The sequence below is a fragment of the Papaver somniferum genome, chromosome 5, assembly GCF_003573695.1.
Source record: "Papaver somniferum cultivar HN1 chromosome 5, ASM357369v1, whole genome shotgun sequence".
NCBI lineage: Eukaryota > Viridiplantae > Streptophyta > Magnoliopsida > Ranunculales > Papaveraceae > Papaver > Papaver somniferum.
This window is the reverse complement of record NC_039362.1, coordinates 3846341-3907288: the sequence shown is the minus strand read 5'-3', so window position 1 is coordinate 3907288 and position 60948 is coordinate 3846341. Positions and strand designations below refer to the sequence as shown.

The 60948-nt window shown below is 37.4% G+C and overlaps 2 protein-coding genes across 4 annotated transcripts; both read right to left on the bottom strand.

Moving 5' to 3' along the window:
• Window positions 1-6549: 6549 nt before the first annotated feature.
• Window positions 6550-11560, bottom strand: LOC113280899. 3 transcript variants are annotated; one of them, XM_026529501.1, is made up of 6 exons: window positions 11506-11560; window positions 10457-10904; window positions 9437-10361; window positions 8362-9348; window positions 7025-8274; window positions 6550-6894 (listed from the first exon to the last, which is right to left on the bottom strand). In XM_026529501.1, exons 3-6 carry the CDS (start codon window positions 10059-10061, stop codon window positions 6817-6819), a joined length of 2940 nt encoding a protein of 979 aa, XP_026385286.1. In that variant the 5' UTR covers window positions 10062-10361; window positions 10457-10904; window positions 11506-11560; the 3' UTR covers window positions 6550-6816. The 3 variants fall into 3 exon arrangements, with proteins under 3 accessions (XP_026385286.1, XP_026385284.1, XP_026385285.1); XM_026529499.1 differs by having other exon boundaries at window positions 7025-9348; XM_026529500.1 differs by having other exon boundaries at window positions 6550-6888; window positions 7025-9348.
• Window positions 11561-11683: 123 nt separating this feature from the next.
• LOC113278661 (pinin-like) lies at window positions 11684-14395 on the bottom strand. Its single transcript, XM_026527437.1, has 4 exons — window positions 14282-14395; window positions 12842-13766; window positions 12714-12766; window positions 11684-12115 (listed from the first exon to the last, which is right to left on the bottom strand). Exons 1-4 carry the CDS (start codon window positions 14393-14395, stop codon window positions 11684-11686), a joined length of 1524 nt encoding a protein of 507 aa, XP_026383222.1.
• Between the last annotated feature and the right edge of the window lie 46553 nt (window positions 14396-60948).

Sequence of the window (60948 nt, the reverse complement as noted above, 5' to 3'; positions counted from 1 at the left end):
TAGACATCCCATATTCGGAAGTTTTGGTAACTAATTTAACTCCGATTATTTCAAAGACAAAATTTGAAAAGTATAAGTTTTTCCAAATTCTGATTTTTGGGCCATCGTACATTCGGAACTTTATAAAAAACCTATCCTCCGAATATCACAAGTTCAAAACAAACCACGCCATGGCTCCAGGTGGTTCCAAGGGCCAATATTGAAGGTTAGACATCCCATATTCGGAAGTTTTGGTAACTAATTTAACTCCGATTATTTCAAAGACAAAATTTGAAAAGTATAAGTTTTTCCAAATTCTGATTTTTGGGCCATCGTACATTCGGAACTTTACAAAAAACCTATCCTCCGAATATCACAAGTTCAAAACAAACCACGCCATGGCTCCAGGTGGTTCCAAGGGCCAATATTGAAGGTTAGACATCCCATATTCGGAAGTTTTGGTAACTAATTTAACGTCCGATTATTTCAAAGACAAAATTTGAAAAGTATAAGTTTTTCCAAATTCTGATTTTTGGGCCATCGTACATTCGGAACTTTATAAAAAACCTATCCTCCGAATATCACAAGTTCAAAACAAACCACGCCATGGCTCCAGGTGGTTCCAAGGGCCAATATTGAAGGTTAGACACCATATTCGGAAGTTTTGGTAACTAATTTAACTCCGATTATTTCAAAGACAAAATTTGAAAAGTATAAGTTTTTCCAAATTCTGATTTTTGGGCCATCGTACATTCGGAACTTTACAAAAAACCTATCCTCCGAATATCACAAGTTCAAAACAAACCACGCCATGGCTCCAGGTGGTTCCAACTTCCAAGGGACAATATTGAAGGTTAGACAGCCCATATTCGGAAGTTTTGGTAACTAATTTAACGTCCGATTATTTCAAAGACAAAATTTGAAAAGTATAAGTTTTTCCAAATTCTGATTTTTGGGCCATCGTACATTCGGAACTTTATAAAAAACCTATCCTCTGAATATCACAAGTTCAAAACAAACCACGCCATGGCTCCAGGTGGTTCTAAGGGCCAATATTGAAGGTTAGACATCCCATATTCGGAAGTTTTGGTAACTAATTTAACGTCCGATTATTTCAAAGACAAAATTTTAAAAGTATAAGTTTTTCCAAATTCTGATTTTTGGGCCATCGTACATTCGGAACTTTACAATAACATTATCCTCCGAATATTACAAGTTCAAAAAAAACTGTTTCCTGGAACCAAACAACACCATAATCGGAAAGAAAGTTGACTCATAAAATAACCGAATATTACAATCGGTAGGTTGTTTAACAAAATAATCTACCGATTTCGTATAATCGGCTAGTTTTTATATTAATAATACTCCGATTACATCCATTACATAAAGTTCAAACGGCCTTAACCTTACAATTTCGTCAAAAGCACCTAAATCCATACTCCTAATTGACCATAAAAGTATTAAAACAGATAATAACTTCCAGTGACCATAGAAATTGTCCCTCTTGATTTTGTAGCATCCTTCATGTTCAAATCGTTTCCCGTAGAGGTCCACATACCGGCGATCCGCAAGATTTCTCTGAAATTACGAATGAGTAACAAGTTAGTAATAACTTTTGTTAATGTGAGTTGGAGTTACAGAGATACTTACTCGTTTTTCATAAGTCCACCAAGGAAAAGCGTTCCTAACAAACCGTTCCTCATCTTCAAGTTTGTCAATCTCCTTATCGAGCGCATTCTTTCTCATCTTAATGTCATTGGATGATCTTCGAATTCGATTACCATCTAAGGCCTCAAATACCATTAAGATACGGTTCCATATCTGCTCTTAGGATTCCGATTTGTGGACCTTGTGAACACGATCATGAGTAGTTACCACAACCCACGCTCTATAAATAGCACAATCTTCTTCTTCGGCAAAAGCAATATCCATGTTTTTTGTTATGAAAATTAAAACTGAAGAGAGGAAAGAGTTTGGTGCAATTGGGGTGATAGATATGAGTTTCTTTATATAGGTTTAGGGTCCAACGGCTCTTTTTGTTTTTCCCAAAAACTCCAACGGCTAATTTGACGAAAGTTGAATGTGGAGAAACCAATAATCGGTAGGTATTGGATTTAGCATATCTACCGATTATGGTAGCTTTCAAAATTTGAATTTGCGGCAACTTATAATCGGTAGGTTTTGTAATATATTTAACTCCCGATTAACGCTGAATCCAAAACACGAACCAAGAAATACTGCACCTCGTATAATCAGAAGTCTGGCAAATATTTTGGCCTCCGATTGCATTCGGAGGGTAACAATGTTATCATATCCTCCGAATATATAAGGGTAATTTCGCCATTACGAATTACGCGAGATAAGGGATGGCTACATTTTCCCTTTGGGTGACCTTTTTTGTTTTATTGATGGCCCCTAAATCCTTTTGAGTGGCCCCTAAAAACGCCAGGCTTCATAAGTATACCCTGCGCCTTTCACTTTCATTCCTCTTTCTGTTCTCTCGTCAGAATTAACTTGGATTACTCCGTCTTCAGCATCTCACATCACATCGTCGAAAACCATTGAGAGATCTCTTTTCCAGATTCCACCCATAATTTCATTGTTATCCGTCAGGAAGAATAGATCTGGCTGTAAAGGTCAATTTTAGGGTTTTCGATTGAACTTTTTTTTCCTTCAATTGGTCTATTTTTTTGTAACGATTTCAAGTCAATTTCGGATTTTATTGACTAGATTCGATTATGGCACAACATCATGAGATAATTGATCAGTTTGGAGTAACAAACAATGGCACACCAAGAAGAAGAAGAAGAAGTGGAGGAGGAGGAAGAAGAAGCAAATGGAAATGGAAATTCAAATTCAAACACAGCGTCAACAACAGAAGAAAAGAATTACACTGATGAAGTTAAACCAGGTGGAGGAGCAGAAGGTTGTAATGATAGTGGTGGGAGGAATCACGAATTTGTGCAGCTGAATTTATGTGCGGAGATGATTTTTGGGCATTTGTTGAAGAGTAGTAGTTAGTACGATGCGGAGAAGAAAACTAGTGTGGGAAGAATCAGGAAAGTCTGTGCTGAATTTGTTGTCAAGAGGAAGATGTATACACAGGTAATCTCTCATATTTGTTGCTTTAGCTTGTGCTAAGTTATCGTTCACCACTGTATTAGCTTATCCTGCACTACTACCATCAGCTGCCCCGAATGGACTGCTGTTGGCTGCCGAAATAAATCTACAGAAATTTACTTTGGGCAGCCACCCTAATAACTGCTTTTTTAGGCGGGTGTTTCGCACTTTTGAAATATAATGACTGATCAAACGAAATTGGTCGTTGTTTCTTTTCTTGATCCTAGCAGAGAAAACAGTATCTCTAGGACTTCTGAAACTGCTGCTGGTTATCAAGTTATTAATTTATCTAGGTATTCCACCATTGTATTCCTACTTAGAAGACTGTTCTTGCTTCTAGCTACAACCTCCTTTAACAGAAACCATTGAAAGGTATGTATGATGATGTTTTTGCCGATAAAGATTACTGTTTTTATGATTAAATTGAATTTATTATATGATGATTAAAAGTGGGTTCATCTTATATTTGTTAAATTTTATTGAAAAATCATAGGTTCTTGAACATCTTGGGGATTCTTGGACAAAAATTCCATTCAATTTTTCAAAAACCACATGTTCTTATTTGCAGAATTGCATTTATTGCAATGTTTGTTTAAATTTACTGTTCATAATGGTTAAATTCGTTTTTTAATATGATGATTAAAGTTGATTGTTGAACACAAATTGGATGAAAACCATAGTTTCTGGAAGCTTAAAGCTGATTCTTGGACGGGGTATTTTATAGTTTTCAAGATAGGAAATCTGAAATAATTAAACACAATGTAGCACATAGAACTTGATAGTAAGATTAAGTATCTCAAACTCAAAAGAGAAGAGAGAAATTTTTGTCAGGAAGAGGAAAAGGAGTAAAGGGTTTGGGATAAGAGACACAGGAAGGTGTTGCGATAATATCCAAGGTATTACTAAACTAGCAATAAGAAGATTACCAAGAAGAGGTGGAGTGAAACGTATCAGTGGATTGATTTATGAAGAGACTCGTGGTGTTCTTAAGATCTTTCTTGAGAATGTGATTCGTGATGCTATTACTTACAATGAACATGCTAGGAGGAAGACATATACTGCTATGGATGTTGTTTATGCTCTAAAAAGACAAGGAAGAACCCTCTATCGATTTGGGGGTTAGGTTTTATATTATGTTTTGTAAAGAATGCAATTTAGGGTTCCAATTAGTTGATTTGGGTTTCAAATGTACTCGTAAATCCACTGTATGAATGTGAAATGTTTTGAATATTAATGAAATTTGGTAATCTACTTGTTTTTGTTTCAAAACAAAAACATTAAGTATCTCTCAAGTAACTAGTTCTTGTTTAGATTGTTAAGTTGTCTGAATTCCAGTAGAAAATTATGTCTAGTTATCATTCAGCATTACTGATATTAAATTTTTGGTACTTGTCTTGATAGGGTCTTAAATTGATAAAGAATGATGTCCGAGTCTCGATATGAGGACCCTGCAAAGTATGCATCATGCCTTCTTTAAAGAATGAAGTATTGTTCTTATTCCAGTTGTGACCTTGTAAAGCATCCGACGAAGGCCGAGTATGCATCATGCCTTCTTTTTGTCCATGACTCTGACATTGTGGTGGTGAGCAACGCCATTCCTAAATCTGCGTATCACATACTCGTCCTTGCAAGAGAAGAAGGTTTGCTCAGGCCTAGTGACGTTACTTGCAAACATATCCCCCTCTTAGATAAAATGCGAGAAGTTGGCACAATGATGGCGAAACGGTACTTGGAACTGGAAGGCCACAAGTCTCAAGCAATACGGATGGGTTTTCACTCTATTCCTGGTATGTTACAGCTCCACCTTCATGTCATGACTCAAGATTTTAAGGAAGCTGATTCAAATCACAACTGGAATAAGAACAATACTTCATTCTTTAAAGATGTTGACACTTGCATCAAACAATTGGAAGAGGGCAGACAACTAACGATTCCCGCTGATAAAAGGAAGTTGGAAGCTGACCCATTCTGCTACAGGTGTGAGACCTCGTATGAATCAGTCGATATAATCAGGAAGCATCAAAATATATGCCCATTCCCGGAAAATGTCATAAATGGAAGTCTTTTACTTGGTGAAACTTGTAACTCTACTCTCATTTCGAATCGAGAAAAGGCTGACAAGATGTATATACCCCTTCATTTAAGGAAAGGCAGCAGGAGCAGCGGCTCGTGGTTGAAGAAGGATGAGTCAGCCAAATATCCAGAGAGCGATAAGACCATGGAATCACAATTTTGGTCCGCCACTAGCTTAGGAGGGATGAGCAGCAGCAGCGAGTCATGGTTAGACACGAAGGAGTCCGCTGCTAACCCGTTTAGGCCCGCTCGTAGCTTAAAGGAGGATATATACTCAAAGGGAGGATTTTGGGAGGATGAGGAAGAAAAAGACAGAGATAGCAGTAACTCGTGGTTACAGGAAAAGGAGTCCGCTGCTAAACTGTTTAGACCCTCCCCTAGCTTAAAGAATGAGAAGCAGTCAAAGGGTGGATTCTGGGAAGATATCCAAGAGAAGGAGAGAGACAGGAGTAACTCGTGGTTACAGAAAAAGGAGTTTGCTGCCAAACCGGTTTGGCCCGCTCCTAGCTTGAAGGAGGAAAAGCAGTCGAAGGGTGGCTTCTGGGAGGATGAGCAAGAGACAGAGAGAGATTGGTCATCTCTGTGGAAGAAGAAGGGAAACTAGATATCATTGTGGCTCCTTCCATTTCTATTTAATGTTCTTTTTATTTTCATTATTAGCTATGGTAAATATTAATCTACTATCACTGATCGGTTTTGTGTCCTTGAAACTGTAAATGTTTGTTCAATCAAGGTTATATGGTTGTCTTCATTGCTTTCAAATGGTTACCATGTTTATTTTGTACTGGTTGTGTTATGCAATTATCTACAGTATTTTCTATGCATAAACTTCACATGCTGCCAATAAACAAGTAAACCCTAACTTGGCCTCAAAAACTTCTGCAGCAGTATTGTGCATTTCAAGTTTCTATTTGTACTGTCCACTAGTGATACCCACCTTCAGTACTAGGGACTGCTTGCTGGGTTTTGAGTGACAATATCAATAGAGAATAAACTTTTTAGTCTGCATATTGTCCTGCTAATTTTCGAGACAAGGGTTATGCAAGAGGAAGGAAGTATGACTAAGGTTATGCAATCTACTACCATGCCCTCTCTGCCCCAGTTGTGAAGTTTTCACAAGTGATAACCTTGGGGAAAAAAAATCCGACCAAGTTATCAAAGAATTGCAGGTAGCACTAGAAAAGAGGACGTGGAAGTGTCCTACCAGAAGCTATTTTAAATTACCTGGAGAGTTTGGGGTTTTCACTATCTACCACAACTGATATGCTGACAGAATTCAGGATTTTCACTATCTACAATTCTACAACATCCAATATGTTGACAGAATTCAGAATCACATTTATGAGATTTTAACTATGAAAATGCAGGAAAGAACGATTAGCAGATAAAGACGCCAAATTATCAACAACGAGATGTCTCATACATTCAGTAATTCAGTGAAGAACATTTATCACTGCAGTAGAATCCACATACTAGTCGGGGCTCAAGGACTCCCAAAAATAAACACAATGCTTACAAGGATAAAGATGTTTTAACCCTGAACCAAAATAAGAGCACCAATCTTTTTGTGCATTCCCCTGGCACCTATACAAAAACTTTGAGAAGATTTACCCTACCAAACAGTTTTTCTAGGTAATGGATATCTCAGTTTTCTTTCTCATGCACCAGACTGTTATTGCTCACTTGTTGCAGAGCGGGCCTTTTCGCCACATCCAGCTGTTCCTGATCACACCCAAAACAAAAAAAAAAAAGCAGTTCCATAAGAACCTACAATATAGCTTAGCTAACTGCCACAACAATATATATATATATAACTTTTAAGAACCTTAGAAAGAGCTGAAGATTTAATTACCTTAACAATGGTGTTGTTAGTGTCAGCGAGATTAAGTTGTTTGGCTTTCACCATTTTTCTCAACTGCCCTAAACTTGTGGATTTCAGTTTCCTTTGAACAGTGTTTTCATGTTTGTTCTCTTTTTCTTCCAGTACTACTTTAGTTGCCACCTTAGAAGTACTTCTGATACTGAACTTGCTCATTTCATCAATCTCCTTGTTGTCATCCAAAACCTTGAAACTTCTTGAACTTGTAGCAGCCTTCTTCTTAGTAGACGACATTCGAGGGATCTGCTGAACCTGGTGTACTGATGTATTTCTTTTTGTTGGAGTTGCAAGATGCACAGGAATCTGCTTCACAATCAGATCAGTTGCAACATCATCTGAAGTCTCAACCACGTCAGAACCGTCCACATTATCCTCAACTATGTCACCTGAATTTTCCTTCTCGCTCTCCTTAGCAACATCTAAATCGGCTTCTTCACCATTAGAGGTCTCAATATCAGCTGCTACATTAACACATTGGGACATGTCATAGTCCTGCTGAATCTCAAAAGTACAATTTTTGGCTTCCTTAACGTCCATTACTTCCTCCATCAAGTCTTTCATTGCTTGGAAATAAAAGCAATCAGAATCCAAAGATAATTCCTCAAGTTCAGAAACATTGACATCGTATATCTTAGTCTCACATTCGAGTTTATTGGCCACTTCGCAAACATCTGTGTCTTCAAGGATTTCTGTAATCCGAACTGTTGGAGAAGATACGTTGACAGATAGTGTTTCAGCTTCAGAAAGCACAGGAGTTTGCTTCACGAGCAGATCAGTTGCAACAACATCTGAAATCTCAGAACAGTCCTCATTCTCCTCAACAATGTCACCTGAAATGTCCTTCTCATTCTCCTCAACAATGTCAACTGAAATGTCCTTCTCATTCTCCACAACATAGTCTGAATCTGAAATCACCAATTTTACAAATGAGTCTTCGAGGTTTTCTGTATCTGCAAGTGTTGGAGAAGATCCATCAACAGATGGTGCTTCAACTTCAGAAAGCACAGGAGTCTGCTTCACAATCGGATCCGTTGCAACCACATCTGAAATCTCATCCATGTCAGAACTGTCCTCATTCTCCTCAACAATGTCACCAGAATTGTCCTTCTCATTCTCCTCAACAGCTGAAATCACCAATTTTACATATGAGTCTTCAAGATTTTCCGTATTCGCAAGTGTTGGAAGAGATCCATCAACAGAACTGCCCTCATTCTCCTCAACAGCTGAAATAACCAATTTAACATATGAGTCTTCAAGGTTTTCCGTATTAGCAAGTGTTGGAGAAGATTCATCAATAGATAGTGCTTCACCTTTAGAAATAACAGGAGTCTGCTTCACAATCTGATCAGCTGCAACATCAGAAACTTCATCCACATCACAACTGTCATCATTCTCGCCAACAGTGTCACCTGAACTGTCCTTCTCATTCTCCTCAACAGTGTCTAGCATCACCAATTCTCCTTCTGAATCATTTTCTTTATCATAGGATGTTTCTTCGTCAGACAACCCATTAACCTGAGCACCACAAATAGCCGCGGGATCAAAATCAGCTGCTACATTAACACCTTGAAACTTGTCACAGTCATCCTCCCGCCAAATCTCCAAAGTACAATTTTCAGCTTCCTGGTTGTTCATTGTTGAGTCTTTTATAGCTTCGAAATAAAAGTGATCAGCATCAAGAGATAATTCCTCAAGTTCAGAAAGGTTAACAGCATACACATCAGTTTCGCATTTGAGTTTACTAGCCACTTCGTAAGCATCTGAGTCTTGAAGGTTTTCCAAAATCTCTGCTATTGGAGAATATTCATCAATAGATAGTACTTCAACCTCAGAAGGCATGAGATAAGTGAGCTCATCTTTATCTGTAGCCTTTGATTCCAAGCCATTCACATCCTTCTCTTCAATGACTTCATTTTCCGTAACTTGATCGTCACATTCCACGGGTTGGGGATTTAAATTCAAATTTTCAGTAGTCTTAGCTCCACTGACCCTATCTATTAGAGATGATTCACTGTAAACATTACCAATATTTACGCTAGATTCCTCGACAGACATCATAGAAACAACACAGTCTTCGGAAATGCAGCCACCAAAAGCATGAGTACTGCTAGCCTTGCAAAGGTCACCCATCACCAAAGCAATAGAGGGATCTTCAGAAGTAACATTTGAATCACATGTAATTTCTTCAAAATCTCCTGATTTCTCTAGCATCGACAATTCAGTGAAGACCATAACACTACTTATGTCTCCAGAAGCCACGTCATCTTGTTGTTCCTTTGAAGAATTTCCATTGATTCCTAAAAACACCATCATCATTAGATCAGTACATTAAAATAAAGTTAAATATTTGATACAAAAGAAGAGAGTAACTGATCTTAGGTTTACCATCATTCTTCTGCAGAACAACTTCAGTTACTTCAGACTCTAATTTCAGCTCCTCCATGTTCACTTCCTTAGACAACATATCAGGATCCAAAGATAATTCTTCAACTTCATTAGTGTTGGCACCATATAACTCAGTCTCACATTTGCGCTTACCGTCGTCAACATCTGTGTTTTCAAGTCTATCCGTAATCTCCACTATTGGAAAAGATTCATCACCAACTAGCGCTTCACCATCAGTAACCACGACATAAGCAAGCTCATTTTCCACTTTAACCTCCAAGTCCAAAACACCCTTATCTTCATTTTTCTCAAAAGGTTGATCTTCACTTTCAATACAGACCTTTGTAATTTCTATGTTCTCCTCAACTAAGTCAGTAGAAACATCAGTAATGTGAGAACTGGATTCCTCGCTACGTATAGTAAATGAAGAACAGTCTTCTGAAATGCACTCGCCTAAAGCGTGAGTAGGGCTAGCCTTGGAAAGCTCGTCTATGATCAAAGCACTAGTCGGATCTACACAATTAACATTTGAATCAACTGTAATTTCTTTTAAATCTCCAGATCTCTCTACCATCAACAATTCAGTGGAGACCTTTGTAATTTCAGTGACTTCAATTTTTTCCATAGGCTGCTCGTCGGTATCAATGCTTACCCTTTGTAGTTTCAGTATTCCCTTCTATTAGAAAGGATTCCTCTGCAGGTATCGTGAAGGCAGAATGGTTTTCTGACACACATTCTCCGAAAACATGAGTAGCACTATCTTTGGGAAGCTCACCCATTATCAATGCAGTAGAGGGTTCTTCAGAAGTAACACTTGACTCAACTGTAATATCTTCAAAATCTCTGGATTCTTCTAGCACCGAAAACTCACTGGAGACAATGACACTACTTACGCTTCCAGAAGCCACGTCATCTTGTTCTTCCTCTGAAGAATTGCAATTAATTCTTATTAGATCAGGATATTCAAATAAAAGTTAAACATTTTAAACAAAAGAAGAGAATAACTGATAATAGGGTTACCATCATTCTTCTGCAGAACCACGTCAGTTACTTCAGACTCGGATTTCATCTCCTCAGCATTTACTTGTTCCATATCACTCTTCTTAGCTTCTACCTTCTGGACACCCTCAGATTTCTTGAGTTTAGATTTCTTGTGCAATCTGGTGGATTACCTTGAAATATGAGTAACAACGGGAACCGCCTCCTCCTTCTCATTATCAATTTCCTTGGCCCAGGAAACAGTTTTTCCAGAAGCTTCTTTTGGGGAAGTCCTTAGTGCTGAAGTTTTGGGTATAATCTCTTTCACTGAAGCAACTGACTTTTCAAGCAAAGGTGCATGTCTGGTTCTGGCAAGACGAACAGGAATTCTAGGTTCATTATCAACCAAATCAGATTGAGGCTTTATTGCAGTTAATAAGTTTCTGGTGGTTACTGTACTCTCTGGCACAGTCTCTTCAACATCGGCAACCTGATCAAATACGAACCCAGATTAGAACAGGAAAAAAGCTTACACTACTTTGGTGGTCCTTACATAAGAAATGAGAATCAATTTAGTTCTGTATCACACAAGGGAACTTCAAATGATTCATATAATTTTTTAAAACATCTTCAGATTATTTAGTCGTGCTAATGCACTTATTGCTTGGCCTGGCACCGCTGCAATCCTGAAACATAGGCCTTAACTAGCACTACTTTTCAAGAAGCCTAAATCTCCTGCTCTTAAGTAATAACTAACAAATTTGGTAATAATGGTGCTAGTATACATCACCCATAAGTTAATACTAAACACTAAATTATTAACCGAAGTCTTAAAGTTAAAATTTGTTATAAGAATTTGAACTACAACTCAACCCCTGCAAGTTTCTCTTAGATACAAAATTTTCAGGTTACTCATTAAGGATGAAACTTTGATAATTATTCTAATGTAGAAAATGCAGTATGGAAGAAGAAGAAAAAGAAGAATATTCATCTGCATCCAAATCCGAAAATTTACCTATGAAAATAATTTAAATTAAAGAGACAAATTCTGTAAATAGAAGTGAATATGTGGAGACCATAACACAACTTACGTTTCCAGAAGCCAAATCATCCTGTTCATCCTTGGAAGAATTTCCATTAATTCCTGAAAGCACCGTCATTATAAGCTCAGGACATTGAAATAAAAATTAAACATTTAAAACAAAAGGGAATAACTGATAAGTAATAATAGGTTTACCTTCATTATTCAGCAGAACATCATCAGTTACTTCAGACTCTGACTTCATCTCCTCTGACATTTACTTTTTCAGCCAACAGAACGGCCTTCTTAGCTTCATTTGTTTCTCCTGCCTTCAAGACAGACTCAGATACCTTCAGCATAGATTTCATCTGCAATCTGGTGGATCGCTTTGCAACATGACTAACAACAGGAACCTCCTCCTCCTTCTCGTTATTATTTCCCTTGGCCTTGGAAACAAGTTTTCCTTCAGTTTTCTTTCGGCAAGCTGTTGGTGCTGCAGTTTTGGGTATAATCTCCTCTGAAGCAGATGAGTTTCCAAGCAAACGTGCACGTCTAGATCTGGCAAGACCAACAGGAATTTCAGGTTCATTAACAACCAAATCACATTGGGGTTTTCTTGCAGATAATGGTTTCCTGCTGGTTTCTGGGCTCTCTGGCATAGTTTTTTCAACAACATCAACCTGATCAAATACGAAACTCGATTAGTGCAATGACAAACAAATAGAACAGGGAAAAATTTTTATTAGTTAAATGGTTCCTATATAATATTTATTATACATGGGAACGTCAAACTATTCATATAATTTTTTCAAAACCTCCAGATTCTTTCTTTTGCACCTTGCATCCCTGACAACACAGGCCTAAACTAGCACTACTTCTCAAGAAGCATGAACCTCTGGCTCAGTAATAACTAAAGAATTTGGTAATGATGCTGCTATGTATACGTCATCATTAAGATAATAATGAACACTAAATTATAAGAAATTCTTAAAACTTGTAATAAGAATTTCAACTACAACTTTCAACCTAACTGCAAATTTCTCTTGGGCAAAAAAATTTCAGGTTACTCATACGGGATGAGATTTGATACTTGTTCTGACACAGAAAATGCAGTTGTCTATATCAATGAAGAAGAATACTATTCATCTGCACTCAAATCCAAAAATTTACCTTTGAAAATAAATTTAAAATTAAAGAGACCATATTCGGTAACTAGAAATGAATATCAGACAACCCCAGAAATTCAGTGGAGACCAGAAAAGTGAGAAAACTACTTACACTTCCAGAAGCCACATTATCTTGAGCTTCCTTTGAAGAATTGCCATCAATTCCTGAACACCATCATTATTAGATCAGAATATGCACGGAAAAGTTAAGCGTTTAAAACGAAAGGTAATAGGGTTTACCTTCATTTTTCTGCAGAACAACGTCAATTACTTCAGACTCTGATTTCATCTCCTCGCCATTTACTTCTTCAGACAATATATCAGTCTTCTTAGCTTCTACCTCCTGGACAGACTCAGATGTCTTGAGCTTAGACTTCTGCTGCAATCTCCGTGATCGCTTTGTAACAGGATTAACAACAACAACCTCCTCCTCCTCCTTCCCATTATTATTTCCCTTGTCCTTGACATTTACTTCTTCAGATAACATATCAGTCTTCTTAGCTTCTACCTCCTGGACAGACTCAGATGTCTTGAGCATAGATTTCTGCTGTAATCTCCGGGATCGCTTTGTAACAGGATTGGCAACAACAACAACCTCCTCCTCCTTCTCATCATTATTTCCCTTGTCCTTGACATTTACTTCTTCAGACAACATATCAGTCTTCTTAGCTTCTACCTCCTGGGAAGACTCGGATATATCAAGCTTAGATTTTTGTTGCAATCTCCTGGATCGCTTTGCAACATGATTAACAACAGGAACTTCCTTCTCCTCCTCCTCATTATTATTTCCCTTGTCTTTGACATTTAGTTCTTCAGACAACACACCAATCTTCTTAGCTTCTACCTCCTGGGAAGACTCAGATATCTTGAGTTTAGATTCCTGGTGCAATTTTGTAGATCGCATTGTATTGACAACAGGAACCTCCTCCTCCTTCACCTCCTCTTTATTATTCTCCTTGGCCTTGGAAACAACTTTTCCTTGAATTTTCTTTCGGCAAGCCGTTGGTGCTGATGTTTTGGCTAAAATCTCCTCAACTGACTTTTCACGCAAAGGTGCTCGTCTAGATCTAGCACCGCCAACAGGAATTCTAGGTTCACTATCATCAATCAGATCAATTTGTGGTTTTACGGGCCTCTCCGTCACAGTTTCTTCAACCTCATCAACCTAATTAAATACGAAACCTAGATTAGTGCAACTACAAACTTAAACAACAGGGGGGGAAAGCTTCTAAGAAACACTAAATTATATTCAACCCTAACTGCAGACACAAAATTTTCAAGGTTAATCATATTGGATGAGATCTGATGCAGGGACCAAATTTTCAAAAAAAAAAATCAAGGTTAATCATATAGAGACTAAATTTTCAGAAGTTTTCAAGGTCAATCATGTAGAGCCCAAATTTTCAGAAGTTTTCAAGGCTGAGTGACCAATCCAGTAAGCAAAAAGGATTATCAAGTAGAGAGCCCCAGAAATTAGTCAATTAAAAACCTAACTAGAGCAGTAATTAAGCAAATAAAGGAAAAAAAAAACAGACATCGTTAAGATGATAGTAACTGAAAAATAGAGCAAATATTAGGGGAAAATAACAACCAGTGTGATAATATACGTAGATCCGTCAACGTAAGAGTATATAGAACAAAATTGGAGGAGAAAATTAGAGAAACGGAAGGGGATTTTACCAAATTAAGAGCAGAAAGGGCATCCGCCATGGCTGAATTAGTCATGTTCGCTGGAATATGATGTTTCTTACAAAGAGATTGAAGTTCTTTCCTCTTCATACTGTGATAATCCATGGCATTCGGAAAAAACAGAAACAGTTTTTCTAGATTGGTTTGAAATGTTTTTCTGACAGAAAGAAATTCTTTTGGGTAAGAAGAGAAGAGTGACCGTTTGAGTGGCGCGTGGTTGAGAATATTTTTATAGATTTTTCAAAATTCAAATTCTAGATAGATCTAACTTATTATTGGGAACTGGGACCATAAATAAAGATTGTTATCCGTGTTTTTGAATTCAAGCATGAGATTCGTTGCCACGTGGTCTTAGTCAAGGATTTTTATCATTCATTTAATCGGATTGCGACCTCGTGGTCTAAATAAGGATTTCTGTCCGTTGGATTCAGTAATGTTTGTCATTGAGATTTGCAGCTTTTTAGCACGGACTAGGGACCCTAGTTAGCAATTCGGGATTCGGCAAACGTACGGAACGGCAAACGTACGAGTATTATACGGTTTTGTAAAATCCAGATTCGGTCTAAAATTCGGTCAACGGGACGTGATTCGTCATTAATTCGGAACGGCATACGTACGTGTATAATTCGATTTATAAATGTGAGTTCGGCTCTGAAAATTCGGTATCTATATATAACAAATAATTTGTATTTATAAGGTCATAGACCAATTTTTATGCATATGTGTGAGTTATTTAAGAAAAAAATAAACTCAATATGATGATATTAATAATATATACAACATTAGTTATCCAAAAGGACGCCGTATGGTGGTTTAGATGCTTGGTTAGTGAGTTTGAGATCTCTCTCACCTTCACCTTCAAATCTCTTCAGTCGTTTTTGTTTCATAAAAATTACAACACGTCTAATATTCGGTCGTGTATATTCGGGAGGCAGTAAAGCCCAAAAAGTGGAGTCTTTGAAAAGTAAAAGCTAAAGAATTTATGGCGAATTAAGCGGACGTATCATTCGGGATACGTAAAATTCGTGAACGATTCGCGAATAATCCGGGAATGCCACATAATACGCGACTTGGGTTCGGAGTTGCAAACGTACGCGAATAAGACGGTAAAATTCGTGATACGGAAAAAATCGCGAATGATTCGCGCGAACTTACTAACTAGGCTAGGGACTAGTGGGTGCATTCACGGCACTAAATGCAACGAAGTAGAAGATCGACCGATATACTCTATTGGAGAGACGTGCCATACTTTTTGTTTTCGAACGCTGTTATTGGGGCGCCACATTTGAATAGAGGGACGTCACTTAATAGGACAAAAACGGATCACTCGTAAATAATTTCAAAAATCTCTTATCTAAAATAATTTTAGAATAATTAAACAACCCTTATTTAAATAGATTAGCTAGAGTATTAGATAGATTGGATTAATGATATTGATTTGTAGTTAGAGATGGAAAATTGGGGTTAGTGTTTTAGGTTTTTGGAGGGAAGAAAAAAAAGAGGAATTCTTTTTTTTTTTTGAAAATCCCTAGATCTTGATTTACTCAAATAAAACGACTGATTTCAGTGAGAAAAAAAAACGGATTTTTTTCCTTTTCATACAAGTTTACGTTTAGGTGGCGATGAACTCCTAACCATAATTGAAGAAAATTGGGAAAAATGCAAGTTGAGAAAAGACCAGTTACGGCCAGGTAATGATAAGAAAAAGCAATCGTAGATCTGCTACGGCCAGATTTGGTTGTTATTAAGAAAAAAAAAACCAACCATAGGTTTTTGTTACGGCCAGATTTATTTGGTGGGTGATAAAAAAAATCCAATTATATATCTATTACGACCAGGTTTGTCCGGTTTATAACCAACCGTAGCTTTTGTTTCCCCGAACTTAAAGTTAGGTAAGTAAAATATCTCCTCCTTATCCAAAACGTGTTTAGTTGGATGATTAAAGATATGTCAGTTTATTTAGGCAAAATTAGAGAATTTTTCTCACATGAACGAGTAATAAAAAAAGTTTTTTTAGTTTAAGATTTATGACGGTTAGGTTTTAGGAAGTCGAATCCAACCGTTTACAAACTTAACCGTAATAACTAAAATTTGAATATTTACGGTTAGGAGTTCTTAGTTTCCTAACCGTAGGGAATTTGTAACCCTAATTTTTCCATATTTGAACCAATTTGATCATTAATATCCTACGGCTAGGAGTTCTTGGTTGTGGTTGATTTTAGTTTATAGATTTTGATTTTAGATGGAGGGTAACTTAGACATTTTTTTATTGCATCAAGACATCCCATAACCAAATTTCTAGTCACTAGGAATCCATGTAAAGCCCCTCTATTGGAATGTGACGCCCCAATAATAGCCTTCTTTTTTTCCGTCGCTGGAAAAGATTTCATGGAAAAAAATACTAGGTTTACAGACCACGGCCCGATTAAAATCCCGCCCTAAACAATACATGTGACCCAAGACAGGGCTTACCCCTTGTTGGGATCTTTTGCGGGAGAATAAGTTGGTAGGTGCAGCACTTCTGAGTGGAGTGCGAATTCGTGCACACTCCTTAACGAGTGTGTATTTCACATTTCGATCTCTATCCTTGATTAAATTTAGGGAGTTATGTAATGAGGGTCGTGATTCTAAACATGAAGGGTAACGAGACCATCAGTTAAATAATCAACCAATCAAAAGAATATGTGAAATATACACTCGTTAGAGGAGTGTGAACAGATTTGGACTCATTCTCAGTGTAAGGTGGATCAATGAGAAACTCGTAACAAATTCTGCAGACGACACAATAAGGATGCACATAACAAGATCATTATAACATTAAATTCTTCCATACTAACAAATTTACAACCCTTTTGATATCAGGGACGGAACTACAACCAGGCTTGACCTGATCTGAGTCACCCTCAAAATTCCAAACCACCTTTTTCTTCACTACCTATTTCAGTGGAGGTATTAAATTAGGTCTAAACTAATAGGCTTAAGACAACCCTCTACAAATGGGCCAGCCCAAAAGCCACCCCTACATTTTTTTGGAAGTACTTAGCAGAATTTGGCTCACGAGCTCACCGGCCTTATAGTGATGCCTTTTGGGTTGTCATGTTAAATTTTGGCACATGCTATAAATTTTTGGTCTCATGCCATATTTATAATCACATGGAAAATTTTAGACAACAAAATAAATTTTGAATAATTTAGTGTGTTTCATATCGCATTATAGATAAAGTCATTTGTATATATATTTTTTTTTTTGCAAATAAAGATGGAATGTAATGTCAAACCAAAGCCGGGTACGGAAAGAAACAAAAAACAAAAACAAAGAGAAAAATACGAGAATGGTGTCATGCTATCACAAGAAACAAATTATGTGTTATGAGCATCAGACAACAAACTTACATTACCAATACCTATTATAGTAGTGTTGTTACTTTCATTTTTACTATTAACTTTATTTAACAAAATCACCTGATCAAAAAAATAAGGTATGCTATCTTTCCGACTACTAAAATGAGATGATTTTCTTGCTTCCATAGCAGGTTTTTGTCTGCTACATAATTACCAGTTTTATCAGTGAACTTAAAACCTAAAAAGTTGTTGCAGTCTTTCAAAATCTTCACAGTTTCCTTCACTATTGTTTGATTTTGATAAGCCATCATAGTAAATTATAAATCTTCACATGTTTCTTCTCCTCTCTCTCTCTCTCTCTCTCTTTCCTATATTTTATCTCCGAAACTTCCCAAAACAGTGCTTGATTTCCCCAATTTATTCATGATTTTCCTTAATTTGTTTGGTACGATCTGATATTTCAGATTTGCCAGGCATATCAGAATCTTATGTAAATTATAAATAAATAAACCATCACTCTCTTAAGTGATTTAGGTTTTAGTTTGTTTCAATAATCAATCATCAATGGTATGTAGTTCTTGCCATTTAGATGTTTTCTCATCGCTGATGGTTTATATTGGCCATTTAGTTATTTTCCTATCTGTATTAACAGCGACATTTGATATATTCTGCACAATTTGTTCAAGTGTGGTCATATATTCAAGTATATTTTAGGAGATACTTCATTCAAACATGGTGTGAATCCTTTTATACAAGATCAGTGGTTGTTGGTTGTAACTACAATTTTATGGGCGATTTTCTTCTTCTTAATGGAGAATCAGAGTTTGAAGACTCACAAGTCATGGGCGATTTTCTTCTTTTTAATGGAGAATCAGAGTTTGAAGACTCACAAATCAAAATCAAAATGGTTGAATTTAATTTCAAAAATCATTTGTCGTAATTCCAAGAGGAATTACATACAATTAGTATGTATAGTGTACTCTAGTTCCTTTGTAATAGGAATTTTCATCATCACTTGTACTAGTATTTTTTGTTTGAATCTGATGTACGAATTGTTTACAGTTTATTAATCAAAAGTTCGCTTTATATTTCCTTCAAAAAAAAGATAAGCCAGCATAGTATATTTCCCTTAAATGAACCTCGCAATTCTTTCACAATCACCTTCCATCTAGAAATTCTTAATTTTGTTATCTCTTGCCTATCAAGCTCCCTGAAGAAGAGCTAAAGCTTTTGTTGTTGTTTTATTGCACATGAATCTTTGAATATTCCTAACTTAACTCCTTTTCCATCTCCTGCATCATTTCTCAGAATTAGTCCATGGCCAGCATTAAGAGTTGGAGAGATCCAAGAAGCATTATAACAATTCATGTTAGTTGAATTTTATGGAGAGTTATGTTTCAAATTAGCCACATTACAACTTAATAGTCCATTCGATTGGGAGAATTGGAAACCGAAGAATTCAATTATGGGGGTAATCCAATTCCAAGAATTGGATTCCAAGGAATGCAATTCAAATCCTAAAAATTCATGTTCGGTTGAGGTAATTCAATTATCTTTGTTTTTACCCCGGAATCCAATTCCATTGCACTATTGGACCCATGCAATGGAATTCTACTATTTTGGAGGGAATTGGATTCCTATGAATCAAAATTCTTAATTAAAAAAGTTCATTTGCACCGTTTGGTTCCAGGAATTGGGTGCATTCCCTAGGGATTGGATTCCCCGGAATCCAATTCCTTGAAACGGACATGCTGTAAATTCTGGTAAAAAATTTCAGAATGATTGCACCAGAAATTCAGATATCTCTAAAAGAGATAGAAATATGAATTGAAGAAGTTGACTTTTCTTGAAAATTTTCGGTGCATCTTTCCTTCTACATGAACCGGCGCTTAGTTCACATATCTCAGCCATATTTTGAATTCTTTCATACCACAAATCATAATGTTGTTTGAAAGTAATATTGGCTATACTAATGCTAACCCCACTAGTTAAAGGTGGAAACATCCATATTGATTTAGCAAACCAACATTCAAAAAGCAAGGGATCCAAATTCAATGTTATTGTTGAAGAAATGTATTTGTTATCTATTGTAGGTATATAACACCTTAATCTGTATGATAGGAAATTCATCATTTAAACATTTCCACACAAAAAAGTTTGTTTCGTTAAGGTAGTCATGTTTCCAAAATTTCTCTTTTTCTTTATCACAAGTATGGATTCCACTTAATTAATCCATCATACAAAGATTTCACAGTAAACATATCATTCTTAGCTAACTTTCATCTAGGTTTATCATGGTATAAGGTATCATTCAGATCTGTGAATAAGTTGATATTCAAATTGATTGAGCAATTGTATGGGCTGTCGTAGGCTCAACAAATTAATAAATATATTTCCCACTAATTAACTGGTAATATAGTGGTAGTAAGAGATCATTCTCACATAGCTGTGTAATTGATAGGTTATTTGTATTAGAAAAATAAAGTAAATCACAAAGAGGGGGTTTTGGTTGTGAGATAAATAAAGAGATAATAAGAAAAAAGGGATGATTAAAGAATCCTTCGCCGTTACCAAGCGTTAACAGGATTAAAATACTTATCTATGTTCATAAGAACCATTCATCACCAACCATAGAATAACAACTAGCTCAGTGCTATCCCCAAAACTCCTTTTACCACGGATACAGTAGCTCTTCAATATTAGATTTTATTCAACCGAACCACCAAGTAGTAGCTCACTCAAGGTGTAATCCAATCAAACTCTTTAAGCTTTGTGAATTAGGTTAATCCAAGTAGTTAAACTCTTAGCTCAAGTTTTACTTGCTGGTGTTGTCTTCACACACAATTGCTCCACAGAATCCCTCTGTAAAGTCTCGCGATTTTCACTTGTGTAGAGTGTTAATCGACGATTACTTATCCCATAACTTCTACTAGCAATAGAACAATCAATTGACTAATCTAGTATGCATCCCAAATCAATCTAAGAATCGTTCATAAACCCTAGATATGGTAAAGACAAACGATGATGATTAAAACCTTAAATAGACTTGTATTATTAATAAAGCTCCACGCTTAGAACATTGAATTCATCCTTAATCAACAAAGGTTTAGTTTCTCATGATTACAAAATTACCCGGTTTCCCCCTAAAGGGGTACCCTAAAATATTAATGAAGAACAAAAGTATAATATGAGATGATATTCGATCATATGTGAAAGGCCTAATACCTATATTTATAGGTTTACATTGCTTGGCCATCAAGTATTTAATTCGGTTCAAAAACCCGACCCAAAAATACGAAATAAGGGCCCAACTGTGAGTTTAGGCCTTCGCAAGTATGCATACCCGTTTCTATACTTGTTAAGTATACGTGCCGGTATGCGTACCTCAAATTCCAACAGAAATTTTCGGAACTTAAGTATGCGTACCCGTTTGCATACTTTACCGTCTTCGGTATTCGATAAAAGCTTGTTTTGGCCACAACTTCTTCGTCCGAACTCGGAATGACCTCATGCTTTTTGCATTCTTTTTATCTTTCAATTATCTTCAAGATGATGATGAGAAATTCTTAATTTGAATGAGTTATGATCGGTGTTTGTCCCTTCTCTTGATTTTGAGCGTTTTGCTTCTTTTGATCGCATTTCTTCCACTTCTCTTGGACTTTGGCACTTGGATACTTTGAATACTTCGCTTCATAGCTCTTTTCAGCACTTTGTAGCTCTTTTTTGGATGATTCACCTATTAGAGGCAAATAAGAGAAAAATGTAATAATACGAAAATATGCAAGAATAATAGTTAAAGCAAGTATGGAATGGAAACTAAAATCATATGAATTATGCACTTATCAGCAATAATATAAGGAAAATAAACAATGATCAAGTCTTTGTTCCACTTATTCATATATGGGTTAATCAAATCTGATACAAGTGTTAGCATGTTGTTATTTCCAGAACAAAGTTGATCTAGAGTAGTGTCTGGATCAGGTATCTATTGGTCAATCCATATGTACATGGACTTTGCATCCCCTACTTCCAAAAAAATAAATTTATGAATCAACTTTACTCCCTGCAAAACAAACTTCCATATTCTTCTCTATGAATCTCATGGAGAGTTCGATCCTGGCTCAAGATGAACGCTAGCGGCATGCTTAACACATGCAAATTGGACGGGAAGTGGTGTTTCCAGTGGCGGACGGGTGAGTAACGCGTAAGAACCTTCCATTGGGAGGGAACAACAGCTGGAAACGACTTCTAATACCTCGCAGGCTGAGGAGCAAAAGGAGGAATCCTCCCGAGGAGGTGCTCGTGTCTGATTAGCTAGTTGGTGAGGCAATAAATTACCAAGGCGATGATCAGCCACACTGGGACTGAGACACGACCCAGACTCCTACGAAAGGAAGCAGTGGGGAATTTTCCGCGATGGGTGGAAGCATGACAGAGCAATGTCGCGTGGAGGTAAAAGGCCCACGGGTCATGAACTTCTTTTCTCGGAGAAGAAGCAACGACAATATCTGGGAATAAGTATCGTCTAACTCTGTGCCAGCAGCCGCGGTAAGACATAGGATGCAAGCGATATCCGAAATGATTGGAAGTAAAGTGTCTGTAGGTGGATTTTCAAGTCCGCTGTCAAATCCCAGGGCTCAGCCTTGGACAGGCGGTGGAATCTACCAAGCTAAAGTACGGTAGGGGTAGAGGGAATTTCCGGTGGAGTGGTGAAATGCGTAGAGATCGGAAAGAACGCCAAAGGCGAAAGAACTTTGTTGGGCCGACACTGACACTGAGAGACGAAAGCTAGGGGAGCGAATGGGATTAGATACCCCAGTAGTCCTAGCCGTAAACGATGGATACTAGGTGCTGTGCGTATCGACCCGTCGTTAGTTGTTGTTTTTTCCAATTTTTGAAATATTTTTCTTTAAACAGTTTCCCCACCAAGAATTAGGTTGAGCAATAATTTTCCAGGCAATTCTAGCAATCATTGACTGATTCATTTTGTCATGTTTCTTAAACCCATACCACCCATGCCTATAGGTTAGTGTAGAAATTTCCAAGATTTTTCTAAATTGAGTTAGCCTTCTTTCCCCACCATAAATCTCTCTAAATTGAATTGATTTTGCTTGTTATTTTCTTTGGGAGTGTGAATCATCCCATATGCTAAACATGCAGGTACGACAGAACTGATTTGTTAAGAATCAGGTGACTAGGATGGTTGAGTGTTTTATTATTCCAACCTTTCACCATTTCCTCCATCTTGATGACAATAATCAAAAGCTTTCATTTTTGATTTATCATTAATAAGAGGGGCACCAAAATAAGAATCTTTAGTATCACTTTTTCTTTTTCTTTTTTAGCAACCTAGACATCATTTTTTTAGGTGAATTTTTTTATTGAAAAATAAATCTCTAACTTGTCAATATTGACCGAAAACAAACTGAGTTCATGCAGAACATTCAATAAGTTTTTACGACTCTGTGGATTTGCCTTTGTAAAAATAAGGTAGTCATCCGCGAAAAAAAAGTTAGACATGTAGTAGTATTTTTTACTTATTTGTATTCCTTGAAATCCTTTAGATTTTTTATTTGCATTAACAAAGTGGATAAGAAATAGATAGGGGGATAGTGGATCTCCCTATCCAAGCCCTCTAGATGATTTGAAAAAATTTCCTGCATTTTCACTTAACAACACAACTATAAAAACTGTAGATATACATTGTCTAATTAGTTCACACCAATCTTTATAAAAACCCAGATTTTCCATTGTCTTAATTAAAAAATCCCATCTGACTTTGTCGAAAACTTTGGACATGTTAATTTTAACTCCTAACCCCATAAAAAAATCTTATGATTCATAATGTATATCAATTCATGTACCACAACGATATTATCATAACGTATCTATTAGACAAGAAAACTGGATTGAAAAGGTGAGATCAATTTATCAAGTAAAATTTTAATCTTATTTGCCAAAAGTTTTGAAATCACATTATAAAGAATGTTGCACAAACCAATTGGTCATAAATCAGATGGTGTTTTTAGATATTTGATTTTAGGTATTAAGAACATAAAAGTTACATTAAAGCATGGATTCAATTTATTTGTTGACCATATATCATGTTAGAGCACTGATCGGTCGAAATCGCAAGCATTGGTATCTCAATCTTGTTTGTCAAGTTTAGTTGACGATAAGTCTTGATTTCTAGTCTACTTATAGCTATGTTTCGGATTAGGATAAAATGTGTAGTTGAGCTTTAGACTTCACGAAGTTCATCAATTGAAGACGAAGAACTACTAAGGGGAGTTTGTGGAACTTCATCAACAAAAGGTATATGGAGACTTGAACTCATATATCACTCAGAAGTCTATATTATTTTGTCTCCTATTGAGATAAAGTCGCATAGCTATATAGACTTTACATTATATATACACATTTGATATTTCGAGCTGAGTTTAACTCGCTTATATTTTTCTCGAAATATGTGTTGGAAAGATTTTTGCTTTAACCATGTTCATCAGTATTCTTGACGAAAGTCAAAAGATGATCATGTGAAAATCACCTGGTAACATCTTACATGATTTGTGTGAAACAATCATTTGATGTAGGTTCAGAATGTTTCGTATTGATAATTCGATCACTTAAAAATTGCTTATAAGCTTATAGTTTGTGTAAGACAACTATTTTCGTCTTCTAAGAATGTTTCAATGATTGAAATGAGAGTTAAGAGCTAAAACCCATGTCTGGATACATTACAGTTTGTGTACTTAGTGTACGAGCTGTTTTGAAGGAATTCAGGACCGGAAGTTTACATACCCGTTCGTAAACTTATTCAACTGTTTAAGTCAGGGTACTTAAGTTTGCATACCCGTTCGCAAACTGATTTAACTATTGAAGTCCGGGAACCAAGTTTGCGTACCCGTTCGGAGTTCGGTCCGGAGCTAAAGTTTGCATACCCGTTTGCAAACTGTCAGCTTGTGACCAATGTCCGTAACTTAAGTTTGAGTACCCATTTGCAAACCTAAGTGGTTCAAGTTCTAAAATCGGTTAAGTGTGATTTCATACTCATGAACAAACACGTTTATAAATTAAGAAATGCAATCTTTACAAACTGTGGAAAAAATATGTTCATGAACTGATTCTTTTGAATCAGTCCGATTTTTCTTTAATTATGTCTTGTATACTTCTATGAGAATATAAACAATTTGTTAGAGCATTGATCGGTCAAACTCGCATGCGTTGCTATCTCAAGCATGTTTGTCAATGTTAGTACTATAAGTCTTGATTTCTAGTCTACTATAGCTAAGGTCTCGGACTAGGATAGAAAGTGTAGTTGAGCTCAAGAACTCCATTGCAATCATCATACATGACGAAGGACTACTCAAGGAACCGGTGGATCTTCATCGACTAAAAGTTATGTGGAGACTTGAACTTATCTATCAGTCAAAAGTCTATTTATCTCCTATCTTGAGACAAAAGTCGTTTTGCTATATAGACTTAGATTATACACATTTACTATTTCGAGCCGAGTTTATCTCGCCTATCTATTTCTCGAAATATGTGTTGGTAAGCTTTCGCTTTATCCAAGTTCATATTTACCTAGTGACGAAAGTCATGACAAGTTTCAATCACTTTGAAAATTGCTTACTTTGACGAAAAATAGTTTGTGAATAACAACTATAGAATATCAACGTCCTCTAAGAATGTTCCAATGATTGAAATGAGAGTTTAGATTATATAACCATTGGAGGATATAAGCATTGTTGTGGAAACACATATATGTAAAAGTCCTTATTCCTTGAACCGAAGTTTGCGAACTTTGTTGATCAAGAGAACCAGAATGGTGGCGTGAGCCAAGTCCGAGAACTGGCGGAAGTTCTCGACCCGAGAAATTCTGCTGGAGTTTGTGAACTCCGTACGGGAACTTAAGTCCGCGAACTTGAGTAGGTTATATCTAAAAACGATGTTTGTGAACTTATTCTTATATAAACTAAGGAATTCCCATTGCAAACCGTGGCTATATAGTTCATGAACCGATTCGAGTGAATCAAATCATTTTTGCTTCAATTGTGTCTTGTGTAGTTACATAATATTTCCTTGCAATTGAACAACTCTCTAACTAGTTCATTCGAGTCACTTGAACTAGTTATGGTGATGAAGAATATGGTTGATATGAAAGTGATCATATGGCTAACCATTTGGTTGACTATTGTTGAACCAACAAATGTACAAGTTTGGGTACGGTTATACAAGCCTAAAAACGTGCATTTCATTTGTGTGTAACAAGCTAGTTTTTGATCTAACGGTTGAAAGATTTTAGCTTGAATCTAATCAGGTTTTCATCTAACGGTGAGTATTAAATGCTTTGTTACCAAGCTAACATTGATTGCAAACCCTGATTTGAAAGACTATATAAGGGAGAACTCTAGCAACTGGGAAACCTAATCCTCACACCTTCTGTGTGATACTAGTTGTGCTAAGATAGAGTCGATTATCCTTTAACCTTTGGTTTCTTCTTCTAAACCAGGTTAACGACTTAAAGACTTCATTGGGATTGTGAAGCCAGACCTATACTACTTTCTTGTAGTTGTGTGATCTGATCTTGCTGTTTTTATCATACGAGTACAATTGTCTTGAGATTGATATCTCTGATAAGCAAGATATAAAAGAAATCACAAACACTTCGTCTCATCGTTTGTGATTTCGCAATATCTTTTTTCGCTGTGTCGATTAAGATTATTGTGAGGTGATTCATAATACTAGGTTGTTCTTCGAGAATATAAGTCCGGTTTATCAATTGGTTCATGTTCACCTTGATTTATCAAAAGACGGAACAAAACTCGTAGGTATATTTGTAGGAGACGGAATTATCTATTATCGTAGACTTTTCTGTGTGATACAGATTTTTTATTAAAGTCTTCGACTTTTGGTCGTAGCAACTCTTAGTTGTGGGTGAGATCAACTAAGGGAATCAAGTACGTAGTATCCTGATGGGATCAGAGACGTAGGAGCATAACTGTACCTTGGATCAATGTGAGATTTATTGGGGTTCAACTACAGTCCAGACCGAAGTTAATTTGGAGCAGGCTAGTGTCTGTAGCGGCTTAATACAGTGTGTGTTCAAACTGGACTAGGTCCCGGGTTTTTCTGCATTTGCGGTTTCCTCGTTAACAAAATTCTGGTGTCTGTGTTATTTCGTTTCTGCATTATATTTTGTTATATAATCGAAATATCACAGGTTGTGCGTTGTTCAATCAATTAGAATACCCGACCTTTTGGTTGTTGATTTAAATTGATTGACACTTGGATATTGGTCTTTGGTACCATCCAAGTTATCTCTCTAGTATTTGATAAAGACTCGCAGATTTCTATTTACTTGAGTATATATCAAATCGAGAAATTGAGATATAAACTCTTTGATATACCTTTTATCTAGATTGAGTCTGACTGTCTAGTTGATTCTCTAGAAAGTATAATGAAGTTTGTATATTGGGTGTGGTTGTTGTACCCCCACCTTTTCAATTGGTATCAGAGCAGGCAAACACGTTTAAGACCTTACAAGTCCGTGTTTGTAGCGATCTGACTTTATGGACGAGTCTATCTCTAATAACGTACCGGTTCAGAAATTACCAGATGATTCTAAAAGCTTGGATTCACCTGAGAGAACTGTCACATCTAAGTCAATATCTAAATATTCTCTTGATGTAAAAACTGTTGATTGGGAAACTCTCCTAGAAGAACAGTTGGATGAACTTTATGATGAAGGTGATTCAGATATTGATAGATATGTTGATGAGGAAGTCTCAGAGTATGTTAAGTTTTTGGATTCGTGGAATATGAAGAAGATTACAACTTCTCTTGCCTCACCTCTTCTGACTCCTCTCTGTCGAGAAAACAAGAAATTGAAAAGATGTTACGCATGTGTTTATTTTTCGAATCGTTCTAACGAATTGATCCTCAAGGATTATGAGGAAAACCTACGTATAAAGTTACTTGAGTGTGATAATCTTTATCAAAAGTACTTCTTGTTGGAAGAGAAACTTGCAGAATCTGAAGCAAGGTTTAACTCTCAACAAATTATTTTTGATGACAGAGAAAGTGCTTGTCTCGCTCGAGAAAACGCCTTGAGGCTGATTTAGCTGCTGCTCTTGATAAAATCAAGATGTTGGAAGATGACTTGAAAAAGTTCAATGCTAGTTCAAGGAAATTAACCACTATGCTAGGAGCAAGTAAAAATCATCGTGATACACGAGGATTGGGCTATAAGGAATAAATGCTCCAAGTATTAGCAAAGAGGTAAAATTTGTCAAGGATAGTGATTTTTCTCAACAAAAGGTTTCCACTGATGGAAAAAGTGAAATACCTTCACCGGTAGTTAAGGTTCGAAAGAAAAAGTATATCAACCTCCAAAGTCAGCACATACAGATCGAGGTAAGAACATTACTTATGTTTTCCACTATTGCGAAAATAAAGGTCACATGGAAAGGAGATGTCGTTTCCGTATAAGGATTGAGAAACTTCATGATGTTCTTGTTTGGGCATCACAAGAAGTTGTGAAACAAAGATCATACGTTAAGACTAATCCTCTTAACGTTACAGGTTGTAACTGTACAACCTTTAGGCAAAAGAATCAGTGCTGTGATAAGCCTAGATTTTCCTATAAATGTCATACGAATCCTTTTCACAATCGTAATGGTTATCAAAAGGATAACTTCGTAAATACGAAGATAAGATGTGATGCTCCCAATTGGAGAAAGACTAACTTGCAAAACAATAGTCAATCCAATTCTCTTCCGGAAAATCTTGAAGAGAGTAATGGGAAGAATGTTTCGGTCGTTCCTAAACGCACTCAAAAGTGGATACCAAAGAAAGTCAATGATATTTTGAGTGTGAAAATCAATGATCTCCCAGAAAGTTCCATGACTATGGAGAAAGCAGTATCCATGATGCTGGAACTTAAAGAGTTCTTTGGGAAGATGGATTTAGATGTGAAAGGTTCTAAAAGCGATCTCTTTCATGATAATCCAAAAGTCACTGCTGGTGAGCAAGACATTGTTCACCTCAACGCAACTTGAGTGTTTTTTAAGTGCACCCTCACCAAGGAATGCCCTGTTATGTATACGGTGAGGGAAGCACGAATTAAATTGGAGCGCACATATTATGTTTGGTAAGGATGTAGAATTCAATTGGATTCATCTAAAAAGGTATGTATATAAACTTGAGCAATATTTGTACTTTTATTACATAGAGAACTTATAATTATTCACGTACCTTTCTTATCGTTATTTTCTACCGAACTTGATCTGTGTTTAAGGTTCTTAAATGTTTAGGTTTGAAAATAATAGTTTGGGATGTTTGGACTACATGGTACACTTACCAGGTATGCATAACCAGGGACGGAGCTAGAAATTCTATACATGGAGGGCTAATCTAATATTTTTTTTTAAGGGGGGCGAAATAATAGATTTGTTTTACAATAATAGAATTTATAAGGGACTTTTAATAGATTTCAAAAGTTTTAGGGGAGGCGGGAGCCACCCCTGGCTTCTACATAGCTCCGTCCCTGTGCATAACATCATTTAAAATCAAAATCCAGTGGTTTAGGTACGCATACCCGTTTGCATACTGCTCCAGAATACGAAAATTCGTTTGCAAACCCGTATGCATACTTGACATCGATATTCGGTAAATTTATTTTGGCCGTAACTTCTTCGTCCGAACTCGGAATGACCTCATTATTTTTGCATTCTCTTCCTCTTTGAATTATCTTCAAAAGGGTGATGAGAAATCCTAAATGTGAATGTGTTGAGGTTGGTCTTTGTCCCGTATCTTGTTTTTGAGTGTTTTGCTCCGTTTCGTCGCACTTGTTCTACTGGACTTGGGCACTTGGATTCTTGGAGTAATTCTCTTCTAATATCTTTTGTAGCTTTTAAAAGAATGATGTTAGTGAATCACAAAGAAGGAAAATCAAGAATGGGAAGTAGTACCCACTGCTACGGGATTCTTGAATGTTCACAATCATCTTATGTGAACTATGATGCATGGTATTTAATGACTTTGTATGTTTTTCTTTGTTAAGAAAATCTTTTTATTCGATTTTGGTAACCACTCTTGGTGTAAATCCGTGCGAAAAAGATTGATTCTACCTCTAAGGACAAAGATTGATTTTTGCAGTGTTATCTTTATGGTTTTATATATTGCAATATGTTATGGGATATGTGTGTTTGCGTCCGTGAACTATGATTGTCCCATACCTTGTCAAAAGCAAAGTCTTTCGTATGTCGATATTTGATAAAAGAATGAATAGACTTTTGAAAAATACAAAAGTTAAGCCTATTATGTCAGTTTTTGATGGAAGATAGGTTAAAATATTTTGTTTGCAAGGATTATGTCTATTGAATATCGTTATGCGAATAGAGATAGAAAATAGAATGAATCCTTGTGTATTACGCAGTATTGATCTTCCCTGATCTATATTTTATGTATTACTGTGAGGCTCCATAAGTTCACTTATGTTGAGCATTTTCGATTAAATTAATCATGCTTCTCTTATGGTTAATTTAATTGAGTATTTTGGATTCAAATTCATACTTGTATGTGATTTGTTATGTCCAAAGAAATCCTTCTTTTATTTTGAAATTAAGGTCGCTCTTGTTGTTCTTTCGGGAATGACATATTATGGGGGAGAGTTCTTAATTGAACTTGTGCTTAATTGCCAAATCTTTGTGGGGAGTGCGGCTGTGGAATATTATAGGGGTTATCTTGTATCTTTATAAACTCCTTGATGAATGCATTTAGCTTCGGATTTATGATTGCATCTAAATAAGTTGATATTTTGCTTTCTTTTGGTCAAGAAATATCTCTTTCGAAAATTTCATTAGGATCCTATTCTTGTACCTTTGCCAATTTTATTGACAAAAATGGGGAGAATTAATATGTAGTTCACACTACAAATACATATGGTTTTCGGATCATTATGTAATGGGGAGTGGTTTCCATGTGAGATGGAGTATTGACTAAGGAGGAGTGATACATATCACCATAGTATTGTTGTTGAATTTGTGATACAATTGAACTTTGACATTGTGTAATGACACTATGACATTGTATAACAATGATTGAGAACTCTTGTTTTCTCGTTGTTATACTACGGATTTTCAACAACAATGATGCTGAACTTACAACCTTTGAGATCATTGGAGTATTTGGAAGTGACGAAGATATCAAGTAATGTTGAAGATTAGACATGTGGAATAGGAGCTACAAAACTTAATTTATTTATTTTTTGTATTCCATATTTATTGATAGTTTTGTCACTAAAATTGACAAAGGGGGAGATTGTTAGAGCATTGCTCGGTCGAACTCGCATGCGTTGCTATCTCAAGCATGTTTGTCAATGTTAGTGATCAAAACTATAAGTATTGATTTCTAATCTACTATATCTAAGGTCTCGGACTAGGATAAAAAGTGTAGTTGAGCTCGAGAATTCCATGGAAATCATCATACAAGACGAAGGACTACTCAAGGAACCGGTGGATCTTCATCGACTAAAAGGTATGTGGAGACTTGAACTTATCTATCACTCAAAAGTCTATTTATCTTCTATCTTGAGACAAAAGTCGTTTTGCTAAGTAGACTTAGATTATACACATTTTTTATTTCGAGCCGAGTTTATCTCGCCTATCTATTTCTCGAAATATGTGTTGGTAAGCTTTCGCTTTAGCCAAGTTCATCTTTAACTAGTGACGGAAGTCATGACAAGTTTCAATCACTTTGAGAATTGCTTACTTTGACGAAAAATAGTTTGTGAATAACAACTATAGAATATCAACGTATAACAACTATATAATATCAACGTCCTCTAAGAATGTTTCAATGATTGAAATGAGAGTTTAGATTATATAACCATTGGAGGATATAAGCATTGTTGTGGAAACACATATATGTATAAGTCCTTATTCCTTGAACCGAAGTTTGCGAACTTTGTTGATCAAGAGAACCGGAATGGTGGCGTGATCCAAGTCCGCGAACTGCCGTAAGTTCTCAACCCGAGAAATTCTGCCGGAGTTTGTGAACTTCGTACGGGAAATTAAGTCCGCGAACTTGAGTAGGTTATATCGAAAAACGATGTTTTTGAACTTATTCTTATATAAACTAAGGAATGCAAATTGCAAACCGTTCCTATATAGTTCATGAACCGATTCGAGTGAATCAAATAGTTTTTGCTTCAATTGTGTCTTGTGTAGTTACATAAAATTTCCTTGCAATTGAACAAATATCTAACTAGTTCATTTGATTCACTTGAACTAGTTTTGGTTGATATGAAAGTGGTCATATGGCTAACCATTTGGTTGACTATTGTTGAACTAAAAAATGTACAAGTCTGGGTACGGTTACACAAGCCTAGAAACGTGCAATTCATTTGTGTGTAACAAGCTCGCTTTCGATCTAACGGTTGAAAGATAATAGCTTGAATCTAATCAAATTTTCATCTAACGGTGAATATTGAATGCTTTGCTACCAAGCTAACATTGATTGCAAACCTTGATTTGAAAGACTATATAAGGGAGAACTCTGGCAACTAGGAAACCTAATCCCCCCACCTTCTGTGTGATACTAGTTGTGCTAAGCTAGAGTCAATTCTACTTTAACCTTTGGTTTCTTCTTCTAAACCAGGTTAAAGACTTAAAGACTTCATTGGGATTGTGAAGCCAGACCGATACTACTTGAAAAAACGGGGGTCTAACAACAACACCCAATATTTCGCCTAACAATCTGTATGGACAAACTCCAATATACTTTTATGAGAATCAACTAAACAGTCAGACTCAATCAATAAAAAGATATATCAAAGAGCTTATATCTCAATATCTCGATTTGATCTTTACTCAAGCAAATAGAAATTTGCGAGTCTTTATCAAAGAGAGATAACTTGGAAGGTACCAAACACCAATGTACAAGGATCAATCAATATTAATCAATAACCAAAGGTTGGATTTCCAATTGATGATCACGAACGCACAACCTGTATTATTTCAATTATATAAAATATAATGCGGAAAATAAATAACACAGACAACAGAAATTTTGTTAGCGAGGAAACCGCAAATGCAGAAAAACCCCGGGACCTAGTCCAGATTGAATACACACTGTATTGAGCCGCTACAGACACTAGCTAGTCTACTCCAAGCTAACTTCGGACTGGACTATAGTTGAACCCCTATTAATCTCCCACTGATACAAGGTACAGTTGTACTCCTACGTCTCTGATCCCAGCAGGATACTGTGCACTTGATTCCCTTAGTTGATCTCATCCACAACCAAGAGTTGTTGTAACCCAAAATCACAGACTTGATAATAAACAAATCTGTCTCACACAAAAAAGTCTATCAAAGGATAAATTTGTCTCCCACAGATAAACCCTAGGTTTTGTTCCGTCTTAAAATATAAAATCAAGGTGAACGGGAACCAATTGATAATTCGGTCTTATATTCCCGAAGAAGAGCCTAGATTAATCAATCACCTCTTTCTCAACCGTTAGATCGAAAACTTATCTTGTCACACACACTTGGGTAAACGTTTACTGGATTCGTGAAAACCATGCCCAAACGTGTACGTTCATGTTGGTTTAACATAGTAACCCAAAAGGTCAACCATTTGAGCATTTCATATTAACCTTGTTCTTCTTCACCATAACTAGTTCAATTGACTCAAATGAACTAGTTAGAGAGTTGTTCAATTGTTATGAGATCTTATGTAACTACACAAGACACAATTGAAACAAAGATGATTCGATTCGATTGAATTGGCTCATGAACATTATAGCCATGGTTTGCATAAAGCATTCCTTAGTAATTTAACGTTTCTTGTTCAGAGCACATCTTTAGATCATAACCTCTTAAGTTCACAAACAAGTTCGCGGACTTAAGTTAATCGGTTGAGTTTTCCAAACTCAGCAGAAATTCTCGGTTCGAGAACTTCCGCCAGTTCGCGGACTAAGCACACAAACGAGTTTGGAAAATCCAGCACAAATTCTCGGTCGATAACTTCCGACAGTTCGTGGACTGGGTTCGCGGACTTGGCAAGCCAATTCCACAATCCTCCCGATTTCTCTTGATCAACAAAGTTCGAAAACTTCGGTTCAAGGAATACATGGTTATGTAATCTAAACTCTCATTTCAATCATTGATACATTCTCAGAGGACGCTATGTAGCCGTTATTCACAGACCGATTCACGTCCGAGCAATTCTCAAAGTGATTGAAATTTTCATGACTTTCGTCACTAGGTGAAGATAAACTTGATCAAAGAAAAACGCTTTACCAACACACGATTTTGAGATAAAAGATAAGCAATGAATGATCAGCTCAAAATGTCAAGTGTGTATGATCTAGTCTATATAGCATACGACTTTTGTCTCATAAGAAGTAGGAGATAGAATAGATAGACTTTTGAGTGATAGATAAGTTCAAGACTCCACATACCTTTTTGTTGATGAAGTTCCACAGTTCTTTGTATAGATCTTCGTCGTTGCATGATGAATCGCCATGAAGTCCTTGAGCTTAACTACACTTTTCCTATCCTAATTCGAGACTTAGCTATGTAGGCTAGAAATCAAGACTCATAGTTTTGATCACTAACATTGACAAACATGCTTGAGATAGCAACGCATGCGAGGTTGACCGAGCTATGCTCTAACAATCTCCCCCTTTGTCAATTTTAACGACAAAACTATTAATGCATATGGAATACAAAAAAGATAAACTTTAGTGGCTCCTATTCCATAGTCTAATCTTCAACGTTCCCTGAAATCTTCTTCCTTCCAAGTACTCCAATGATCCCAAAGGTTGTAAGTTTAGCATCACCGTTGTTGAAGATCCGTAGCTATAACAATGAGAGAAATCGAGATTCTCGATCATTATTAATATACAGTGTCATAGTACTATTATGTAACATCAAAGTCCAATTGTATCACGACTTTAACAATAATACGTGATATGCATCACTCCCCCTTAATCAATACTCCATCTCGATCATGGAAACCACTCCCCCTTACACAATGATCCGAAAACCATATGTATTTGTAGTGTGAACTACAATATTTCTCCCCCTTTTTGTCAATAAAATTAGCAAAGGTACAAGATCGGGATCATAATGAAATTTACACAAGAGACATTTCATAGACTAAAAGAAAAAATACATACCAACTTAATTTAGATGCAATCATAGATCCGAAGCTAAATGCATTCATCAAGGAGTTTTAAGATGCAAGATAACCCCTATAAAATTCCACAGCCGCACTCCCCGCAAGATATTACCATTAAGCACAAGTTCAAAAGAACTCTCCTCCATTTGATGTCATTCCCTAAAGAACAACAAGAGCGACCTTAATTTCGAAAGAAAAGAAGGATTTTTTATTGGATACCAAAAACCATGAGAATGATTTTCTATATCCAAAACTCAACCAAATTAACCATAAGTAAACCCATGATTAATTTAATTGGAATACGCAACTAAATCAAACCACAAAAGTGATCAATTTAATTGAAGGTGCTCAACATAAGTAAACTTACGGAGCTACGACTAAGGTAATCATACAAAGACGACTAACTTAATCGTTCTCATACTCAACATAAGAAAAACCTTACGGAATATGCGACTATATTAACCAATAGAACATGATTAGTATAGCCGTTCATATACTCAACACAAGAATTTGTGGAATATATGAAAAATCAACTAGACTAATTACAATAGAGCATATAATTAATCCAATTGGAATACCAATAACCAAACTAATTACCGAAGTAATCAATTCAATTATTTTGGGCTCAACATAAGAAAACTTATGGAACCCCGACTAAGTTCATCATAGAAAATGACAACCTTAACCGTACATCTACTCAGCATAACAAAGAAAACTTATGGAGTACAAACTAAATAACCAAACTAGTTGATTAAATTAGTTCATAATGCTCAACATATAACATCTTATGGAACAACCAACAAGTAAATAAGAAGAATCAACTTAGTTGTATCGTGCTCAACATAAGACACACAATGGAGCCTTCACGGTAAAACATAATAAAATGGATCAATGAAGATCAATATCGTGGATAACATACAAGGATCTATTCTATTTTCCATCACAACGATATAATAGACCTTATCCTTGTCAAACAAAAGATTTTATCCTATTTTCCATCAAATACATGACTGCACAGGCATAACTTTTGTAATTTTCAAAAGTCCATTCGTCCTTTCATCAATACGAATACTATTCATGAACGAATTTACTTTTGACCGCAATATGGGACCTTCAAGTTCACGGACGCAAACAATACATATCCCATAAAAATATTGCAATATATCAAACCATTAAAATACTACAATAACATCATCCTCCAAATATTTTTAGAATTTAATACCAATAATCCTAAAAAATAACATAAGAAGATGAAAACAAACATAGCTATGTGTAGTCACAATCATCGCTATTCAAAGCACTAGTTATTCTTCCAACTAATCCAAAAAGAAGACATACTAGGCAACTAAAACTTAGTTTTCCTTGATGATTTCACACCTCTGAAAGGGTCCATCAAAGTAGGAGTCACTGATATCCTTGACCTTCTTGACCATAGAGACACCATGTTCAAAAGTTAGAACGTTAACTTTTCGATCAATAGTGCGAGCATAATGACGAGCCTTTGCACAGTCAAGGATAACTTTCTTCTGATTTATGATCAAGATATTCTGAGTATCAAATATTTTCGCTTGTCCATCAATAAGCTGGTTTATCTGCAATTAAAGGTTAGCCAGTTCGTTCTTAACTTCATTCTGAACACGAATCAGATCCTTAACAGATTCACCAATCCAAGTGTTATACTCTTTTCTTTCAAGCATCTTCTTCCTATAAACTCTTGACCAGAATCACATCCTTTGAGATCATCCTCAACCATAGGGTTAATTTCTTCTTTAGGAACAGTTTCCATCGAGCTCCTTTAACAAGGGATATACAACCTAGAGAAAATATAACACAATACTTGAGCATCTCTCAAATCCTCATCCTTGTATCTTTCAAGTTAGACACAAGGATATAACATTCTGTTGCTAGGTAGCAAAGGGAGACATAGTCTCACCATTAGTTCTGAGAGAGTAGCTGTAATTTCCTATAGGATATCTTTTCTCAGCACTTCTTGTCCTTTCACTGCAGCTTTCAGGAAAAAGAATGTGTCTCGCAGTTCTTCTGGGAAACCTTTCTGATAACAAAATCTAGGACCTCTAGAAATAGGCTCTAGGGGATTTTCCATAATTTGTCTCCACACACTAGACTTAGATTTATCAGATTCGTTCTTATAAGCACAGGACATACCTTCACAAGAGTTTACAAATGTCCTATAATGATTTCTAGGAGAGAGATCACCTTTATAAGATGCCTAGTTTCTTGTGAAAGGGACCTTCATTGTAGTAGTCGTCCGACTATTTACTCCATTGACAGTATAAATAAGCAACTTGTGAATTTCAGAAACACGTTTCTTTCTAGCAAAACAATGGATAACATAGTGATTTCCTTTTCCACAGAAGGTACATATTCGTGTAGGAGAAGTAACAACGGGTACTTGTTTAAACTTCATAGCCACTGGAGAAGATTGTAAGTTGTGAAAACTTTTCTTGACACCGTCTTCATCAACAAAGTTTTCCTTTTCCAAGGATTTGCAATGTTCCTGGGCTACGCCAAGAGATGCTTCAAGTTTGTCCTTCTCAACACGAAGTCTGTCTAGATCAGATGAATGCGTCTTGATCAAACCTTTTTCTTTAATTGAGCCTTCTTTAATCAGCTTTTTAAGATCACAAATCTTTTCATGCTGTAGATTGTTTTCTTGAAGAAGTTTCTCAATTTCCTTGGAGAAAGGCCCTATAATGTTATAGAGTACCTGTTCACGATCAATAGACTTTTCAAATTCATCAATGAGTTTTACATGATCCTTGAGATCAACAAACTCTGTAGAATTTTTTGAAATTTTGGTGAGATCCATTTCAGCTTTATCCATTATGCCCAATGTCTCATTGGAGGAAGAATGATCGACACAAGATGAGACATTATTCTTACCTCGGGATTCGGAAGAATCATCTAAGGAGTGACCCTTTGAGGTACTTCCGAGACGCTTGACAAAGTTGACAGCTTTATGAGGCATTTTGGTATGCGTATGAGATTCTGTCCACAGAGTCAGATCGCCACAAACACAGACTGATGAGGTCTTAGCGTGTTTGCCTACTCTGATAAAAATTGAAAAAGCGGGGTCTAACAACACTACCCAATATTTCGCTTAGCAATCTGTATGGACAAACTCCAATATACTTTTTATGAGAATCAACTAGACAGTCAGACTCAATCAATAAAAAGATATATCAAAGAGCTTATATCTCAATCTCTCGATTTGATCTTTACTCAAGCAAATAGAAATATGTGAGTCTTTATCAAAGAGAGATAACTTGGACGGTACCAAAGACCAATGTCCAAGGATCAATCAATATCAATCAACAACCAAAGGTTGGATTTCCAATTGATGATCACGAACGCACAACCTGTATTATTTTAATTATATAAAATATAATGCAGAAAAGAAATAACACAGACACCAGAAATTTTGTCAACGAGGAAACCGAAAATGCAGAAAACCCCCGGGACCTAGTCTAGATAGAATACACACTGTATTAAGCCGCTACAGACATTGTATTAAGCCGCTACAGACACTGTATTAAGCCGCTACAGACACTATCCTACTCTGATACAAGGTACAAACACTAGCCTACTCTGATACACACTGTATACAGTGTCTGTAGCGTCTTAATACAGTGTGTGTTCAAACTGGACTAGGTCCCAGAGTTTTTCTGCATTTGCGGTTTCCTCGTTAACAAAATTCTGGTGTCTGTGTTATTTCTTTTCCGCATTATATTTTGTTATATAATTGAAATATCACAAGTTGTGTGTTGTTCAATCATTTAGAATATCCGACCTTTTGGTTGTTGATTTAAATTGATTGACACTTGGATATTGGTCTTTGGCACCATCCAAGTTATCTCTCTAGTATTTGATAAAGACTCGCAGATTTTTATTTGCTTGAGTATATATCAAATCGAGAGATTGAGATATAAACTCTTTGATATACTTTTTATCTAGATTGAGTATAACTGTCTAGTTGATTCTCTAGAAAGTATATTGAAGTTTGTCCATAAAAATTGCTAAGTGAAATATTAGGTGTGGTTGTTGCACGCCCACTTTTTCACAATTGAACAACTGTATGGGTAACACAATTAGATTCATTTGATTATCAATTGATCTAGAAGTGTTAAGATGAACAAGGTTAAGAGAAAAGTGTTCATATGGCTGTTGATGGTGGTTTTTAGCTTAGGGTTAAAATCGTAAAACCATACATCTGACATGACGTCGCTATGACCACTAGCACATTTATTGAATCAATCAGCATGCCTACGTAAAGGGTACCTTTTTTTATACATGTGTCATGTTCCACGGCAGAACCCTTAGTATTGACTGACATCATCTTCGTACATACCAAACCCTAATTCTCATGCCACCGTTCCAATGACAAACCATGCCATCCACGTCTCCGCGCCAAGGCATGCCAACCATTCCAGCCGCACCACCGTGCCAATGGAAAACCATGCCGGCCACGTCTCCGCGCCAAGGCATGCCGACCATGCCAGCCGCACCACTGTGCCGATGGCAAACCATGCCATCCACATCTCCGCGCCAAGGCATGGCGACCATGCCAACCGCACCACTGTGCCAATGGCAAACCATGCCATCCACGTCTACCGCGCCAAGGCATGACGACCATGCCAGCCGCACCACTGTGCCGATGGCGACCATGCCAGTCGCACCACTGTGCCAATGGCAAACCATGCCAGCCACGTCTACCGCGCCAAGGCACGCCAACCATGCCAGCCACACCACTGTGGCAATGACAAACCATGCCAGACACATCTCTGCGCCAAGGCATGTCGACCATTCCAACCACGTCTACCGCGCCAAGGCATGCCAACCATGCTAGACGCACCATGCGCCAATGACATGCCAAACCCTTGGCCCCACCATGCCAAGCCAACCGCACCTTGCCTTGGCCCCAACCATGCTAGCCGCACCATGCGCCAATGGCATGCCGAACCCTTGGCCCCACCATGCAAAGCCAACCTCACCTTGCCTTGGCCCCACCATGCCAAGCCAACCACACCTTGCCTTGGCCCCACCATGCCAAGCCGTCCGCGCCATTTTCCTTGGCCCCACCATGCCGGCCTTCCCTATGCGTCTACCGAAACGAAGGCGTGCGACGATCAACGACCACCCTTCAATCCTAGATGCAAATCTTAGCCGTCCAAGGTCGTCAAACCGCGCCAAGGCATAAGGAAGGCCGGCATGGTATGGCATCGCAATATGCATGGTAAACTTTGTCCCAAAACCCTAGTTTTGGCCACGCCAAGGCATGCCATGCCAATGGCATGCCAACCACCTTTCCGCGCCATACCATGCCGGCCTTCCCTATGCGGCTACCAAAACGAAGGCGTGCGACGATCAACGGCCACCCTTCAATCCTAGATGAAAATCCTAGCCGTCCAAGGTCGTCAAACAACGCATGGTAACCTTTGGCCCAAAACCCTAGTTTTGGCCACGCCAAACCGCGCCAAGGCATGCCATGCCACATGTGCCAATGGCATGCCAATCACCTTGTCGCGTCATACCATGCCGACCTTCCCTATGCGGCTACCAAAAGGAAGGAGTGCGACGATCAACGACCACCCTTCAATCCTAGATGCAAATCCTAGCCGTCCAAGGTCGCCAAACAACGCATGGTAACCTTTGGCCCAAAACCCTAGTTTTGGCCACGCCAAACCGCGCCAAGGCATGCCATGCCACATGTTCCAATGGCATTCCAACCACCTTGCCGGGCCATACCATTCCGGCCTTCCCTATGCGGCTACAAAAACGAAGGCCTGCAACAATCAACGACCACTCTTTCATCTAAGGTGCAGATCTTAGCCTTCCAAGGTTACCAACTAACGCATGGCAACCTTTGGCCCTAGTTTGGTCGCGTCTAAACAAATCCAAAACCCTAACTTTTGGCCGTGCCTAAACTAGGCCATTTTAAATCCATACTGATCATGCTTTCATGTCACTGGCTACCAAACGAAGGGTTGCAATAATCAACGACTATCTTTCCTCTTAAGATGCAAAATCTCGACCGTCGAAGGTCACCACTGAGACGGAAAGTCTCCCAAGCTCAACTTTCTAGACAACAATAATGTGCTACATGTTTTCCATGAAAACACTCGAGACATCAACGCATGTCACAAACTGGGGGATGCTCATTGGGTATTGGTTTGGCGGTTTACAGCGTGCGGCGTACACTACGCCCGTTATAAGAAAGTGTCATAAGGATGAGGCGGTTAGTAAATACAGGGAGTAATGGTGAAACACTTTCTTTTATGGAACATCAATTCCAGGCATTTACTCACCCGTTTTCCATTTCTTAATGAGACCAGAGTACGTTTCACTTCGACTTGTATAAATAGGCATTACCTATTTCCACCAAACAACAAGTTCAGGTCAGGAGCATACAACACTCAGAAAACATTTTCTAGCTTTCCATTTGTTAGCTTCCCACTTTCTGATACAAGTCGTAGAAAACAACTACTCTTCCAAAATCAACTATTCTGGTCTGAACACTTTCTTCGCTTCCCTCCCCAAAACCAACCCTTCTCCTTCACTTTGTGACCGAAGCAAGTCTGGAACGACCATTTCTTGGTTTAGGCCGGATTTGTACAGATTGATCTCTCGAATCTGAAGTACTCCCTTGCAGTATATTGTTTAGGTTTAAATTCGTTTCTCACCCACACACCCGAAATTACCAAAATCAGCAGAAAACCGTTTTCACCTTCAAACAATTGGCGACCACAGTGGGAGATTGATCTTTCGGTTACAATGTCAATTTTCAATCCTCGATCTCATACTTCGACCCAGACGTCAGGACGGTATAGGCAAATGATCCGCTCAGGGATCGACGACTCAGTTACCAAATGACCTGATTACCAGTCATGACACCCCAAGGGGCGACTGGGGACTTCCTAGAGGTTAAAAGAAAATGATCTGCGAAGGGATCGACGACTCATTTATCAAGTGACTCAGGGACGACTGGGGACTTTCCACAATCGCGGTGCTTTCCACAAAACTCGGACTTGCACCTGACTCATTTTTCGTTAGCAGATCCAAAAAACCGAGTAAGTCTTGCCTATACAAAATACATGGTTTACTATTTCAAGTTTTCATGGGAATGTTAAAACCGATAGCCATGTTATGTTTCATCCCATGTCATCTACCGACATGCAACGTTCACGGTTTCATATTTTTGTGTCTAATTTGTCTCGATTCTATATATTGATAGTGCTCATTTTTATACTTATTATGGTGTTTTATGTGTGTGTAGGTATTTTTGTCCAATAAACATTTTTGGAAAGATCAGCTCGAAAAGTTATCGAAAAGCGCACCCGGAGGACACTTTCTATTCATACTCTCACTATGGATAAGGGGTACCCGAATTACTAAGGGGCACCCTCAGGACACCCCAAAGGCACCTGCTATCGGCACCTCTACTCTGGATAGGGGACAAACTTTCTCTTATCCAAATTTTTGGCCGGAAAAACTAAATTCAAATTCAGTTTTGCAGCGGAACATTCTGGCGAGATTCTGATCGAGTTTTAGGCTGAATTCGTGTTTGTTGTGGATTGGGATTACCCTGTTTTGGTCAAACAGGGAAGGTATGAGCTGTAGAATCGAAAAAACAGGGTCAGAAATCGAGTTTATACAAATCAAAGGCTTGGAGTTTCACGGGACTTGTGAGATTTTATGGATCCGACTTGGAGTGATTCAACTGCATATTCGTGTTGGGATGGACTTCTTAGAGCATAACAGGGGATGTATGTATATCAAATACGAAGGAATATGGATGAATCCTTGGATTGAACAAAACAGAGGAGGAAAATTATTATCGGGAATTTTATTGGTTCTATACATGGGGATTACGTGCAGATAAGGGTAGAAGATCTTCTGTATATTTAATGCCATCATTGGGAGATTCTTGGACGTCATATTTAATTTGTAAGACGCGTAGAGAAGATTCAGAAAAGGAAATATCCGAGACTTGCTGTGAAGGAAAGAGAGGGATTAAATCGAGTTATTTTTGGGTTTGTTGCCTATATATAGGTTGGTTGCAGGTCATAGAAGGATTACGAGCAGTTTGGGGTAGTTTAGAGAACCAGAGGAGACAAAAATCACGAGTTGCAGGAAAGCTGTTCTGCTGGTGCTGCTGAAGAACACGAAGAACATCAACCCACGCCCAACTATCGTAGAACACTGTCTTTGTTCTACAACACTTCGCTTCTATCATTACTGTAGCAGTCTCATTCCTTCTGTTTCTCTTGTAACAGTCGATCTGAAACACATATAAACGTTGCGATTGAACTGTTTTACTCCCTTTGAGTCTCTTCGCCTTTGAAAACACCTTTTAAGCAATGGAAAAATATTTTGAACCTGTTTTTGATATGAGGAGCTAAACCCCATTGCTGAGGCGATAGAGGAAGCTATTTTTCCAATAAAGAGTGATATTTTCTATTTATCTTATTTATTACAATTATTCATATGATTATTTGCCTTGTTTGAGAATTGTTTTAATGATTTTTATTCAACAATTGTGATATCCATTGATGGTATATGCTTGGACTTAGGTTTTTGATATCCCATACTTTTGATTTACACTTGTTATTTTAAAAATCTACTTGTTGCAACATCTTAGAATCAAATTAAACGAAAAAATTGAATAAATATAAATATTGGATTTAAATCACTTTGAACTTGGAAAATAGTGGAATCTTAGCCTCAGTGTTCTTTTAATATTGATAACAACATCATATTTGTTTGAGTTTTCTATTTTTGTTTTAGAATTTAAGTCTATATTTTATCCTTCGCAAGTCTGAGAATCGAACCACTTTTATCACTATCTACAATCACATCAATTTTTGGCGCCGCCGACGCGGATTTGCTTTTAGGGTTTTTAGACTTCGTTTTCTTTTATTTATTTTTTATTTTTTAGGTTGTTATTATTTTTGTTCTTTTTTACGTTTTTGGGTATTTATCTTTTGTCTACAGGTTTTGGATCATAAAGCGAATTGAGCCAAGGAGTTTGGTGATTTCGTAAAAACTGGAACTTAAATCATAAAGACTTGGAGCGAAAGCTTAAAGAGAAAATAACGAAGAATAAGACAATTTCTTTTTAGATATTTTATTTAAAGAGCAAGCCATTGTTAGAAGTGGGTCACACTAGTGGTAGATTGGAGCCTTTTTGGGAAGGCCAGAATAATAAAGAGCAAGCCAATGCTCTCTATAATAACACTAGGTATGATAACCGTCCGAAGTTTGACTCATATTCAGAAACCTATAATCCTGGTTGGAGAAACCATCCGAACCTTTCATGGTCTAAGGGCCAGAGAGGTTAGCAAAAACTCAGGATATGTTAGCACAGAGCCAAATTAGTTTTCAACAGGAAACCAAGAAGAACTTTCAAACTAATGCTCAGAGCCTTGCTAAGCTAGAACTTCAAGTCAGCCAAATAGCTAAGACCTTAAGTGAGAGAGATAACGGAAGGCTCCCTAGTCAGACTACCCCCAACCCTAGAGGAGTTCATGAAGTAGGTGCAAAACCATCGAATCAATTGAATGCTATTAGAACCCTTAGGAGTGGTAGAGTAGTAGACAATCAGGTAACCATGCCCGATAGTGAACATATTGTAGTTCACCCCTCAGGATCTCATCCCTCAGGACCACTAACTGAGGGGACTGATAAAATTTCTGATGATGCCAATTCGGTTCCTGAGAGGTCTGATTATGTGCCTAGAGCCACATTTCCCCAGCTATTAGCATTAACAAAGAAGGAATTGAACTTTAATGACATATTGGAGGTTTTTAAGCAAGTTACCATAAACCTTCCTTTATTAGATGCAATTAGGAAAATTCCTGCTTATGCCAAGTTCCTTAAGGATATGTTACGCGAAAGCGAAAACTTAGCGTCCATAAGAAAGCCTTTTTAGCTAGTCATGTAAGTTCAATCATTCAGAACACTACCACTCCAAATTACAAAGACCCAGGTTCCCCAACCATTGCTTGTACAATAGGTAAACACCAGGTAGAAAAAGCTTTACTTGACTTAGGAGCCAGTGTGAACTTACTGCCGTACCATGTGTACTTACAGCTAGGACTTGGTGAAATGAAACCTACTCAGATAACACTGCAGTTAGCTGATAGGTATGTCAAAATTCCTCGAGGTGTTATCGAGGATGTTCTTATTGAGGTCGACAAGTTTATTTATCCAGTGGATTTCGTGGTCCTAGATACCCAACCTGTCCCTGACCCAGAGAACCAGATACCTGTGATTTTAGGTCGCCCATTCTTAGCTACGTCTAATGCGATCATAAACTGTCGAAATGGTGTGATGAATTTATCTTTTGGTAATATGACTATCGAAATAAACATTTTTAATGTCAGTAAGCTACCTTATGAGCTAGATGACACATGTGTTAAAGAGGTGAATATGATAGAATCCTTAGTTCAGGAGTCATTACCAAACATCTTGTCTGAAGACCCATTAGAGAGTTGTTTATCCCGTTTTGGTTTATATTTTGACGATGATAGTACCATTGAACAAGTGGATGCTCTATTAGATTCTACCCCTGTGTTATACACTGATAGATGGAAAGCTAGGTTCGAACCATTACCAGCTTCCGAGACTACCTCAGTTCCTTCCTTAGAAGATCCCCCTAAGTTGGACCTCAAACCACTACCAGAGAACCTGAAGTATGTGTTCTTAGGCCCATCTGAGACTTCACCTGTGATTATTGCTGCCGACTTGGATAGTGATCAGGAAAGTAGGCTAGTAAAAGTACTTTAAGATAATAAGGAAGCTTTAGGGTGGTCTATAGCAGACATTAAGGGTATTAGTCCTACCGTTTGTATGCATCAGATTCATTTAGAGGAAGACTCCAAACCGTCTAGGGAGATGCAACGTCGACTGAACCCTAACATGAAAGAAGTAGATCGAAAAGAGGTGCTTAAGTTGTTAGATGCGAGTATTATCTACCCAATTTAAGACAGTAAGTGGGTTAGCCCCGTTCAGGTTGTTCCCAAGAAATCAGGTATCACTATAGTCCAGAATGAGGATAATGAGTTAATCCCAACCCGAGTGACCACGGGATGGCGTGTCTGTATCGACTATAGGAAATTGAACAAGGTCACAAGGAAGGATCACTTTCCCCTTCCTTTTATCGAACAAATGCTAGAGAGATTGCTTTTTAGATGGCTTTTACGGATATAATCAGATCGTTATTGCCCCAGAAGACCAAGAGAAAACCACTTTTACCTGTCCCTTTGGTACATTCGCGTATAGACGCATGCCTTTCGGGCTGTGTAATGCCCCTGCGACTTTTCAGCGTTGTATGATGAGCATATTTTCTGATATGGTAGAACGGTTTTTAGAGGTCTTTATGGATAATTTTTCAGTGTTTGGTTCATCTTTTGATGAGTGCTTGCAACATTTGACATTAGTGTTGACTAGGTGTAAGGAAAAGAATTTAGTGCTTAATTGGGAAAAATGACATTTCATGGTTAAATCAGGAATTGTTTTAGGGCACATCATTTCTTCAAAAGGGTATAGAGGTAGACAAAGCCAAAGTTGACCTTATTAAGACTTTACAGGTCCCAAAAACCGTAAAATACATTAGGTCATTACTAGGGCATGCAGGTTTTTACCGTGGATTCATTAAGGATTTTAGCTTGATTTCTAGACCTCTTTGCAGTTTGCTTGCAAAAGATGTTAAGTTTTTCTTTGATGATGCTTGTTTAGAGGCTTTTTAGAAGCTTAAAAATTTACTCACTACCGCCCCCATAGTCCAGGCACCCAACTGGAACCTACCCTTTGAGATTATGGGTGATGCTTCAGATTATGCTATAGGCGTTGTGTTAGGTCAACGAGTAGAAAAATTACTTCATGTGATTTACTATGCTAGCAAAACTCTGAATGATGCCCAATTGAACTATAGAACTACCGAGAAGGAACTGCTAGCCATCGTGTTTGCCTTGGATAAGTTTAGGTCCTACCTATTAGGTTCTAAGATCGTAATCTATACCGATCATGCTGCTTTGAAATACCTTTTGTCTAAGAAGGACACCAAACCTAGATTGATTATGTGGATCCTATTGTTACAAGAATTTTCTCTAGACATTAGATACAAAAAGGGTGCTGAAAATGTAGTAGCAGACCACTTATCCAGGTTAGTTGTTAGTTCCCCTAGTGATGCCCTTCCTATAAGGGATAGCTTTCCTGACGAACAATTGTTCTCTGTTTCCCAATCACCTTGGTGTGCAAATATAGTGAATTATCTTATTACTGGCCGTACCCCTCAACATTGGGGTAAACAAGATCGTTCTAGGTTTTTAGCCGAGGTTAAGCATTTCTTTTGGGACGATCCTTATTTGTTTAAGTATTGTCCCGACCAGATTATTAGGAGATGTGTACCTGATAGTGACCAGTCCAGTATTCTCTCCTTTTGTCATGAACATGCTTGTGGGGGTCATTTTAGTGCTAAGAAGACTGCTGCTAAGATATTGCAGCGTGGATTTTACTGGCTTTCACTGTTTAAAGACTCCCATAGTCACTGTGTTTCTTGTGATCGTTTCCAGAGGTTAGGAACCATTTCCCGTAGAAATATGATGCCTTTGAACCCTATTTTAGTGATTGAGGTCTTTGATGTGTGGGGCATCGATTTTATGGGTCCATTTCCTAATTCTTTAGGTTATATTTACATACTTGTCGTTGTAGACTATGTGTCTAAGTGGGTTGAGGCGGTTCCGTGTAAAACAAATGACCATAGGGTCGTAATTAAGTTTTTGAAAGAGAATATACTTACACGTTTTGGTACACCGCGAGCTATAATTAGTGATGGGGGTTCACACTTTTGTAATAGACCGTTTGCTCTATTAATGAAACAATATGGTATTACCCACAAAGTAGCTACCCCGTATCACCCACAGACTACTGGTCAGGTAGAGGTTTCCAATAGGAAAATTAAGCGTATTTTAGAGAAAACAGTTAATCCTAATAGGAAAGATTGGTCGTCGAGGCTTAATGATGCCTTATGGGCTTACCGTACCGCGTTTAAGACACTCATTGGAATGTCACCCTACCGTTTAGTATTTGGCAAGGCATGTCACTTTCCTGTTGAGTTAGAGCATAGAGCCTATTGGTCTATTAAGCAGTTAAACTTTTCACTTGACAAGGCAGGAGCTCACAGAAAGCTCCAGCTCAATGAATTGGACGAGATTCGTAGAGATTCATACTTTAGTGCTATGGAGTATAAGAACAAAATGAAACTTGTGCATGATAAGAATATTTTGCGGAAGTCATTTTTTCCAGGTCAAAAAGTTCTTCTGTATGACACTCGTTTGCATCTATTCCCCGGGAAATTGCGCTCTCGGTGGACCGGTCCTTTTGTGGTCCGTACTGTTTTTCCTCATGGCGCTATTGAGATTGAGACATCATATGGTACTAGTTCTTCAAAGGTTAACGGTCAGAGATGGAATCCCTTTTTAGATCCTTTTCCTATAGGTGATGTTGAGGAGGTCCCTCTGGAGGACCCTGTTTACCCTTGATTGACCATCGAGGCGATTTGTATGTTGTATAATATTTTTGTCAGTTTTTGGTTTCACTTCACCCAGGTACTATCTTTCCGAACTCTCTCTTTACTATTTCATCATGTTACTTATATTTTTGGTACTGTTATTTCATTCGAAACATTAGGACAATGTTAGATTTAAGTTTGGGGGTGTGGTAGAAACTTTTTGTTTTAAATAAACTCCAGAGCCTAGAAATTTATGCATATTAAGGATAGCACTAACCAACCTAAGTGGATGGAAGCATTTTGGTTGCAGGAGTTGAGGAACCAATCTGATTAGATGGAAACATCTAGAAGAGTTTATTCATAAAAGCACGGAGCTCAGGTGTTAGAAATAACATGATAGTTTCACCATATCTCGTTGAGTCCTTTTCACTTCTATTTTTATTTTATTTTGTTTTTAAACTATGTTACTCTAAGTGATTAGGTGGGGCTCACGATTCAAGTTATTACCAATGCTAGGGTGAATTAGAGTGATTGAGATACCATGAAAGAAAAAATAAAATGAGACCAGACCATTTGACCAAAAGGAATAAATTCAATAAAGTCGACCACTGGTACCCTTGTATATGCCAGCTGTGTTGACCTAGAGTTAGGATTATCAATCACTGGTTCCCTTGTATATGCCAGTTGTGTTGATATTAGTCAGACTAGTATCTCAATCCATTAGGATAGGTTCATTTTGGCGGAGGTCTTCAGACAGATATGGGAAACGTCGTTCACTTAGTAAACATCAAAACCATTTACGTTTTTCTATATCCATCTCTTAATCTATCCATGTGATTGGTTTGACTCCGAATATTGATGTCCATAGTGCAACTATCTGAGTAGAGATCTGTCAGTTTTTATGAATTTTAGTATGCTTGAGTGCAAACTCGTGTACAACAATTGGAATTTCACATCAGGGTATTTCTTCCTGTAGTCAATAAGTATGCCAACCAAGGAGATTCTTTAGTGCTTTCCAAGGTTCTGCGTAGATAGCTAGGGTCTGGAGTATAAAGGCTTTGTAGGTATACCTCTGGTAAGCCCTCCCGAGACTATAACTCGGACACTAGGGCCACCTAGGGGGTTAAAGGCTTATTGCATACGCTAAATGCAATCGACGATGCCTGCGTCAGTGAGTTCGGATTTTATTTTTCAATTTTATCTTTGCTCGAGGACTAGCAAATAATAGGTTTGGGGGTATTTGATAGACACATTTTTGTGTCTAATTTGTCTCGATTTTATATATTGATAGTGCTCATTTTTGTACTTATTATGGTGTTTTATGTGTGTGTAGGTATTTTTGTCCAATAAACATTTTTGGAAAGATTGGCTCGAAAAGTTATCGAAAAGCGCACCCGGAGGACACTTGCTATTCAGACTCTCACTATGGATAAGGGGTACCCGAATTACTAAGGGGCACCCCCAGGACACCCCAAAGGCACCTGCTATCGGCACCTCTACTCTGGATAGGGGACAACCTTTCTCTTATCCAAATTTTTGGCCGGAAAAACTAAATTCAAATTCAGTTTTGCAGCGGAACATTCTGGCGAGATTTTGATCGAGTTTTAGGCTGAATTCGTGTTTGTTGTGGATTGGGATTACCCTGTTTTGGTCAAACAGGGAAGGTATGAGCTGTAGAATCGAAAAAACAGGGTCAAAAATCGAGTTTATACAAAACAAAGGCTTGGAGTTTCACGGGACTTGTGAGATTTTATGGATCTGATTTGGAGTGATTCAACTGCATATTCGTTTTGGGATGGACTTCTTAGAGCATAACAGGGGATGTATGTTTATCAAATACGAAGGAATAGGGATGAATCCTTGGATTGAACAAAACAGAGGAGGAGCATTATTATCGGGAATTTTCTTGGTTCTATACATGGGGATTACGTGCAGATAAGGGTAGAAGATCTTCTGTATATTTAATGCCATCATTGGGAGATTCTTGGACGTCAGATTTAATTTGTAAGACGCGTAGAGAAGATTCAGAAAAGGAAATATCCGAGACTTGCTGTGAAGGAAAGAGAGGGATTAAATCGAGTTATTTTTGGGTTTGTTGCCTATATATAGGTTGGTTGCAGGTCATAGAAGGATTACGAACAGTTTGGGGTAGTTTAGAGAACCAGAGGAGACAAAAATCACGAGTTGCAGGAAAGTTGTTCTGCTGGTGCCGCTGAAGAACACGAAGAACATCAACCCACGCCCAACTGTCGCAGAACACTGTCGTTGTTCTACAACACTTCGCTTATATCGTTACTGTAGCAGCCTTATTCCTTCTGTTTCTCTTGTAACAGTCGATCTGCAACACATATAAACGTTGCGATTGAACTGTTTTACTCCCTTTGAGTCTCTTCACCTTTGAAAACACCTTTTGAGCAATGGAAAAATATTTTGAACCTGTTTTTGATATGAGGAGCTAAACCCCATTGCTGAGGAGATAGAGGAAGATATTTTTCCAATAAAGAGTGGTATTTTCTATTTATCTTATTTATTACAATTATTCATATGATTATTTGCCTTGTTTGAGAATTGTTTTAATGATTTTTATTCAACAATTGTGATTTCCATTGATGGTATATGCTTGGACTTAGGTTTTTGATATCCCATGCTTTTGATTTACACTTGTTATTTTAAAAATCTACTTGTTGCAACATCTTAGAATCAAATTAAACGAAAAAATTGAATAAATATAAATATTGGATTTAAATCACTTTGAACTTGGAAAATAGTGGAATCTTAGCCTCAGTATTCTTTTAATATTGATAACAACATCATATTTGTTTGAGTTTTCTATTTTTGTTTTAGAATTTAAGTCTATATTTTATCCTTCGCAAGTCTGAGAATCGAACCAGTTTTATCACTATCTACAATCACATCATCAGTCACCTACCCGTACATACCCACTTTACATAATAATGATTACCCGTCACTATTCATGAGGTAGCCGACGCTACTACGGTGATATTCGAAGAGGAATTGTTTACGATGAATTATTTCTACAAGTTTATGAAAGGCATCCCTACGGACAGGGTTTACACCAGTTCTGAAGAACAATATTTACAGATTTATGGAAGGCATACCTATGGCTAAGGTTTGCACCAACACAGGAAAAACGAGAAAACAAATTGAAAGAGAAATGTTGGAGTACATACCTGGAATATGCTTTCCCATTTTATTGCTACTGCACCACGCCAAGTCAGCGCCATGCCAAGTTAGCGCCTTTCCAAGCCAGCGTCCATGCCAAGCCAGCGCCCATTCCAAGACGATCTAGCGCTAACAGCTTGCATCCATCCAGCGCTAACAACTTTCATCTTTCCAGCGCCAACAGCTTGCATCTCTTCTAGCATTGACAGCTTGCATCTCTTCCAGTGCTAACAACTTGCATCTTCCCAGTGCTAACAACTTGCATCTTCCCAGTGCTAGCAGCTTGCATCCTTCAAGCGTTGCTCTTGAACGCTCAGTAGAAGGGAATCAGCAATCCAATTTCATCACACGTAGAGATTAGGAACGACTTCTCCAAAATCGAGGCAAGGAGATCAGCAACCCCCCTAAGTTCACAAAGACTCTCTTCCTGTCAGGAGATGCATGATCTCGGGGAACTTCGCCCACAAAATTGTGCAGTCTATGGTGGAACATTTATGAGAGATTTTATATTTTACCAAGGCGCAACGTCAAGACATATTTGCAACCCTCAATCGCGCTGTGTCAGGAAAACATCTATTTCCAGCCAAGAAGCCGTTCCCAAAAACATCTATTTCCATCCAAGAAGTCGTTCCCAAATCCCTACCTCTCTTGGAAAGCACGATAGATGGAACTGGGGACTCCTAACCACTGATCGCTTGAAGGGTGTCCAGTTTGACAGCACACTGATTAACGCAGCCTCTCCGCTTCAACGTCCTCCAGCAGAGGCTCCGCTCCAACGTTCACTTCAGCAGCCGCTCCGCTTCAGCATTCTCTCCATAAGCTGCTCCAGGATCGAAGCCGAAGCTTCAGCGTTTGTCTTCTTAAGTTTAAATATCCTCCTCAAAAGCCAAAGCCTCCTCAACGCCGCTTCCTCCTGCCAAGGATCGTATCGGGTCCGCCACTCCTTCCTGCAAAGGGTCGTACATCCACGCTCCCCATGTCAAGGATCATGATCGCAGCCAACCAATCTTCGTAGTCATGACCGCCTTTTGATCCATCCCGCCAAAACTCATGATCATGGACAGTTTGATCGCTTACGCATCCAGCCAATCCTTTTACTTCCATAGATGCCCATACAATTCCATCCAACCTACTTTGTTACCACGACAATGTAGTCTTTTCTGATTACATCTGCTACCAAGAAATGTTACCACTCATTTGTTGATACCAACCAGAGCTTCACCACAACAGCAACGCTACAAAGATGAAAACATGTAAACCATACTTGGGGACTGAGGATATACACGAAATCCCTTCACTGTCAAAGCTTAGAAGACACAGTCAACCAAAAGGCCATAGCCACAACAAGGTCATCTACTCTTCAAGGGTGCAGCGCAAGAATATCATCACCTCTCTGTCTAGAAGACGCCTACAACACTTTGCGAGGCCGTGGAGGATCCCTAGCCTGCTTAGAGGAAAACAACTTCAGAAACTAAAGAAAAATGCGAATGGGGACTTCTCATCGCACTCGACGACCATCAAAAACTCATGAGATAACTCCAGAGACGCGGCTGAAATATTTTCTTGAAGAAATAGAGCAAGCCACGATAAACAATATAACTCTCTCATTTCTACCTCTTCGCTATCCAGAATATTTCGTCCATGTGATATTCTAAGCACCCCAGCGTCGCATCCAAAAGAATACAATAAGCTTGTATCAAACCCCGTGGATGTGGAGTCAAGACGATGCAATGAGAGTAGGCTACACATGGGGACTACCAGCATGGGACGCTTTCACTTCCCTCAACCAGGTTATTTCTGATTTCAACATCATCACTGACGAAGTTTTACGAGCCACGGGAATTTCTCAACACAAAGCCGTACATGTGCATCGAAGACTCCAAAAGCACGCCACAGAGATACATTCACATGTTCGGCTGTGCCATCAGATCTAACAGAAATATAACTGGGGACTGCTCACCGCATCTCATTCAATACAATAGTCCAAGATTCAGAAGATGGTTCGAAGGATGTCTCTTGGAACAAAGTCCTTGAAGACTTGTTAGAAGCACGTCGGTAACGAAACGTCTCCCAACTCATCTATTTCATCCAATGGCTCCGGAAGATTTCGACCATACAAGCATCCACAACATACTGTCATCGCGATCAGAAGGTCCAGGACTGTAACCTAAAATCAAGGATGGACCGACAACGCAACCACATCCATCCGTCCCAAGAACATTTAATATTCACCGTTAGATGAAAACCTGATTTAAGATTCAAGCGAAGTCTGCTTAAAATAAAGCAATCAATCTCCATTGTTAGATGGTCTTAGCATGTTACACAAACATTAAATATAAATTCATTTATATATGGGTTACCATACCTAAACGTGTATATTGAGTTGTCTCAATAATAGTTAACCGAAGTTAGCCATATGAACACTTTTGTCTTAGACGTATTCATCTAACACTTCTATATCAAATATGAAGATTGTTAGAGCATAGCTCGGTTGAACCCACCAAGCGTTGGTATGTCAAGTTTTGTTGTCATATTTTAGTGAATCAAAACTCATTTAAAGAGTCGCTTGATTACATATTAGAGTCAACTTCGTATAGGTTATCTTGAAAGTGTTAGGATATGAGACTTACAAGTATTACATGAAGACTTGAAGAATGTGAAGAAGTATGGAGCTACAACGACAACATCATCCTTCCTCTTGAGGTTAGTAATATTTGACTTGAACTGTTTCTTTCCCTAGAGTATCTTTCAAGTCGTGCATATTGAAAATATAACTGTGAAGTTGTGTATGAAACTCTAGTTAGACATAGTATTAAGGAATACAATACAAGGTTTATTGCTTAACCATTAAACTTTGTATATTAGACATCGACATGATCATATGAATTCTATCGTGATTATGTATGGGTATGAGTGAAGATTTCATCCTAGGAAACAATGTTTTACAATCGTTTAAAGGAAGTAAGTTCATAAGCTTGTTTTGTGAATCGAAAGGGAAATCTCTAGGCTTATTGGTATTGTTATTCATTGCAAATCTATTTTGAATTACCAATATGTGTGTTTAGCATAATCGCTCATAAACTTGTTTATGTATCTTGGTAAAACTATTCACAAGGCCTGACTCATGTATTGGTATGACTTTTATTAGTGAAACCGATCTTAAGTAATCACTCAAGATGGTATGATCGATTCCTTGTAAATAGCAACTTTTATCTAGTCATTGGGGAACCGATCCTAGTAAGAGGTGCAACAAATTTTCAAGAGGGAATCGATCCTTATAAGAGGTGCACCACGTTTTTAGTAGATGGGGGAACCGATCCTATGAATATGTGCAACAAATTTGTAGGTTTGGGGGAACCGATCCTATGGACATGTGCAACCGAATACTGGTAGTTACCATAAGTTGTGGGGAACCAATCCTAGTACCTAGTCAACCTAATTTTGGTAACTAGCGTGACTATGCACAGTACTCACATGGAGGTAGAACCGAACTTGTTTTGGTAGAACCGAGAAACCCATAATTGGTGATTTGGTAGGATAATCAATCACATAGTTCTTGGAATTCAGACAAACCAATTCTAAACTTGTTTGGAAGTGTGGCAAATCGTTTCCAAGATTGTAAGTATGAAAAAGGACTTGCAAAGTAAAGATGTCGACATACTTTGAACATGTGCAGTAACTATTATCATTAATTGTTCAAAGATATTCCTTAATAGCTAAAGGAGAATCCCAGGATCGAAATAAATTGAGAATCTTTTAATTAAGGTTTTTTAGTTTTTATATGCTATTTAATCTCCAGCAATTAAATGCATATCTTTAGAAATAATAATTAGTAATGTGCATTTACTGATTATAGACTTTTCTATTGGGATTTCGGTCAATATTTGGACAGTGCATTTCCAGGAATTATGAAAACCGATTTTGTGTTTATTGCATATCTTTGAGAATATTCGGTTTTGGAATCCTTGGTGTCCAAACTTCCTTGTCTATAAATATTGAAGTTTGTATTTCTAGAAAACTAATCCTCAGAGCCAGAAAAACTACCTAGTTGTGTTGTTACTGGTGGAGCCGCCTATTCAGAGAGGAAAGTAACCTAATTAGGCGAAATCTCTTACGGCCGCCCAGTTTAAAGACTTCTTTGGGATTGAGAAGCTCTATTAGTACCGTTGGCGGGAAACTATATAATTGCGGTTTATTATTAGTTTTCGATTGATTTGATTGACTAACAGTTGTTGAACTTTGATTGCACCTAGTTTTTTTATGCTTGAGAATCTTTTCTTCTGATATAAGATTCACTCAAACTAGATCGAAGTTTCGACGTGGATATTTAGACTGTTTGTAATTCTAAAGACGTCTTGTGATAATCCAACGTTAACAGACTCCGTTTTTTGTGTGATTGATCACAAGAGATTCAATTTGATTGTGTACAGGTGTTGATTGAAGATTAAAGAAGATTTGAAGACAAAAATACTTTTTGGGTTCATAATCTTTGGTGTGCACAATACTTGTTTCGGATGGAAAGGGATCCAACTATAATCGGGTTATCTTTGTGATAGATTGGATTGATTAGTTGAGTAGATAGGCATCACTTCTTTGTGATTAATAGTATTGATTGCATAGTCTAACAATTACTTCGGTAGTTGTTGAGAGATTGATCTAAGGACCCGACAAAGGAGTTTATTGGTTAAACGGAAGAGCCTTTGTCAAACTCAAATCACGTTGTTTGAAAAGAGTTGTTACCGAACAGATTTGTTGTTCCTTTACTGTTTGGAATACGAACCAAAGGAATTGTTCCAAGTGCGTGAATTATTAACAAGTTGGAGGCGCAAGGATACTGAGCAAACTAGATGAACTATAGGTTTAGTTGCTTGGTCTCAACTATACGAAGTTGGTTTGATTTTGTATAGCGTCTTAATCTGAGAGTATTCAATTCTGGACTAGGTCCCGGGGTTTTTCTGCATTTGCGGTTTCCTCGTTAACAAAATCTTGTTGTGTCATTTACTTTTATATTCCGCAATTATAATTGTTGTTATTATAATTTAAAGTAAATTACACAAACGTTAATTCCTATTTTACTTGATAGACAATCCCTAAAGTTTGGTTAAGTCTGAACCTATTATCAAGTAAACTACTTCGTTGTTGTATTGTCTCGATCTTGTATCCGTAGTCAATCACACAAGTTATCTTGTTGTCGTATTGTCTCGATCTCGTATCCATAGACGATCACACGAAGTGTGAACCGATTAGTTGTATTGTCTCAACTCAGTATGTAGACAATCACTTTCGGAGAAAGGACTTATAGATGAAAAAGTTTTAGATTGAGGTATATTTGGGTACCCTCGTCTTTTCAAAGATCAATCAATCGTGAAACATAATTAATTGAATCTAATTGTTTTTCAAATATAGTTGTTTAATTGTTCATTATATCATAGAAATATATATATGAACAAATTGAATCGAAATCGGTTTGATTCATAATCGTACAAAGTACTTATACAAGAATCAATTCATGAACATTAAGCCACGGTTTGCAAAAATTGCGTTCCTTAGATCATAAATGTTTTATTTCATGAGTATGAGAATCATAAATGACCGATTCTAGAACTTCACCACTGTGTTCGCCAACCAGGTACGCGAACAGCAGCTCGGGACCTTGGCCTAGTCAAGTCGTTCGCAAACCCGATTCGCGAACAACCATCCTGGACCCAACTCAGGTAAACCCGTTCGCATACTAGGTACGCAAACAAGAGTTTCGGACATTCTCAGGTAAATCCGTTCGCATACTAGGTACGCAAACAAGGGTTCCAAGACCTGAATCATCACAATATAGTTCACATACTAGGTATGCATACCGTGTTGTAACCAGACATGGGTAAACATTCCAAACTATCATTTCAATCATTGAAACATCCTTGGAAGACGACAATGATTGTCTCACACATACCATTAGCTTCAAGTAATTTTCAAGTGATTGAATGATCAATATGAAACTTCCCAAGCTAACATAAAATGATTGTCTCACACAAATCATATAAGATGTTCAATGTAATTTCACATGATCATCTTTTGACATTATATTTAGTTTCCAATAAATAAATTGTTTCCAACTAAACTCGTCAAGAGTAAAGCAAAAAGCTTCCAACACATATTTCGAGAAATACATAAGCGAGATAAACTCGGCTTGAAATATCAAATGTGTATAATGTTAAAGTCTATATAGTTATACGACTTAGTCTCATTAGAAGCTAGAATAAAATAGACTTCTGAGTCATAGATAAGTTTTAGTTTCCACAAACCTTTTGTTGAAGAAATTCCTCCAAGTTCCTCAGTAGATCTTCATCTTCAATTGGTGAACGTCGTGAAGTTTAAAGCTCAACTACACATTTTATCCTAATCCGAGACATAGCTATAAGTAAACTAGAAATCAAGTATATAGTTTTGATCAACTAAACTTGACAAACAAGCTTGAGATAGCAACGCTTGCGAGTTCGACCGAGCAGTGCTTTAACAATCTCCCCCTTTGTCAATTTAAGTGAAAAACTATCATTACATATGGATTACAAAATAAATAAACTTTGTAGCTTCTCATCCGTCATGCTTAATTTACTTGGCTCTTCAATATTCCTTGAATTCTTCGCTACTCCAATGTACTTCAGCGATTCTGAACGTGTTCAACTCAGCATCATTGTTGTTGAAGATCTGTAGTCATAACAATAAGAAAGCATATGTTCTCAATAATCGTTATACAACGTCATAATATTATTATATAGATAATCAAAGTCCAATTGTATCACAACTTTGAAATAATACTATGATGATATGTATCACTCCCCCTTAGTCAATACTTCATCTTACAATGAAAACCACTTCCCCTTACATAATGACCCGTAAACCATATGTATTTAGTGTGAACTACCAAATAATTTCCCCATTTTTGTCAATATAAATTTGTTAGAGCACTGTTCGGTCGAACTCGCAAGCGTTGCTATCTCAAGATTGTTGTCAAGTTTAGTTCCAAAACTATAAGTCTTGATTTCTAGTCTACTTATAGCTAAGTCTCGGATTAGGATAGTAAATATAGTTGAGAATTATACTTCACGGCGTTCATCGATTGAAGATGAAGAACTACTAATGGGAGCTTGTGGAACTTCATCAACAAAAGGTATGTGGATACTTGAACTCATCTATCACTCAAAAGTCTATCTACTCTATCTCCTATTTGAGACAAAAGTCGTATAGCAATATAGACTTCGATTATACACATTTTATATTTCAAGCTAAGTTTAACTCGCTTACATATTTCTCGAAATATGTGTTGGTAAGCTTTCGCTTTAACCAAGTTCATCTTATATTCTTGACGAAAGTCAAAATATGATCATGTAAAAATTGCCTGGTAACATCTTACATGATTTGTATGAGACAGTCATTTGACATAGACTCAAAATGTTTCGTATTGATCATTCGATCACTTGAAAATTGCTTTGAAGCTAATAGTTTGTGTGAGACATCTATTCCCGTCTTCCAAGAATGTTTCAATGATTAATATGGAGTTTAGAACGATTAACCATTGATTGGATATGGTACAGTGTGCGTACTTGTATGCTAATTGTTGCATGTTATTCCAAGTCTGGGAACCATAATATGCATACCCATATGCATACTGTTTGGTTTAATGAAAGTCCGGGAACTTAGTATGCATACCTGTATATGCACTGGCGTAAAGTTCATGTCCGGAAATTCAACTGATTTTGGAGGTATGCGTACCCCTTCGCATACTGGAGAACCCAAACTAAGTCCAGACACTTAGGTATGCGTACCTGTTTGTATACTTGAGTAGGTTATGTTCTAAAATCGGTTTGTTCATGAACTAATACATATATATATTAAGGAATGCAATCTTTTGCAAACCGTTGCTATAATGTTCATGAACTAGTTCGAGTGAATCAAAATCGATTTTTCTTCAATTGTGTCTTGTATGCTTCTATGAGAATATAAACAATTGAAAAACTCTAGAACTAGTTTCATTTAAATCATTTGAACTAGTTATGGTTAAGATGAATAAGGTTGACATGAAAGTGTTCATATGGCTAACTTCGGTTAACTATTGTTGAGCCAACAAGGTGTACACGTTTAAGTACGGTTACTCATATCTAAATGAAGTCACTTTTCATTTGTGTGTAACAAGCTAAGTTTGATCTAACGGTTGAAAGATATTATCTTGAGTCTAATCAGGTTTTCATCTATCAGTGAATATTTAATGCTTTGTTACCAAGGTAACATTGATTGCAAACCCTTATTTGAAGACTATATACAGGAGAACTCTAGCAACTAGGAAACATAATCCCCACACCTCATGTGTGATACTAGTAGCGACTAGAGTCGATTCTCCTTTAACCTTAGGTTTTTTCCAAAACCATGTAGGTTAACGACTTGAAGACTTCATTGGGATTGTGAAGCCAGACCCAACTATTTTCTCTGTAGTTTCATGTTCTGATCTTGTTGTATTCTATCGTATCGAATACTATCTTTCTAAGATTTGCTCTAGATTTAATCTCCGATAGGCAAGATAAAAAGTAGTCACAAACATCTTCCTCTCATCGTTTGTGATTCCACAATATATTGTTCGCTACCATACGGTTAAGATTATTGTGAGGTGATTGATATTATTAGGTGGTTCTTCGGGAATATAAGACCGGTGTTTCAATTGATTCGTGTTCACCTTGATTTATCAAAATACAGAACAAAACTCATAGGTATTTCTGTGGGAGACAAATTTATCTATTCAATTGACTTTTCTGTGTGAGACAGATTGGTTTATCAATTCTTCAACTTTGGGTCGTAGCAACTCGTAGTTGTGGGTTAGATCAACTGAGGGAATCAAGTGCGCAGAGTCCTGCTGGGATTCAGAGGCGTAAGGAACGCGACTGTACCTTGATCAGTGTGAGATTGGTTAGGGCTCAACTACATTCCAGTCCGAATTTAACTTGGAGTAGGCTAGTGTCTGTAGCGGCTTAATACAGTGTGGTGTTCAAATCTGGACTAGGTCCCGGGGTTTTTCTGCATTTGCAGTTTCCTCGTTAACAAAATTTATGGTGTATGTGTCATTTCCTTTCCGCGTTATATTTGTTTATATAATCGAAATATCACAGTTGTCCGTACTTCAATCAATTAGATAATCCAACCTTTGGTTGTTGATATAAATTGATTGACACTTGGATATTGGTCTTTAGTACCATCCAAGTTATTTCTCATATTAATCCGGCTCACAGATTTCCGTCTGTCCGATTGTTGATTGATTTGAGAAATTGAGATACAACTCTTAGATATATTTCCATTGATTGAGTCTGACTGTCTAGTTGATTCTCTTGGAATTATATTGGAGTTTGTCCATACAGATTTTCTAAACGAAATA

Bases quoted from the DNA above. Each gene is read 5' to 3' on its own strand.
- LOC113280899 (XM_026529499.1), bottom strand. From the start codon at position 10,061: ATGGAAAAAATTGAAGTCACTGAAATTACAAAGGTCTCCACTGAATTG. The intron at 9,349-9,436 runs GTAAACCTAAGA...TGGTGTTTTTAG, and splicing joins TGTTCTGCAGAAGAATGATG to GAATCAATGGAAATTCTTCA. The intron at 6,895-7,024 runs GTAATTAAATCT...GGGTGTGATCAG, and splicing joins CTAACAACACCATTGTTAAG to GAACAGCTGGATGTGGCGAA.
- LOC113278661 (XM_026527437.1), bottom strand. From the start codon at position 14,395: ATGGATTATCACAGTATGAAGAGGAAAGAACTTCAATCTCTTTGTAAG. The intron at 13,767-14,281 runs GTAAAATCCCCT...GTATTTAATTAG, and splicing joins CCCTTTCTGCTCTTAATTTG to GTTGATGAGGTTGAAGAAAC. The intron at 12,116-12,713 runs GTAAGTAGTTTT...GTATTTGATCAG, and splicing joins ATAATGTGGCTTCTGGAAGT to GTTGATGTTGTTGAAAAAAC.